This window comes from Lampetra planeri, chromosome 3, assembly GCF_965212315.1.
Source record: "Lampetra planeri chromosome 3, kcLamPlan1.2.h2, whole genome shotgun sequence".
NCBI lineage: Eukaryota > Metazoa > Chordata > Hyperoartia > Petromyzontiformes > Petromyzontidae > Lampetra > Lampetra planeri.
The window spans coordinates 8,246,230-8,318,318 of NC_136109.1; the positions used below are offsets into that span (position 1 = coordinate 8,246,230).

The 72,089-nt window shown below is 44.7% G+C and overlaps 3 protein-coding genes across 4 annotated transcripts in view; all 3 read right to left on the minus strand.

Moving 5' to 3' along the window:
* Window positions 1-3,944: 3,944 nt before the first annotated feature.
* Window positions 3,945-13,900, minus strand: LOC144737614 (uncharacterized). 2 transcript variants are annotated; one of them, XM_078620390.1, is made up of 4 exons: window positions 13,597-13,900; window positions 9,885-10,439; window positions 8,567-8,937; window positions 3,945-4,715 (listed from the first exon to the last, which is right to left on the minus strand). In XM_078620390.1, exons 2-4 carry the CDS (start codon window positions 10,435-10,437, stop codon window positions 4,647-4,649), a joined length of 993 nt encoding a protein of 330 aa, XP_078476516.1. In that variant the 5' UTR covers window positions 10,438-10,439; window positions 13,597-13,900; the 3' UTR covers window positions 3,945-4,646. The 2 variants fall into 2 exon arrangements, with proteins under 2 accessions (XP_078476516.1, XP_078476507.1); XM_078620381.1 differs by lacking the exon at window positions 3,945-4,715 and having other exon boundaries at window positions 6,026-8,937.
* Window positions 13,901-22,833: 8,933 nt separating this feature from the next.
* LOC144737628 (uncharacterized) lies at window positions 22,834-43,238 on the minus strand. The gene is made up of 8 exons (XM_078620400.1): window positions 43,181-43,238; window positions 40,472-43,076; window positions 38,873-39,201; window positions 37,219-37,368; window positions 32,802-33,811; window positions 31,648-31,910; window positions 30,019-30,286; window positions 22,834-26,375 (listed from the first exon to the last, which is right to left on the minus strand). Exons 2-8 carry the CDS (start codon window positions 42,991-42,993, stop codon window positions 26,085-26,087), a joined length of 4,833 nt encoding a protein of 1,610 aa, XP_078476526.1. The 5' UTR covers window positions 42,994-43,076; window positions 43,181-43,238; the 3' UTR covers window positions 22,834-26,084.
* Window positions 43,239-59,265: 16,027 nt separating this feature from the next.
* Window positions 59,266-72,089, minus strand: part of LOC144717266 (uncharacterized) — a 13,469-nt gene continuing 645 nt past the window's right edge. Inside the window, exons 2-4 of the mRNA XM_078592678.1 lie at window positions 66,918-67,500; window positions 65,939-66,446; window positions 59,266-62,175 (exon numbers count right to left, since the gene is read on the minus strand). Of these exons, the coding sequence (XP_078448804.1) occupies window positions 61,995-62,175; window positions 65,939-66,446; window positions 66,918-67,494 (1,266 nt within the window). The 5' untranslated portion in view covers window positions 67,495-67,500 and the 3' untranslated portion in view covers window positions 59,266-61,994. The remainder of the gene's footprint in view (window positions 62,176-65,938; window positions 66,447-66,917; window positions 67,501-72,089) is intronic.

Genomic DNA, 72,089 nt, shown 5'->3' on the forward strand with positions numbered 1-72,089 from the left:
TAAAAAAATAAATTCACTTTATTCAAAATTTCTTGCTGTGGTTTTCATACCTGATGACGATTGCTTGTGTTGCAATCGAAACGTCGTGAGGATGTTACTGTAATTTTTATTATTATTTCCCTTCTACGTGACTTTACCGAAAGACCCAAGAATATAAGTTCACCATACATACACATACACCCTCCCATGTGCCTTCATCCACTCGTAGCTGTGCTAACTCTCACATACTGTGTAACATCTGTACCGTCGCGAGACGCCCATGCAATAATATAACCTAGCAGCGCATGGGGCCCTTCCTGCTGAAATAAATAAAATCTGTCATCGATCCTACTTCAAAACAACTGAAAGGTCCAACGTCCAGATTTCTCACTGCTCCAAACGAGCAAGAGAAAGTCGGTGGCACTCATCTCCACTGACGATACAAAGCCCAATTGAGAACAATTCCACATTCACATGACAGGGGAAGAACGCTACTCGTTGTACGCATCCCAGAGAGATGATGAGCTGTTGACAGCTGACCTTGAATTTGAACTCAAAACCTTCCATTCAAAGTGGAACACTAACCAACAGTGCCACCCAGTGGATGCAGTGGAATAAAAACATTGCATTTCCAAAGAACACCGATTTAGCACGGTTGGGCTACGTACTGTGCGAAAGGAGCTCAACTTTCATAATAAAGGTTTTGGGATAGATTGCGTGAATATAAATGTGTCGTTAACCCATCACCACCCGCGATTTAACCCAAATAAACCTTTATTATTAATAATATTGGTCGCGAAAGCCTACGCGTTAAACCGAAGTTTAACATACAGTATATACACGTAATTGTTATACTGGTAGGAACCTCCTGGTTCCACCAGCCCACAGGGGATTATTGTGTCCGTCCGTCCGTCGTGCATCCAAAAATGGGAGGGGTGGGGCTGGGTGGAAAGGGGAGGGTGGGGAGGGGCTGGGTGGGGAGGGGCTGGGTGGGGCTGGGTGGGGGGTGGGAGGAGTGGGGCTGGATGGGGAGGGGCTGGTCACCCCGTGGTGCCCTTATAAAACTCAACGTTTCACCTACTCACGCCGGCTTGTGCCCGTCCTCACAGTCGGCCATATTTGCGGAATACACCACGCCGCCGTTGACCCTGGCCATTGACCGAGCAACCCAACGTTCCTACCAGCTCCCTCCGCAGGAATGTGTTTTGGTTAAAGAAGCTTGGCTTGGGGAGTGATTGGGGTTTTATGACCTCTAAACATTCGGGTATTTTCATGTTTCTTTAAGGTAATGCTGACTAAATGTGTTATGTTCTGTTTTAATGCAATAAAACAACCGTTTGCTCAATAGAGAACTCCTTATACAGAAACAGAATCATCTCTTTCCAATAGAGGCCGACCAAAATTCGGTTTCGGTACCGAAATTTGGCAAATGGCCTCTATCGGCATACTTTCGGTTTTGGCCGAAAGTCAATTTTTAACTTTCGGTCTGGTATCGTTTTCGGCCGAAACCAGAAATTCAGTTTCGGTCAGCCTCTACTTTCAAACAGATGTACTAAAGCTCGTTGAGACGACTTCTGGAATCCATCTTTTATTCAACTTATGTTACAGTTACTTCACGCTGCTGATAGGCAGCGTGAGAGGGACAGATAGACAGAGAGAGACGCACTGCCACGTGGCAACTCGGAGCCCCGCTCCCGCGTGGCCCCCTTCCTCTGTTCGTTCCCGTTCTGACCACGTGTCGTTCGTCTCCACCCCTATTTAATACCCGGGTCACGTGGTACGTTTCCGCCAATCCTCGTTAGCCTGCATCGAATCTTCCAGGCTCCCTCGTCAGCTCCCGGGACCACGCCCCTGACTCATCTCCCCATTGGCTGAGGCCAAAGCCAGCAGAACCAATCCTTATAGCTGTCACCTTTCCATCACGTCAGGGCCATGCCCCCAGGCTTCCCCCCATTGGCTGTAAACCAGGACCGGCAGAGCCAATCACCATGACGAGTTGTGATACGTCAGTGAGCCGGATATATCCTCATATTACACAGACATTTTTTTATCATCCAGTACAGAATCCTTATCTCGTTCAGGGCATCTTAACTTGGCTCAACAATTGTCATTAATTTCCTCAATATTAGTGATGTTCTGCTTGTGGGAAGTCGCCAGTAGTTGTAAAATATGGTCCAGATGTCTTGCGACCCCCGATTAATTGACCCCTAACATTTTTTTTACCCTTTGTCCTTACTTTAAAATACATGAAGTTTTCGAGAATTAAATAGGGGTCACAAGACATCTTGATCACCCTGTACAATTGAAAGGCTGGTCCTCACTCCAAGAATGTGAAATTTCCACCAATGGCTTAAGGCCGGCAGGAGAGATAATTGCCCTCAACCCATTTGAGCAAGGGCACATTTTGGCTTAATTACACAGCCAATACAACATTTATTCAAGATCCATACATGTGCGTGTGTGTTGTTCGATTCCCGCTCACAGCCAACACCAGTGACGATTATCCGAACCGGTCCTGGGGCCTGCCCTAGGTCGACTCAGCCTGAAATGAATAACTGGTGCTATGTGTAAGCATCACCACTCGGGAGACAAAGGCGGCCGCGTGTGGCACTGCCCACCCACCCACTTGTGTGCCGTGCCGGCCTTCAGAGGTTCTCACGAACAGCACTTGCCCCCAAAGTCTGCAAAAGTTGATACGGGGGATCTTTGTCGTCTTTGTGCAAACCCAACTGTTGGCTCGTGGCCATATATATTGCTTTGTCCCCGAAACTGTGTTGGAGGCCCTGTTTAGTGGTAGCGAACACAAACCCAGTGCCAGCATTATCACCGCCACCCGATGCCTCCAAATCCTGCTTGATATGATATTTCTTGTTTGGAGGAACAGTCTCCCGATTTGAGTTGTACCACCGTATTCTTCCATCTCCTTGTGAGCTGGCTCCGAAACCTGCTTATACTCTCAGGAGCTGTCTGTACCATCCTGATCGTTGTGTAGGGGTGTTAGAGAGAGAGCCCGTTATGCATGGCAGCTTATGGCAAACAAACACAGTGGGCGGGGCTACGTGAGTGCACGGGGAGGTGCTCTCTACGACGTCCGCGCCAGGCACCCCGGGGGGGCCCCACCCCTCAGCGGGGGGTTGGGTATAAAAGGGGATGTATCGGAGGGCTCGGGGTTCTTGTTAAGCTAACCAGTGAAGACTGAAGACGTCTTAGCTAGAGCCCTGGACTCCCCTGGTTCGCCGTCCTTATCAGGGCCGAACAGGACCGAGCCAGCGGCGTGGTCCCGAGATCCAGAGCCGGTGCTCTTGTCAGCGCTGGTCTGGGACTCAGGGTACCGGGCCCGACTTACCAGTGTCGGGCCAGATAGCGTCCCCTAGCCCGTTAGAGGAGGACTAGGAGGCAGGCTAGGAAGTAGCTAGCGCGTGTATCCCCAGCTAGCCGGGTGAGGGGGCCGACACCCCCTCTAGTGTTGTATGCCAGAACCGTGCTGTGTGAATAAAACCCGTGTGCCTCCAACTCCGGCGTCCAAGAGTCGTGAACTCTATTACAGTTGTGACAAAACACCTTGTGAAAGACCCCACGCAGAAGATCCCTGGGGTTTGATCTTCTACGAAGCGCATGGACGCAGATGCGGATACCTGATTTACAAATTGTGAAAATTAAAAACTCTTCGGTGTGTAACGGTGGTCATCCAGAACAGATCGTACAACATCTAACGATGCAATGCCCGCTCCACAAATACGAAGAAGACATCGCAGCAATACACTCCGCTACTCCTGACGTAGCTATCTGGCTTGACCACCTAAATGTGAAATTGTAGTTGTTGCATTTACATCAGCCATACAAAATTTAATATTTAAAAATACTTTTTTTTTAAACACACTTTAATGAAATGTACTGTCCGAGCTGCCCTGCCCCCTTCTCCCATCGCCCCTCCCCTCCTTCCACATCCCCCGCCCCGCGGCGTGGCTCCCCGTGGCTTTCCGTAACGTAATTGTGAGCTGGCTCTGGAGCTGCTTCCATCTTGGGAGTGGCATAAACTTGGCAGGAAGAGAATGTCGGTGGCCATGGGGAGGGAACTGGCACGGATGCCTCAGAAGTTAGCTCACTAACCTCAAGAGTCGTCAGACGTTTCAGCGTCTCGGAGGCTGGCTCCGATACCATGAGGGGCGGCTCACAATTCCCAGGGGTCAAATTCGGCTTCTGGGTCTCGGACGTTGGTGTGACCCTGAGATGTTCAGGAGCCAGCTGTGCTGGCATTGCAGAGGACGGTGGTGGTGATTGGGTCTGGATTTGGATCTATCAGCACCGGCTGCGACTCCTCTAAACTACATTTTTTATTTTACCAGACAAGGCCCAATAGAACTCTTTTTCAGAAACCACCTAACAAATAATAGCCCAATGAAGTGGCTCATTATGTGGAAATGTATAGCAGCCAAAAACGAAATGTTTAGCAGCCAAAAACTTTAAAAATCGCGAGAACCCGGAGAAAAATCCAAACGACCACGGTGGGGAGAGACATGCAACTCCAAATATACAGGTGTCAAGGGGTCAAACCCACGATCCCCTGTATACCAGGCGAGGTAGTTAACACATCGCCACCGTGGTACAATCTCGGTCAGGTCAAGCGAGTTGCTACTGGAGGCGATGGGGGGTTTCCACGGAGGTGGTCACTGACACCCAGAACAAACGGGAGCTGCAGGGCCTCCTCGGGCGTGAGCAGGCACGCAGGATCCCACCTGCAACGAGATGAGCGAAGGTATCGTTTGGTTCTACATCGATTTGCTTCGACTCGACGGGAGGGGGGGGGGGGTGTATATTCTTAGGTTTTTTTGGTAAAGTCACGTAGGTAAAAATTTTAAATTAATAAAAGTAAAATAAAAAATAAAATAAAAATCACGACGATTCGGAGGCAACACAAGCTTCCGTCTTCAGGTGGAACCGTCACAGGACGATAACTGTATCAAGTGAGCTATCGTGCTGTGACGGTTCCACCTGAAGACGGAAGCTTGTGTTGCCTCCGAAACGTCGTGATTTTTATTTTACTTTTATTAATTTCAACTTTTTACCTACGTGACTTTACCGAAAAAACCTAAGAATATGAATCCTTGCAGTCACGAAAGCTTCAAATCTAGGGGGGGGATGCTTCGTTTTCAATTCTAACACAAAACCGCATTTTTGGATTTAACAATGCACAAGGCCAAACACGGTCGCCCTGATGTAACACAAATCTACCCAGTCTCGGCTAAAGTTGCAACGTCATGTGTGTGTGCGTGCTTTGTTTGTTCACGATGAGTGTTGATAGGTGTCTATTTGAATTCTCATTTCCCGAGATGATTTTGTGGACAGTGATGATGAGTCTCTTGTGCAAGACATCTTTGCAGTAAATTCTAGAAATGTCCACTCGACCCCCAGACAGTTTATTTTGGAACGATAACCCTATCGACGAAGCGGCGTCCCGTGTGCTGTTGTTTTTAGGAAAAAAAAAAGAGACCAGAACGTGAACAAGGAGTTTTGTGGCAGAAAGTGAAATGAGAGGGACTTCCTGATATTGAATCGGTGAAAGCGACCCCAGATTTAATAAAATTTCATGTGCTCAATAAAAGTGGGTGGCTTCCTTTCGATATGTTAAAATTTCTTTATGCAAGTCACCCACTTTTATTGAGCACATTCAATTTGATTAATTCTGGGGTAAAAATGTATTTTCTACTTTTGAGTGCAAATAAAAGTGTGCATTGAAAACCATGTTTTTTAACCAATTTTTGTTCACATTGAATCTTTTTTTGGAGTGCTCTGGTAATACAGCACAATTTGTTTAACAAGCCTGAACCTATGGAGGCCAAAAACGGTCCAGGATTTGCTTGCTTAAATAAATGCTGTTGGATTAATATTGGCCAAGCAAGGCAAATAAGCCAATGGACTAAAACTATGATAGCAGAATGGAGTTCTCGTATATATTATTTCAGAAGCATTGCATATTTTAAATATAAAATGTATATTTTCAATTCGTTGATTAAAAAAATAATAATGTATAAACAGCAAAACATTATTCATCTCAAAGTCCATTTATTGTGAACTGCAAGCATATTTCACGCTTCCAAATTTATAAATGTGTTTATTTTATTAAACTTGTTTGTGTTTTAAATGTAATCACCAATCGTATCTAAATTGTCCCATTACACGTCCAGAGTTAAATGGTGAATAATTCTCATCAGAACCTTGCACGTCAGTAAATTACATTTAAAGATGACACGGAAAAAAAGCAATAATTCTTCTACACTAAAAATTGCACAATTTCATGCTTTGTAAAACATCACTTGTACATGTCAATATTACAATACGAAAATGTTACCCTTGAGATAGGGCTTTGTTCCAATTATGTTCTCAATAAATTTGCACGAAACGTTTTTCGTAAAATAATGATTGGGGGCTTGAGACCATCAACGTTTGAATACCAAATTAACATTTTTTCCCCATAATGATACAATTGCTATTCGCGTCATTCGCATAGCAAATATCCTGCTGCGAATGTGCTATGCTTATGCGTTGTAAGCTCTACGGAACATTTACATCTCCAGTTCCCTGCAGAATTCGCTATGACAGTCGGTGACAAATCCCAGAGTGAATGACAAGTTCAGTATACAGTATTCCCACGTTACTCACGAACTTGCTACCCACGATTTTGGCTTTCTGCGAATCGCATCTGGAACTCCAAGCGACTGCATCGAGAGGGAAAGCGATCCTATTAAGTAATGATGCAAAGCATAATTTAAAGTAAGTTCATTTATAAACTAATTATTTAATACTTTCATATGCATATTTATTTACTTCATGTTGATTATAACCGATTTCAGTTTTTCTGTGTTATAATTTCATGTGTTTGATAGCTTATTCGTGTATTTAAATGAGGTAATTCATTAAAAAGGGCAGCATCATAAAAATAACTAGAAAACAAAAAGAAACACAACACAAACAGCTCCAATTTGGCACGCACTTAACAGGTCATAAAAAAATGCATTGCAAATCTAGATTTTAACCTTTCGTGACTGCAAGGATCCATACTCTTTGGTTTTTTCGGTAAAAGGAAAACGAAAACAAATAAATAAAATCACGACGTTTCGGAGGCAACACAAGCCCCCGTCTTCAGGTGGAAGTCACAGCAAAATTACTGGACACGAAAAATGTCTCGTCACCTGAAGACGGGGGCTTGTGTTGCCTCCGAAACGTCGTGATTTAATTTATTTATTTTCGTTTTCCTTTTTTAACCTACGTAACTTTACCGAAAAAACCAAAGAGAATGCATTACAAGTTTTTTTTTTTTAAGACCAGAGTGAAGGAAGGCCAATAGTGATGGATGTGTAAGCTCTTGGTGGATTTATTTGTAGATGTGTGAAGACGCCCATCTGCAGGAGCTAAGAGGTGCCTGTAGGAGACAATAAAGCCAGTAGGTTGCCGACCTATCCGTGTGAAGTTTTGAGCTTTAATCCCTCGCAGATGTGTGCGTGTGCTTTTCTGGGCACTCCAATTACAAGCCTGTGTTCTCAATCTTCATTTTTCATATCGGATTACTTATCCCTCTCCACTCAGGGATCAAATCCCACCCACCCTCAACTCCGACACTCCACCAGAGGTGCCCAGGCACTGTTCTAAGAAGAGGGGCGAAATAATGTTATAAACGATTGACAACGCGAAGATATTTTCACAAATTGGATGTGGCGTTCAATCGAGAATTCGGGAGACGCGGCGCCAGAGATCAAAGTCCCTCATGTGCCAGCTTAAACAGGTGACAGCCAGAACAGGTGACAGCCAGAACAGGTGAGGCTTGAGCTGCTGCTTGAAGGTACATAGGTACTTGGCTGCTGCCTATGTGCAGTGGGGAGGGAGTTCCAGATGGCTGCTGGTGCAGCTATGGGGAAACGCCATTCACCCAAGGCGGTCCCGAATCTGGATACAATGAGCTGGTTGTTGGTTGAACTCCATGGGACGTGGTGGTTAGCCGTGGTTAGTGGAGTGAGGAGGGTGGGGAGAGGTATGGTGGGAGACATTGAAAATGAACTCGGTGACACGAGTTAGCGATTCCGTATTGTATCCCTGATTTGATGGGCAGCCAGTGCAAAGTTTTTAACATAGCTATGGAAGCCATAACAACCCAGGACAGCGCGCGACAAGTTGATCTGAAGCCGCCATTGTTTGTCGAAGTGTTTTACTGAAGTCCGAAGAAGGATGACGAAATCGGACTGGGGGCCCCATTTTATTGCTTGCACCAGAATCAGAATATTTCTACCGGAGGAATCCAGTCCAATGAGCTATGAAGCTCTTTTTCACAGATGTTTAGTAGTGGCGGCTCAGAAAGGTGACCCCCGCCTCTCCCATCACTCCCGATGTTGTTGTTGTGTTTAGTTTGTTGTCATTCCCCCGCACCTCCGATTGGCACGGTTGGCTACATACGGTGCGAAAGAAGTTCAACATACATACACACACGTTACATTCCCACCCCCGGCGCGACCCCCTTTGAAACAACCGCCTCCCTGTCGTGCAAACGCATGTGAGTCCGCAAGTTGGAGCGGAACGAGAAGGTGCGCCCGCACACCTCGCAGCGGTACGGCCGTTCGCCCGTGTGTGTCCGTCGGTGCTCCTTGAGGTGGCAGGTCTGGCGGAAGGCGCGGCCGCACACCTCACAGCGGTACGGCCGCTCGCCCGTGTGCGTGCGCACGTGCGTCTTCAGGTGGCAGCTCTGCGTGAAGGTTCGGCCGCACACGTCGCAGTAGTAGGGACGCGCCTGCAAGCGGGGCGGCGCAGAGGCCGGGTGGAGCCGCGCGTGGCGGAGTGCTCGCGTCGTCGCCGCCGCCGCCACTGCCGCCGCTGCCGATGCCACCGTGAAGGAGGGGCGCAAGGCTGCCGGTCCCTGCAGCGACGTGACGTCTTCTATGATGAAGCCGAAGTGATTGCCGGCGCTTTCGCCTGCAGGTTTGGGAAAAGGCTGTTTATTAAGCTTTGCAATGGACAATTCCATGGCAACCTCATAGTTAAGATAAAATTCATCCTTATATCAATGGTTTGACACGTAGAAGATATTGATTGTGCCATCACACAGTATGTCCGACACTGCGGTATTTTGAGCATTTCTCTTATTAGGAAAGGTAGACATTCTATCCATCTAAATAAGTCCTTATTGGTTAACATAATATACCCAAGTTAGAATCGACATCATGATTATACTGATGACTATTCACATTTTCATAGTGTCTAAAATCTATGCCCCAAAGCCTGCCGCGCAAAATTTAAAACATTTTACAATTTTGTCGTATCGTTATCGCCATCGTAAGATCTAAATATCGTAAGTCGGACCCGCATAACTCAGGGACTATCTGTATATGTATATAACAACAAAAAAAGTGTGGTTAGAGCACGTGCCTCACAATTGGATGGTTAACAGCTCAAATCCAGGCCAACTCAACTCTTCAGCCCGATGCAGTTGCTCAAATGAACACCCCGTTGGGAAGTCAACAGTAGTTTTCCTCTTCTTGGTTCTTTCGGTAAAGTCACGTAGAAGGGAAATAATAAAAGAATAAAAATAAAACATAATAAAATAAGTAGTTTTCCTATACAGTGACAACTAATCTCCATCATAATGCTGTGGAATTTACAAAGATGACTCGATGAAGAAAGCTCTAAGATGGATGTTTGCAAAGATGCCGAGAGGCAGCAAAAGAAGGATGCTGCTTGATGACTTGAAGGCAAGAGGGTCAACACAGGAAAATGAAGCTCAAGATCAGACAGGAAGGATGGAGGGAGTTAGAGCAAAGGACCTGCCATTGTGCATGAGACTAAAGAGAGTGAACCGATGTGTTACAACCTTGTTGTTTTTTGGTAATCGCCGTGTTATTGCTGTGCTGGAGAATACTCACCATACAGCGAACCATCCACGATCTCCTCCTCGTTTCTTCTGGACTGCTCCTCCTCATCATCGATGATCTCAAGACCAAGTTCCGCCACGCCCTCACAGGGAACATCACCATTCGCACTGTCCCCACAAACTTCACCACCTCCATCACCACCACCATCACCTCCCAGCCTCCGCGCAGACAGCAGCAGCTCCCGGCTCAAGCCGCTGAATAGCGCGAGCAGCACTTCCACCAGGCCTCCCAGCGTCAGATCGCCAGGGGAGGCGGCGGCCGCGTCGTCCCAGCGTGGTGTCCCGTCGCCATCGTGGGGCTCGGCGCCCCGCAGGGCCTTCACCACCTGCCGCAGCACGGCGTAGAAGCCGAAGGGCAGGCGGTCGCGCGCCGCGGCCAGCAGCTCGGCACGCACGAGGCCGTCTCCGACGCAGGCGCGCAGGACCCCGTAGTCCCGGATGCCCAGCTCAGAGTCCATGGCCCGGGCCACCTCCTCGTTCACGCCCTGCGCCTCCAGCCACGCCGGGAAGTCCCCGCTCGGTTCCAAAACAGCGGCGCAAGCCATTTCTGTTAACAAATACTTTCACTGTAACCACACTGCTCCGTTTTTCACTGTTTTGTTTGGTATCACATGTAAAGTTACATGTTAATTGGTGGATTATCCAGGTTGCAAATTGTGCTTGCAGAATAAAGATGAATATAAAATAGGGTATTCCACTCAATCATGCCTATTATGCATGCTGCTTCTATAATTATTAGACACTCCTAACTGCTTAGTTTAGGAACAGCCATGTCTTCCATCCCACTGTAAGTAAACAATGTTTTGTGTGCAGGCTAATTTACATGTTTTGCATTATCCATGGGTTTGTGCTATCCAAATAATCTTTAGTACCCCAAATAATCGACTGAATGTCATATATTTATGACTGAATGCAATAATTACCTCTAGGAAAAAGCACAATTTTTTATCTTGGTGAAAACTGTTTTCCACCAAATATTGGCATAAGCTGCCTTTTTTTACAAACAGCTGTATCAGGCCTTGCATTTGACAAGAAATCCAGGGCCCACAGACCAAAACTCGGGTCTATACTTAAATATTTGTTATTTGGTTTTAATTAATGCAAATTGTCAATCTATTGGCCACTGCCATGAGGATATGGATTCACCACCACTTGCTAAGGGGAGGTCACGGGGAGGCAGCCAATAACTTGGGATCAAGGGACGAGGTCACGGGGGTCAGAAAACTGCGGCTTCAGAGCCACATGCGACTCTTTTAGGACTGCTTCGTGATGTTATTCACATGCATTGTGGCTCTTAAAATATTTAGGTTTGTTTTTACCGAATTCGAACAAAAATGCCTCTTCTTTTTTTGGTTGCCGACCCCTGGATGAGGATAACGCAAACCGATGCAACAAGATCCCCCAAAAAATATATATAGTACAATACCACCACGTAAAAATAAAATCCTGTCCAATAATAAACACTCTCTCTCATCTGGGTGGCGCTTATCGACGTTTGCGGGCTCCGAACCTATTAATATTCCACATTCGCTCGTCAGGTAAACTAAACTTTTAATAACCAGGTAAAGCCCACCGAGTTATGATCCCAATTGACCTTTCCCAACACTCATTGAGGTGTTCTACACAAGGTGATTCGTGAATTGTTGGATGCACACTTTCAAAATGTTGCATCATAAAAGAGCTGTACTAAACTATATTAACTATTTGTATTTTACCAGATAAGGCCCACTGAGCTATATCTCTTTTTCAGAAGCAACCTTGCCACAAATGATCGCTCAACGAAGTGGCTTATCATGTGGAAATAGTTTTGCAGCCAAATAGTCGAAAGGAATGTTTCTCTCAACGTGCAGGCAAGAACAGGAAGCCCCGGAGAAAATCCATGCGACCACGGGGACAGATACACCGCGAACTCCAACGATACAGTGGGCGTCAGGGTCGGGATGGAACCCACGACCTCCTGCACACCAGGCGAGGGAGTTAACATCTCGCCACCTGATATGCTCAAAGGAATAACGGGGAGGGGGGGGGGAAGTCCATATACAGTACTGTATTGCCAATAAAAACCAAGGTGATAACAGGACCCATTAAAGCTCGAGCCCAAATAACAATTGTACGGTCTAGGATCAAATCATCCGGAATGTGTCCCCGTCTTGTCAAATCTCCGAAGCTCAGCGTGCTTTGAGCCTGGATGGTGCTTTGGATGGGGGGGGGGATGACCACCATCCACTAACAGGGCTGCTCCAAGGTTGCGCAGAGTTCGAGATGAGCAAAGATCCTCGCACCGCCGATTGGCACGGTTGGCTACGTACGGTGCGAACGAAGTTGAACATACATATACATCTGTCGGTCTACGGAACTGCGACTCACACACACATCGACTCACACACAGACATACGTGGACTCACACACACATGGACCTACACACACACATCGACTCACACACACAGAGACTCACATACACATACATAGACTGACATACACATTGCCCTACACACACATACGGACTCTCACACACAGACATCCACTTTAGATACACACACATGAATGAACACACACAAATCGACTCGCGCACACACACATTGACCTACACACACACATGGACCCACGCACACACATCGACTTACACACACACACATTGCCCTACACACACATTGCCCTACACACACACATACGGACTCTCACAGACATCTACTTTAGATACACACACATGGATGAACACAAATCGACTCACACACACGCATTGACTTTCACACACATATCGACTCACACAGACGCATTGACTTACACACACACACGCATTGACTCACACACACATACATAGACTGACACACACATTGCCCTACACACACACATACGGACTCTCACAGACATCTACTTTAGATACACACACATGAATGAACACACAAATCGACTCACACACACGCATTGACTTACACGCACATGGACCCACACACACACATCGACTTACACACACACACAGAGACACACACACACACATAGACTGACACACACATTGCCCTACACACACATACGGACTCTCAGATATCTACTTTAGATACACACACATGAATGAACACACAAATCGACTCACACACGCACTGACTTACACACACGCATTGACTTACACACACACGCGCATTGACTCACACACACATACATAGACTGACACACACATACGGACTCTCACAGACATCTACTTTAGATACACACACATGAATGAACACACAAATCGACTCACGCACGCACTGACTTACACACACGCATTGACTTACACACACACGCGCATTGACTCACACACACATACATAGACTGACACACACATTGCCCTACACACACATACGGACTCTCACAGACATCTACTTTAGATACACACACATGAATGAACACACACAAATCGACTCACACACACACACATCTCCGCCTTCCACCAACTCGCACGGTGAAGTTATGGTTCAGTAGCCCTCGCGAACCCGACCAGACGTCGTGTGTTGGGAGGTTGGCAGGAGGCCTTCATCCAGCAGTGGATTGAACAATGGTTGGACGTAAGTGTACGTACGATAGCAAAGAGGCAGGCGCGATAACAAATCGACACTTTATCGTCATAATTAAAACTGCGACAAACACAAAAAAAAAACCCATCAACACGTTCGTCAATTGCTACATTCGTTCATTGTAATAATATATAGAGACAACACAATACTTACCGGTAGTTATTGTTTATAGAGACACGAATCAGCGCGGGCGATGACGGCCAACTTCGTCGGCTTTTGTTAAAACGCGCGCGGGAATTCGTTTCGTCGGATGACTTTCGCGGTCTTCCCCGGGGCGGTTTAACAAATAAACACAAAAAGAAACCTCCTCCCTTCCCCTCCTCTTCCTCCTACCACCACCGCCACCAAATCCTCGAGAACAAAACGTAATTTCAAGCGGCGCACGGCGGCGGAAGTCGGCGACGCGAGACGGCGCCGGAACGGACATCTTGCTTAGGGGGAGAGGAGGGGGCGGGGACAGGAGGGGAGGGGGGGATAGAGGGGAGGGGGTAGTGAAGGGGGGGGGGGTAGTGAAGGGAGGGGGGTAGTGGAGGGGGGTCGGGGGTAGGGAAAGAGGGGTAGGGGAGGGGGGGAGGATGGGGGTCGGGGAGGGGGCGTAGGGGACAGTAGGGGAGGGGGAGTAGGGGAGGAGCGGTAGGGGAGGGGAGGTAGCGTAGGGGAGGGGGGGGGTAGTGGAGGGGGGGAGGAGGGGTAGGGGAGGGGAGTGAAGGGGGGGGGGGAGGTGGGGTAGGGGAAATGGGGTAGGGGAGGGGGGGTAGGAGAGCAGGGGTAGGGGAGGGGGAGGAGGGGGGTAGGGGAGCAGGGGGTAGTGGAGGGGGGTAGGGGAGGGGGGGGTAGGGGAGGGGGGGGTAGGGGAGGAGGGGAGGGGGAGCAGGGAGTAGTGGAGGGGGGGTAGGAGATCAGGGGGTAGTGGAGGGGGGTAGGGGAGCAGGGGGTAGGGGAGGGGGGGTAGTGGAGGGGGGGTAGGGGAGGGGGGGTAGGGGAGCAGGGGGTAGGGGAGCAGGGGGTAGGGAAGGGGGGGTAGGGGAGGAGGGGGTAGTGGAGGGGGGTAGGGGAGGGGAGTAGTGAAGGGGAGAGGTAGGGGATGGGGGGTAGTGGAGGGGGAGTAGGGGATGGGGGGTAGGGGAGGGGGGGTAGGGGAGCAGGGGGTAGGGGAGGGGGGGTAGGGGAGCAGAGGGTAGTGGAGGGGGGTAGGGGATGGGGGGTAGTGGAGGGGGGGTAGGGGAGAAGGGGTAGGGGAGGAGGGGGTAGTGGAGGGGGGCGTAGAGGAGGGGGTAGGGGAGGAGGGGTAGTGGAGGGGGGTAGTGGAGGGGGGGGTAGGGGAGGAGGGGTAGTGGAGGGGGGGTTAGAGGAGTATGGGGTAAGGGAGGGGGGTAGGGGAGGAGGGGGTAGAGGATGGGGTAGGGGAGGAAGGGGTAGTGGAGAGGGGGTAGGGGAGAGGTAGGGGAGGAGGGGAAATAGAAAGGGGGTAGGGGAGGAGGGGGGTAGGGGAGGTAGTGGAGGGGGGGGTAGGGGCAGAGGGGAGTAGGAGAGGAGGTTTAGGGGGTGAGGGGTAGTGGTATGAGAGCGGCCAAATCGAAATCCCCACCGCTCTCGTTCTAAGCGTTACGCGGGGGGGGGGGGGTCGTGACGGTATCGCGGGACCGACTCCCACCACCACGACCACCCCCTTTCTTCTGCTGCGTTATCCCTTTAGCAAATTTGTGTCTTTCCCCTTGTGATGGGACTTTGTAGGATAAACGTTGAGATATTTAAGTTTCACGGGGAGGCGACCAATAAGGTTTGCAATAAAGGTGGGCACTGTTAAAGGGGTGCACAGGTACGAGCACCTATGACGGCTGGCACGGCACACGAAGAATCGTGGGTGGCACGGTGCACGATCGGGCCTTGGGTGGCACGGAAACCCACATTTCGACCACGAAGGCGTTGCCACCACCACCCTGCCCGCACCAACATGGCGATCGGACGCGTGCTTGTGCGTCTGCTGTTCGCGTGACACAGTCCGCCCGTGGCTTACCACAACAGAGGTTTTAAACCTTCGTTCTTAGAGGGCATTTGTTTGCAGCCAACAAGGGTTTCAGAAATAAAATTGGACATCTGTGAAAAAAGCTTTGTAGCAAATCGGATTCCTCCAGTGTAAATAAAGATTCTGAAAACGTTCACGGTCCGACATGGCTTGCCACAACAGAGATTTTAAACCTCCGTTCCTAGAGGGCTTTGTTGTACATGTCACAGCCAATAAGGGCTTCGGAAATAAAATTGGACATCTGTGAAAAAAGCTTTGTAGCAAATCGGATTCCTCCAGTATAAATAAAGACTCTGAAAACGTTCATGCTCACCGTGGCTTGTCGCAACAGAGATTAAAATCAATTTCTAGAGGGCCTTTGTTGCAGATGTTGCAACCAATAAGGGCTTCGTAAATAAAACTGAACATCTGTGAAAAAGAGCTGAGTCGCTCATCAGATTCCTCCAGTATAAATAAATATTCTGAAAACGTCCGCAGTCCACCGTGGCCTGCCACAACAGAGGTTTAAAACTCAATTCCGTGAGGGATTTGTTGCATATGTGTAATGACCGAAAAATAACCCCAAACCATTATACAGCCTCATGTCTAATTGAAAATAAACAAAGGTCTCCGATTGATATAAAGAGGCATCCACCGTGATTGGTCGAGAAGCAGACTTTTAAACGGATTGGATGAATAAGATTTGAACGAGATCAATCAGAAAACAGAAAGTATCCGTGAGAGGGGAAGGACAGGGATTGGCTAAGGGAAAAAGGACAAGAAGGTTCCACAAAGGGGGCTCGAGGAATATAAAAAAGAGATCACGAGGAGTGGGGACAGTCAGAGGAAGTTACAAGCTGAAGACAAGCACAAAGCCTAGGGTCCCGTATTGTGGCTGTGCCCCAATAAAGTGGCTCTTAAAACATCGCCGTCAGAGTCATTACAGTGGTGTCAGAAGTGGGGTATTAAACGTCGCGCTCAAGCCCCCGAAAATTTTCACCCATGATATCCGACGCCGAAGAGGGCCTGGAAACCAACTTCGAGGTTGCGGGAAAGGCAATAGCGGTGCTGGCTGAGTGGGAGCCCCAGCAGCTACAACCCCTGGAGGGCCTGCCCGCACAGATGCCGCTAGAGGGGTGGATTGACTGCCTTGCCGCCGCGGTCTCCCAGCTGGTGGTGCAGCTCACCGCAAAGGAGGGAAGATCGGGAGCGGCAGGGAAGGGGGGAGGGTTCAAGTTTTGACAGATTTTTGCGTATGTACACTAAATAGATTGGCCCCTTATCAGTCCCACATTAACCACATCATAAAAGTGTCATTCTTCCACCTCGGCATCATCTCCCACATCCGATCACTCATCCCTCTCCGACGCCTTTCAGCTTATCCACGCCTTCATTCTATCACGCCTTGATTACTATAACTCATTCCTTGCTGGTGCTCCCACTAATCTCCTCTCACAGCTTCAACCGATTCAAAATTCCACAGCCACTCCTCAACCGCACAAATAGCAAAGAACACAACACATTCCTGCGGAGGGAGCTGGTAGGAACGTTGGGTTGCTCGGTCAATGGCCAGGGTCAACGGCAGCGTGGTGTATTTCGCAAATATGCCCGACTGTGAGGGCGGGCACAAGCCGACGTGAGTAGGTTAAACGTTGAGTTTTATAAGGGCACCACGGGGTGACCAGCCCCTCCCCACCCAGCCCCACCCCTCCCTCCCCACCCAGTCCCACCCTGCCCACCCAGCCCCTCCCCACCCACCCCACCCTCCCCTCTCCAAACAGCCCCACCCCTCCAATTTTTGGATGCACGACGGACGGATGGATACAATAATCCCCTGTGAGCTGGTGTAACCAGGAGGTTACCAGTATAACCCCTGTTTTATGCAACCTACTGCACTGGCTCACTAACAACGCCCTACATGGTGTAGGGGTGTCAGGGGAAGGATTTCCACCAATAGGAGGGGGAGTGGTGGGGCCGATGAAAGAGTTTGTGGCAGCGGGCGTGGATTGGGGGGCATTCGTCCGCCGATTCGAGGCGAGGCGTCAGTTTTTATTGTTCCATGGTATGCAACGACTCGCAGATTGACGTTAACGGCAGCACAACCAGTCGTAAGCGCGGATCAGAAACCATTCATTCAGGTGTTAAATGTCGGTGAGAGACCGATCGCTGTGCAAGTAGGAACCGTGATGGCACATGCGAGACCTGCATCTATTGATGCGGAGGTCTCATCAGAATCTATAGGAGCGGGAGTTAATAGTGCGGTTCCGTCAACAGAGGAAATTTGCCTAAACCAACTTTGTGACAAGAGCACGGAGTTGTCAGTACAGAGAACCCAACTGAAATAACTGCTCCTGCAGTTCGCTGATTTATTCAGCAGATGGCAGTATGACATAGGGCAGACGAGCCTCGCTAAACATCACATCGACACAGGAGATTCTCCCCCTATTCGGCAACACGTTCCTTCGGAGTGGGCAGGTAGGAACTTGGTTGGACAGCGCATTCGTGCACGACAGACAGACAAATAATCCCTGGTGGGCAGTGTGGAACCTGTTGTTCCTACCTGTATGTATAACAGGACCCTGCGGGGTGGGCTGGTAGGAATAATACTAATACCGGTACAGGGATATCGACCGCACACACACGCGCACACACACACGCACATACGCGCACACACGCACATACACGTACACACGCACACACACACACGCACACACACCGCACACACACACACACGTACACACACATGCACGCACGCACACGTAATGAAGTTGTGTTGCTACGCTTCCAGTTCGCCGTGAATAACGATCCGAAGCCCAATAGCGCCCATTCATCACGCCGCTCGAGTGGGCCGGACACGCATACACGCACGCACACACACGCACACAGTCACACATATACACACACGCACGCACACGCACGCACACAAACACACACGCACACACACGCGCATACACACGCACACACACACGCACACACATACACACACACGCACGCGCACACACGCGCACACACACACACGCACCTCTCACCTGCAAGGCAGCGGTCGCCGCTTCTCCTCCCACATCTCTCGTCGCGGCAGCTGTAACGATGGTGCAAGTTTGTTTTTATCATCAATTCCTCCTCCACCCCTCCCCGCCACTGTTCACCCACCAGAATAAATGAGTTCGCCCATAGTCAGTCGATCACAAAGTTTCGCCGTGAGGCGCCGGAAGCGACGGCCATCTTGTTTAATTCACAGATCGCAGGGGGAGCGGGCGGCCATCTTGTCGGACAGGGTCATGCCAAGTGTTTGCAGTAGGGGGCGATGTTGATACACGGACGGACGGACACATTAATCTATTGGTGATCTGGTCCGCTTCGTTCCTACCAGTATAACTTGACTTTAGGTAGCCAGGCAGACAGCCCCCTTAACTATCGCCCCCCCCCCCTCCCTTAGGCCCCTCCTCCCTTAGGCCCCTCCCCTGACCCCCTTTCCCTTAGGCCCCTCCCCTGACTACCCCCCCCCCCCCATATCCTCAGGCCCCACCCCTGACCCCCCTTCCCTTAGGCCCCTCCCCTAACCCCCCTTCTGTTAGGCCCCTCCCCTGAACACCCCCCCCCACCCATATCCTTAGGCCCCTCCCCTGACCCCCCCTCCCTCAAGCCCCTCCGCTGACCCCCCCCCCTCAGGCCCCTCCCCTGACCCCCCCCCCCCCTCAGGCCCCTCTCCTGACTCCCCCCTTCCTTAGGCCCCTCCCCTGACCCTCCTCCCTTAGGCACCTCCCCTCTCCGTACCCGGCAGTAGGTCTCCACCAATCAAAGAGCTGTGTGTATTATATATTTATTTATGTACGATAGACAATCAGACAGACAGCTAAATAATCCCTGGTGGGCAGTGTGGAACATTGTTCCTCCCTGTAAAATTCATATCGTATGAGCAGGTGGTGAACGATATGTTAGTGGCGAACTTCATTTCTCCATCCACCAGCCCTTGGGGGGCTCCCGTGGTACTTGTTTAAAAAACCTGAGGTTTTGCGTCGATTTCCGTCGCCTAAACAAGGTCACGTTGAATTTTTATTTAAAGCTTTCGTGACTGCAGGGATTCATATTCTTGGTTCTTTCGGTAAAGTCACGTAGAAGGTCACGTTGGCTGATGCGTACCCGCTCTCGCACATTGACGACTCATTTGATGCATTGTCAGGGGCTCCATTTTCCTCCACCTTGGATTTACTTTCAGTATTTTGGCAACTTCCCTTAGACGAGGCATCGAGGCCCAAAACAGTATTGTAACCTAAAAAAACCCTCTATTATGGAGGACTGAGTATGTCTGTCTTGGCAACTGTAAAGCCAGCCCCACATCAGTTGCTCACTGTCTCTCAGGGCTCTGTCCTTGGTCTGTTATATTGTGCTAGCTTGTTTGCCCGTCCTAGGACGGAAGCTGTAATATTGACGAAAACATTGAGCAGAGCATAATTGAATTTTGTGTAAATTTAACGGCAGTGAATCTTGAACAAAAGTATGTCATCAAACACTTCACTGCATTTCACTGTAGGACTGTATTAATGGCAGTGAATCTGGCACAAAACGAAGTCATAAAACACTTCACTGCAGTTCACTGTAGCACTGGATTAATGGCAGTGATTCTGGCACAAAACGAAGTCATTAAACACTTCACTTCATGTCACTGAAGCACTGTATATAACTGACCTTCAATTTGTTCAAATTCACTGCTCTGATACTTTATTCTCTTCTGCTTTCGGTCGCTGGGGTTGAAATAAATTGGAATTCGATACAATATCTGGAAAATCACCGAGAAATTACTATTTTACCATAATGTAGAAGCATAAATTAGACTAACCTTTTGTCTCAAGTGCTGAATAAATAAAGACACCAAATCCACTTTGTTGCTGCGTAGAATTATTTATTAGATTAACTTTAAATAAAAAAATTTCAAACTTAAAGCAAATTTTCGATATTTTTTTATTTCCGCTCGACCTTCTGCGTGAGTGAAAAAATCCACCCGCTCATGAATATTAATGAAGGGGGGGGGGGCATGTAGTGACGTCACGCGCGTTACACACAGACATTCTTGGCTACCTCTGGGCCACATTCTCCGCAGATTTGGGCTTGGCTACCACTTTTATGCTGATGACACTCAAATCTATCTCAGCACTAGAGGTGGTAGTCAAGCTGAGGTCTCTCAACTCACTCACTGCCTGGTTGAAATCAATCCGTGGATGTCGCAGTACTTTTTTAAGTCAACTGTGACAAACCTGAATTTCTTTTATTTGGGACAAAGGCCCTTCTTTGGAACGTCGACACATTTTCACTTACCCGAGGCGACGACACCATCATAATAACCTCACCCATTGTCAGATATCTTGGCATCATCTTCGATTTCTCCCTCAATTAGGGGCCATCCATTTAGTACGAACGCATGGCGGGGGGGGTTAACCCAAATGCGTACGCTTGCGTATGGGGGTACTGACACTGTCCGTACGCATAGGAAACGGGGGGAGGGGTGAAGCCTCGATAATAATTTGTCTACATTGGCCTTCAAATGAGTTAGATAGCAGATAGTCAGGCGGTGGACTGTTTGCTTAAACACGTTAATATTAATTCTTGATCGTTTCTGCGTGGTTCAAGTTTTGACAGATTTTTGCGTACGTACACTAAATAGATTGGCCCCTTATCAGTCCCACATTAACCACATCATAAAAGTGTCATTCTTCCACCTCGGCATCATCTCCCACATCCGATCACTCATCCCTCTCCGACGCCTATCAGCTTATCCACGCATTCATTCTATCACGCCTTGATTATTGTAACTCATTCCTTGCTGGTGCTCCCACCAATCTCCTCTCACAGCTTCAACCGATTCAAAATTCCACAGCCACTACTCAACATCATAAAAGTGTCATTCTTCCACCTCGGCATCATCTCCCACATCCGATCACTCATCCCTCTCCGACGCCTATCAGCTTATCCACGCATTCATTCTATCACGCCTTGATTATTGTAACTCATTCCTTGCTGGTGCTCCCACCAATCTCCTCTCACAGCTTCAACCGATTCAAAATTCCACAGCCACTACTCAACCGCACAAATAGCAAAGAACACAACACATTCCTGTGGAGGGAGCTACTAGGAACGTTGGGTTGCTCGGTCAATGGCCAGGGTCAACGGCGGCGTGGTGTATTCCGCAAATATGAACACTTTTTAAATCCTTTATATTAAGTTCACTTGCGCGCTTGCTTAGGACCGTGCAAATCTTTCGGTCGTTTTTTAACCCACTTCCCGTGATCCAATCGAGCTGACATTTTCCACACAGACTCGTTGTGCGTGACAATTAATGTTCGTGAAATTTTTTTCCCAAAATTTTACACTTTTTAGGACAAAAATATTCTATTTTATTATCAATTGCTTAATGTTGCCATGCAATCATCTGACCCATAGGTGGCAGCCATCTCAAGCCAGAGGACGAGAGGACTCTAGCCGCCACGCATATAAAGGATTTATAGTGAAAACCTTTGTTTTTACGGGTTATACTTGTTATTGTTCAGTAATTTGAGCATGAAAAAAGCACTATGTAAAAAAATGCATTCTTATATCCCGAAGATGTTTTAATCCAATCATAGGGACGATTAACACAAAAACTAAACATATTCGTTAATACTGTCTTAAAGAAAACAAAAATAGTCAACGTTTCTGGCAATAGCCCTTCATCAAAGCACACATACAATCATACAGTGAGGGAAAAAGTATTTGATCCCCTGCTGATTTTGTACGTTTGCCCACTGACAAAGAAATGATCAGTCTATAATTTTAATGGTAGGTTTATTTGAAGTGAGAGACAGAATAACAACAAAAAAACCTTTCAGCTCCCTCTGCCTAGCCAGTCTCCAGACCTTAATCCCATAGAAAATCTGTGGAGTTGAAGGTTCGAGTTGCCAAACGTCAGCTTCGAAACCTTAATGACTTGGAGAAGATCTGCAAAGAGGAGTGGGACAAAATCCCTCCTGAGATGTGTGAAAACCCGATGGCCAACTACAAGAACGTCTGACCTCTGTGATTGCCAACAAGGGTTTTGCCACCAAGTACTAATTCATGTTTTGCAGAGGGGTCAAATACTTATTTCGCTCATTAAAATGCAAATAAATTTATAACATTTTTGACATGCGTTTTTCTGGATTTTTTTGTTGTTATTCTGTCTCTCACTGTTCAAATAAACCTACCATTAAAATTATAGACTGATCATTTTCTTTGTCAGTGGGCAAACATACAAAATCAGCAGGGGATCAAATACTTTTTTCCCTCACTGTAGATGTACAATCATTACCAAACCTTGGACTATGTCACCAATTGTTTAGTTGTCAGTTGATGAAATCTTATGGGACGCCGCTTTATTTGTGCCCAAGTAAATTTTTATTGCATTTAATCTGCCGGGACAAAGGCATAGTTTAAGAACACGTGACACTCCAAAAACAGATTAACTTGCTTATATTAACGATTTTTTCAAATGCACCATACCAACTGGTAACAAACGTTCATTGCAATCTGTAAAATGAGAAAACATCACCACAATAAATAGTGCAGGTTGGAACACGAGGATTTAACAATGCAATGTGATTTCATATAGGGATGCTAATGGTTCGAAATACAGTAAAACCTTGGATTGCGAGTAACTTGGTCTGCGAATGTTTTGCAAGACGGGCAAAATTTTTCAATAAATATTTATTTGATAAACGAGCGAGGTCTTGCAATACGAGTAGTACGTGTTTACGCTTTGTCTTCCGAGCGTCACGTGATCACAACTGATATACGAGTGCTTTGATATACGAGTGCTTTGGTTTACAAACACGTTTCCGGAATGAATTATGCTCGCAATCCAAGGTTGTACTGTAGTTTAAAGGGAAGCCCCGATGTATATGGGGTTCCCAGGAGACGTGGATGTGGTGCGCATTGGTGAATGTGCCGTACTGATGAGTTATATTGGAAATAACTACGTAAGTCGCTGCTGTTGGTTGGCCACATGTTATTATTAAGTTGGCCTAAAACAACAAAACGGACACACATGCTGTCATTTTGAGCTGGTGGTCTGGATAAGGCTGAGAGTTTTTGTCCATGAAATGTACATCTTTTGTCCTGTTAAATCTACAGGAAACAACTTGTAAAATTTACCACCTCAGAAAACCCCACGGCAACATGCCATAAATTAATCCATGAGCCCTTACCAAAACGTGACTTAATTTGTAGTACCCGAGATGGAAAAGTTAAATCTTGACTTAAACCTTTCATGGCTGCAGGAATTCATATTCTTTGGGTCTTTTGGTAAAGTCACGTACATAGGTTCAAAGAAAATAACAAAAAAACTACGACGTTTCGATCGCAACACAAGCGTTCCTGATGATGAACACTGGTGTTGCGATCGAAACGTCCTAGTTTTTTGTTGTTATTTTCTTTGAACCTATCTGTGACTTTACCGAAAGACCCAAATAAAATGGCAAAGTTAGTGTGTTATAAACATCCATAACTGTACAATATTGGCCGAGGATATGGATAAATGAAATCAGATCTTGTACAGGTGCTAGGTGGATTGTCAAATCGCAGGTCCGTAGGAGTAGGCTACGATTTAGGGATCCCTTAATGCTGATAACTCGCCTTGCTGTGATATTTTTGACAATACAATAAAACATTCCGAAAGTACGATATCAGTTTCCCGTAACTTTATAATTGTATTCTATTTTATATAATTGTTTTATGATTTTGCATACTTCCAGTATGAACGAAATGACTGAAAAGTTAAATTCAATAAAAGCTTGCCAATAGTCTTCTAATCATTGCAACTTTACAACCTACGTAATCATGACCACGAAATAAAAGCAGAAAATTATGGCTTCATAGTTAACCCCCATTCTGTTAAGTAATCTGGAAAAAGTTTTGCAAATGTATTTGGTAATAGCTAGTTATTTCCAAATTTACTTATTAAGTGCACTGATAACTACGATAAAATATATAGTAAAATGTATGATACAACTGTTGTGTATCTTATACAATCCTAATGATAACCATAGATGAAATGTAGATGTAATAAACATTGACAACAATGTTGCATTTTACTCACTTCCATTGGGCATGCATTGTATAGAACCAATACCTCCACTAGCATTGTGCAGGGTGATGCAGATGTCTCGTGATCACCAACTAATTGACCCATAAGACGTTTTTCCTATCAATTTCTGTTTTCAATATAACTTACTTAAACAATATCAAGCTTTATATAATTAAATTGGGGGGTCACAAGACATCTAGACCACACGCTGTACAAAACCGAAACTTTTGGCCCATGGACTAAATCACATGTTTACACTAACAATTAACAAGGCATCCTGAACAACCTGACGAGCTCGTTATAGCAGACAATAGGAAACATTTACAATGATGGACATTGTAAATAACCACTGTTAAATTTTAATATGAGCATGCAGGAATAGGTAATTGAATGGTGACCACGTGAATAGCAACTCTGTTATCTTGCAGTGGCATTTGTATGTTTTGCTGGCTGTAGATAAATAATATTAGGTGGATGACAAGCAGTGGGTGGTGTTTTTTGTAGCGAGCATAAGTGAGTAGTGATTTTACTCACCCATTGCTCGTCCATATGAGGTCTGTTACGCATTTACACTGCACCATTTACAAACTCACTTCCCCGCAAACTCTGGACAATGTGAAATCGCATTCAAAAACTGCAGCCGATGGGCAAATCTTTTCTCTAAAATTAAGTTTAAGAAAACTATTTTAAAAAGAGGAATAATGTGACAAGTATCAAGATTAACTTTTTATACAAGAATGGAGTATTGATGGTATGGCCAGATTTTTTTTTATGTTCGGGGAACCATTGTTACTAATTTAACATGCTCTTTTGTATTACCAAACAATTTATGTTTTAATCAGTGGTTCACAAAGTAATCTTCCTCGTGTTGTTCAGAATCTTTCCAGTGTCAACACGATTAATGCCCTCCGATGTGTTTTCAGGTTGTACCGTAATTTTTGGCATGTCGTGCTGGGAACTTCAAAAACGTCAAACATGCCAAACAACGTGGTACAACCCCATAAGATTCGGAGAAGTTACTAACACAACTGTGACAACCAATGAATAATGCGTTTACACTACAACTATGTAATGCCAAAAAACATTACACTGGACAACACACTTTTTCTGGCATAAGGTATTCCAACGGGTTTAAGGTAATTTTGGGGTGCTGATTCCAAATCTGGCATCAGTTTTTGAGATATAAAATATTGCATTTTCAATCAAAACTGCAGAAGAAAAATATTAAATAAATGTGGATATCTACATTAAATGATATTATAAACACACTATCCTAAAAATACAGCACCATATTTTAACACTAAAGCAGTCATTGACTCGCAACAACTTGCAATCATAAGTGACAGAGTTAATTTCGGGTAAAATCAATGAAAACGGGGTATGCCGATATCATAAAAATGAGATGTCATAGAACAAATCTGAGTATCAGATTTGGAATCAGCACCCTGAAATTAGTCTAAAACCGCTGCTAAAGTCCAGACCAGAAAACTAATTTTTGTTGACCAGTGTTAATATCGAACAAGTGTGCCGGTGTGTATACATGGCTTATGGCAAATTTGTGGAAAGAAACACTATCTGGTCGAGTAACTTCTGGTCTCTGTCTGTTCTAGGACTGTTGCTACCGCTGTTGGTGCTGTTGCTACCGCTGTTGGTGCTGTTGCCAGGCCGAGGTAAGGCCGGGCTGGAGCTGCTCGCCATGGCCGGGATGCACAGGCATGCACGGGCAAGCAGGGCGAGCGCAGGGAAGCGTTGCTCGGCGAAGCGCCACCACATCAGCGGGCAGCTGCTCATGTCTGGAGGGGGCTCGTGCAGATACATCTCCAGCTCCACGGCCATCTGCACAACATGAGCATGCAGACATCTGCTTATTTTTCACCGGGGATAAATGTGAAGGTAAATTACAGCATGCCCTCTCCAAGTAGTTGATTCGTTTATTATTTAAAGTAGTATAAGAAGGTAATAATATTTTAAAACACTTTTTTTTAAACACGCTTTAATGAAATGTACCGTACTCGTAATGGCAAAACTCCACGACTCCAGGAAGTGGCCCCGAAACTTGCCATAACGTAAGGGACCGTGGTGATTTACAGTTGAGCGTGGACAATTAGACCCAAGCCGAAACATAAAATATAAAAAAGATGGTTTAAATTGTTTTTTTATGATAGAATATAGTATTGTCATCAGTAAGACATAAGTATACGAAGTGTGCAGTCGATACCACATTGGGGAGTGCGTTAAAATTGAGTTACAAGATTTGAGGATAAGACAACAACAACAACAGAGTGAGTTAAACAAAAGCGTGTAAAAAACAAAGTTTCAGCAAGCCTGTCCAAGCAGTCTGAAAAACAAAGTTATACCATGGAACAATTGATCAATTAATATTTTATATTTTGTTCATTATATCTGCATCGGATAATTAGTATAATAATAATAAACGATATATGATTAATGCAAGTTATCCACAAACATCTAAATTTCCTTTTAAGGTCACAGTATGAATAATACTGCTGACAAAAGACAACACAAATGAAAATACAATCCTCGTCATTGAGTTGAATCACAAATCAAGATTGCATAATGATTTGTCAGATCATAGAGGGAGAGTGAATTGTCACCTGCCCAGTATGCGCACACACATCAGCCTGATTAACACGAGCCTCTTGTAGCGCTGATCCAAGCCCAAGCATGGGTTCTTCCCCCGCACCTCCGATTAGCATGGTCGGCTAAATACAAAATCCTTGACTTAAAGCTTTCGTGACTGCAGGAATTCATATTCTTTGGGTCTTTCGGTAAAGTCACGTAGATAGGTACAAATTAATCAAAATAATAAATATAAAATAAAACTACGATGTTTCAATCGCAACACAAGCGATCGTCATCAGGAGAAAAGAGGGGAAACGCTGCTGAATGCAGACTGTTTTATAGGGTGTAGTCCTAGTAGGCGGGAATAGTGCTGTTAATGTCAGAAATTAGCATGTTAATCACCATTGGAACCTCCTTTGCCAAGAGCAAAATGTGATCATTGTTTTTTACCCTTTTATCTGGCAACAAAACTGACACTTTTTTTACAAGGAATCATGTTTGCATAGGCCACAATACCTGCGGTCGGAATGCAAACAAAAAACACAACTCTGATAATGTATGCACTGTCCTTGAAATTGATTGGTCCACACCCGAGACAGCTTTTCTTAGAGCCTAGTCTCACATGGTGTTGGACCAGATGACGCCAAAAGGCGCCTTTTGCATTCCGACCGCAGGTATTGTGGTCAATGCAAATATGACTCCTTTTAGAAAAAGGTGTCAGTTTTGTTGCCAGATAAATAGGTAAAAAAACTATTATAATATTATTAGCATGTTAATGTTAGATCGCAGAGCCACCGCGACGTAGTGGTCAGCATCCGGAGGTGGCCACGTTGGCGCGAAAAATTCAACCTGTTAATGCGAAATCGGAGAGCCGAAGCCACGGGGAAGGGAAGGGAAAAAAAATTAACATCGGAAGGTTTCAGGATGGGAACATCACAGCCAGTTATGACTTAAACTGGTTGATGACGTCTTTGCCATGATTTCTGAGTTTGTACCCATACTCTCGGTTGAAATTGTGTCTGTATATATGGATGGCTTCATGAACGAATCTTTGTTGATAGCCAGTGGGCTTACAAAGTACCTTCGTCTTAGAGAAATCTATTTCGTGTGAGCCAACTGCATTAAAATAATGATCAGCCACGGCCGACGTGTTGGTCCTACCGTGTTTCAAATCTGCCTTATGCTCACAAACACGGTCTGAGACATTTCGCTTAGTTTCCCCAGTATAACTACTGCCGCAGACACAGCTTAGTTTGTAGACGCCAGGATCTTGTGTTTGCTCAACATTTTGGAAATCTTTTTGGTGATCCCTGCTATGTATGGCAAGGTGATGGTTTTGATTTGGTCCTCAGCTCACTTGGTATCCTTAATTTAAAACATCTCACTATCTCCAGGTGATTTGCTCGTTAGTTTCGATGTAGTTTCTTTGTTCACCAAAGTTCCTGTGCCCGACACCATTGCAATTATTGAAGATTTAGTCCAACATGGATTGAATACTGATGTACCGGCCCTGGTTAGACACTGCCTCACCAATACATACTTCACCTGGAATGGAACATTTTACAAACAAGTTGAAGGCACCCCAATGGGTTCTCCCTCATCTCCGGTTGTAGCCAATGTTTTCATGGAAAATTTTGAGACAGACGGCATCCAGGCATCCATTCTACGTCCGTCCTTGTGGAAGAGGTACGTAGATGACACATTCGTCATCTGGCCACATAGCCGACCAGCTCTGAACCAATTCCTGAACCACATTAATTCCATACACCCAGCCATCAAATTCACCATGGAGGTGGAAAAGAATGGCAAGCCACCATTTTTGGATGTTGTAATCGAAAAGAGACCAGATGGCTCAATGGGATACTGTCTACAGGTAAGCAACTCATACGGATGCCTACCTAAAACCTGACTCCCACCACCATCCATCTCAGAAGAATTCCCTCATCATAACTCTACACCATAGAGCTCGATGCATCTCCGACCATCATCACCTAGCCAGTGAACTGAAACACATACACCAAGTTCTCAAGATGAATGGATATTCGGACCACAATCCGTAAAGCTACCACCCCAACCGTTGGAAAGAACCATCTGAGGATCCAATCAAAACCATCACATTGCCATACATAGTAGGGGTCACCAAAAATATTTCCAAAATCTTGAACAAACACAAGATACAGGCTCGATTTAACACAGTACATAAAATTCGTGATCTGATCTCATCTGTGAAGGATAGGATCCCTAAAATGCAATACCCTGGCGTCTACAAACTAAGCTGCGTCTGCGGCAGCAATTTCTTTGGGGAAACTAAGCGACATGTTTCGGACCGTGTTCGTGAGCATAAGGCATATTTGAAACACGGCAGGACCAACACATTGGCCGTGGCTGATCATTGTTTTAATGCAGTTGGCGCACATAAAATAGATTTCTCTAAGATGAAGGTACTTTGTTTTCCCACTGGCTATCAACAAAGATCCGTTTATGAAGCCATCCATATATACAGGCACAGACACAATTTTAACCGAGGATGGGTACAAAATCATCCTGCCACCTTCCGATGTAAAAAAAAATTCCCCGTGGCTTCGGCTCTGGACGCCGACCACTACGTCGTGGTGGCTCTGCGATCTTACATTAACATGCTAATTTCTCACATTAGCATGACGAGCCCCACCAATTTCGTTTATAAATTCAGCAGCTTTCTCCCTCTTTCCTCCTGATGACGATCGCTTGTGTTGTGATCGAAGCGTCGTAGTTAAATTTTATATGTATTATTTTTTATTAATTTGTACCTATCTACGTGACTTTACCGAAAGACCCAAAGAATAAGTGCCTAAAGAAGTTCAACATACATATATACTAGCCGTGTGTGTGTGTGTATGGGGTGCGTGTCATGTACCTGCTCGGGCAGAGTGTGGTGGAGGGCATTCCCGCTTTCTTTCTTGAAGATGCTTTTGAGGCCGCTGGCTGGAGGAATATTGGCCCCAAGGCCAAAGCTGCTGGGTCTAGTATCAATGGCCGTGGCCTGGCCCGGTGCAATGCTTGAACCGGTAGGGGTGAGCTCAGGCCTCCCGTCCACCACAAGCCATGCTGACATCACCTTGTTCATTTCGTTCAGGGCCAGCGGAAGCACCTCGGCCACGCCGGCCATGGGAAAGCTGCGAAACCTGCAAGGTTGGATCGAGGAGAAAGCATAGGAGCGTTTATACAGGTTTTGGATCCGCAGATTTAGATGTGGTGTAGTGGCTCATAATGGACTTGTCATCATAAACAGTCAGCACGACTAAGATACCGGGTTTAAACTAAACTATTTTTTATTTTACCAGATAAGGCACACTGAGCTTTTTCAGAAGCCATAAATAATAGCTCAATAAAATTTCTAGCAGCCAAATAATCGAAATGCATGTGGCTAAATGTGGAGGGAAAAACCGGAGGACCCAGAGAAAAATTCACGAGACCACGGGGTGAACATGCAAACTCCAAATATACAAGCGTCAGGGTCAGGATCGAACCCACGACCTCCTGTATACCAGGTGAAGTAGTTAACATCTCGCCATCTGGGTTTTAGCTACCTGCTGTTAAACTGAGTTTTAAAGTGGAGAAAAGTTGATGTCTTATCTTGGTAACCAATGTGCACAGACTTAAAAGGCGACAACTCAAACACAAATAGGTGTTGATATATACCAAAGCAGTTTGTCATCTGTCTGACACGAGTTTAACGGTTTATTGGCACTGCATTAATTGGTCTTGTGATATCGGTGTCATCACAAAAATCCTACAATTATGTGCTTTACCATAACTTTACATTTACATACATACCATTCAATGCATCTATAGTGAGTATGGGGTTGCTAGGACATTTCCCTTTGAATTCAGTGAATCGAGTTTGAGTTCTGGCATTTGCTAACAGTGGCGAGCGATATTTGAAACGGTCCTGGGTACCCACTTCACCAACCCTCACTGACCAGAATGGCAAAGTATGATAAAACCACAGATGTCCACATAGTGTGGTAAAGGGTTCATCCAGCAGTGGTTTGACAAACAGCTGAAATGAATATCATTAGTATAAGAATAAATTTGAATTAAAAAATCAATGAATGATTAATGTATTTTTTCAACATATTTTTTGCAAAAATATTTGTACTTGCATGGATTTTCTAATGCTTTCTATGATGCGGTTCTGCTCAGAAGTATGAATTAATAATTATGTCAGCTTATGAGCCGCACAATAATGTCACAATGGTGAAGCGAAGCACGTACACTGGCCACAAAAGGCTAATGTATTTAGCCCTGTTTTTTATCACCAAGTTTTGGGCAACCCTTTAATCAATTTAGCCACTTTTCTATAAGGTAAGTCCTTAACATAAATGTATAAAAAAATATATATTGCAAATATATTGCAGCTAATGCATGAACGCTTTAAACCTCAGCTGGAAAGAATTAACAAAGGAGATGTAAGATAAACATTTTCAGCATATCCCCTGCGGTGTGCCTATCTGCAGACACCAGTGGGGCTTGTCGGTGGCACCTGGGGTCGAGGATGGTGCACAGTTGCAGGAATTTGGCGGTGTCCACGCGATCAGTATACAATATGCTTAGGGAGTGGCAAATGGCAGCCTTGAGGCACAGGCTCATGGGTGTGTCCCAGTGCTCTTCAACGAGGATGCCCTTGACGTGCTGCAGTAGCGGCTCCAGCGCCGATGCAGGCACGTGGGGCTCGCACGCCAACTCCACCACAAATCGACGCAGGGCCTGAAGCACGAGGACTACTGACTGCAGGGAGTCCAGGTCCTGTGTGCGAGGCAGATATATTGGGGATATTTTTTTTCAATCACAGTTAAATTATAAACTACTTAAAACAATTTTTTATCTTACCAGGTAAGGCCCACTAAGCTATGTAGCAATTTTTTCAGAAGCGACCTGGCCACAAATGATAGCCAAACGAAGTAGCTTATCACGTGGAAATTTAAAGCAGCTATAGACGAATTTTGATTCTAAATGTGGAGGGAAAAACCAGAGGACCTGGAAAAAAAATCCACACCGCCACGGGGAGAACATGCAAACTCCAAATATATACAGGCGTTAGGGTCGGGATATAACCAACGGCCTCCTGCGTACCAGGTGAGGGAGTTAACATCTCGCCACCACGGCGCCCTTTTGAGGGGCACCTTTGAGCCTGTGCTCGGTTTGTGAGCAGCATTATTACTCTCCTAGCTCTTTTACAATTTCAATGCATTGATGTCACTGGAGTGTTATAATAGTGCCTTGCCACGATTTTTTTGGTTTCTTTTTTTTCTATTCAGGATTATAGTGGATAGCCTGAGATACACAGCCCAGACACTAGGGTTGCCACCTGTCCTGGTTAATTATAACCACAACCTCTATATCGCCATATCTCAGCAAGTCCTCCTTTTGAGGTAACTATCCTGGGAAATCGGTATGTCTTCTATAGGCATTAAAAGTTTCAGCTTTTGTCAGCTGCATGAGAATACACCACTAAAAAAATGCATTTTACAAGTAATTATCCCCTCTTACAGTATTGTGAGATAGTTTTATTCGCAGAATGTCCCACTATTTTGTACTTCACAGATGACAAACCTATCAGGCATGCATGTAGCAAATAACAATAAAAATTCGCGGCTGCATATTCCTTTAAATCCCACAATCAAAACACCTTCCTACCTGCAAATCCAGCAGCGGTAACTGCTCCAAATTGCTGCTAGAATGCGAATCCAAGGGACTTGTGTAAATGTGATGCATCTCCTGCAGCAGCTCTAGAGTTTCGATCCAACTTGACATGTGCTCCTCTCTTTCCAGCCGGCCCTGTGTGGGTGCCGAGCGCAAGCCCTCAAATTTTCTTTCCACAACCTTGCTGGCCTCAACCAAATTCTGCAGCCGCATGCCGTTCAGGCCCTTGTGAATGGCCAGGCTCAGGCACCAGTTGACGCAGGGCACAAAGTAGCTGCCGTGCAAAGCACATGTATTGACTACGTCGCTTGTCAAGTCCGTAGTGAAGGCCACCATGTTCTTGGCTTTGAGCCTCCAGACCATGAGAATGTGTTTTAGCACCGCATCCAGTTCCTCTGTCCTAAGGCCACTTGACGAGCAGTGTTCCTCATGGAGCCAGTACCTGTGCATATTCCAGTTGACATCTATGTAGTGCACCATGAAGTACATGTGCACCTCACTCTCAATCTTCCTAGTCTGAGCGGTCATGGCAAACAAGCCCGTGCAGTCCTTGTGCAGTATTTCCAAAAGGTTTTGGAATATCTCATTGTAGACTCTGGGCAGCACCACTTTGGAGAAGAAGCCAACGTCAGGCAGCTTGTAGGATGAGTTGAGTACTTTGAGCATGTGCTTGAAGCCTGGCTTCTCCACAGTGTTCAGTGGCAGGTTGTCCTTGGTTAGAAAGTAGATCACACTCTCCGTGTACTTCCTGTGCTCTGGGCACCATGTGCTGGGAATGGTCCCTGTGGTCGTTGTTACAGAGTTGTACATTGAGTCTGTAGAGGACAGGGCTACTGAGCCCTGTGTAAAGCCCTCATTGTTGTTGTCCATTCTGATGCACCCTAACTCCGATTCTGAGGTGGAACGGTTGTCCGTGTCCTCCCTTGTGTCAGTGGCGTTGACGATTGGGTCAGTACTCGAGATTAATTCCGTGGCAGTTGAAATGCTCTCATCATGAGATTTTTCTATGACCCACACAACAAAAGGGGTACAAATAAGTAAAAAAACAAAATGTCCCTTGCTCAGGCAGTGGGTAGAGCTAAAAGCAGTGGTGAAAATTACGTATTCATGTGACAAGCCAAATTATTTTTTTCTTGTTTGTAAACTTTTAAAGTGAATTAATAGTTTTCAGAAGAATGTATACTTTATCATATTAGTTACGTCCAACACTTTACCAATTTTACCAACGTCATAATTGTGTATTTTGTTAAAATCATAAAACGGTGTCCATAAATGTATCCACTGTTATTACAATTAGCATTTTCAGATACGTTGGTTTAACACCGATGCATATACTTGGTAGTATAAAGTTTTAGCAGCATAGTTTTCATACCTGTCAACCCATACAGTTTACCCGTTTTCTTGTACTGCACAAGGAAATTGAGTTCTTAGGTCCAGACAGCATACAGCCGTTTCAATACGGGCATAATTTTTTGTCTATTTGTTTGTGTTTCTCTCTTGTGATGGTATTTGTAGGATGAACGTTGAGATTTCTAAGGGCATGGGGTGACCAATAGGGTCTGAATTGGTCTGTAATAAGGTAGGCACCGATAAGGGTTTGACATGTACAAGTTTTATCTATCTACACCTCCACATGTCTATCATGAATTGAGTCTCAGGTATTTACCAACATCTCAGGTTTTATTGTGTCGAATGCTTCTGTTATGTGCTGTTGAAGATCACCCAATATTTAAAAAATGAAAGTATAACTTTAAAAAAGTATATAACGAATACGTTGCAAACATTTCAGCCGCATAGTTCAAATTGCTGTCGATTTACAATTACTTAACAATACCGCAGACACCTTTATGGATATGCTGTATTATAATTTACAAAGTCGGAAAGTGAGTGCATTTATAACGAGAGCTATCTAACACTTCCTGTTACTGACCTATGTCAGACTCCAAGATAACCACGCTAATGCTGTGCTCTTGGCATAGCTCAACCACTCCTGTGCTTAATGAGGCACATAAGACATTGCCACGACTTACTGTAGCCTTTGAATTGTCGTGGCCTGTTATACGTGTTAAGAACGGTAAAAAAATTTATTCAGCTAGTAAATAAATTGAGGCAGACAAGGAAATCCATAATAAAGGTTTTTTGGGTTAGACCGCATAAATATATAAATGTATCGTTAAAACCCGCCACCACCCGACACTGCCAACTAGTTGTCACGTTAACAGAACATGCCAATTCGTCACTAGAACAGTGACGAATATAAATCCATGTTACGGTTTTTCTTCAGCACATTGCACACTTAGCTGCTGTTTTATCTTCAGTTTTTTCTTGAAATGTTGTATTAAACTCATGTGATCTCATCCCATGCAATCATGAGATAATGAAAATGTGATATCAAATATTTTCTTATAAACCTGTTGTAAGGGCACTTTGTCCATGTCAGAATCATTAAGTAATTTAATGTATAAAATATCCTGCACCTCGGCTACACATACGGTGCCAAGGAAGTTCAACAAACATATATACTATTGTTACGGGTAACATTGTTTCAAAGCCGCATTTTTTAAGTAACATTCAAACACATCTTTAAACGAGTTACTCCCAGCATGTGGATTCTCACATTGCAGTTCAATTATTATCATTTTCAATTAGTATTTCGGTTCCATGAAGAGAAAGAAATCTACATTTCCACTCAGCCCAAATTCTTACAAAGGATTCAATCCGACCCGAGAAGCGAAATCATAACATCTATTTGACAATCAGTGACATCTCTTAAGTCTTTATTTCTATATCAATCAATTATTTCTTTCTATAGCACTATTTCGTGCAAAGGATGCCATTCAAAGTGCTTCGTCATACTTGCCCACCGTTTAACACGTAGGCTTTCGCGACCAATATTATTCATAATCAACCCATACAGAGTGGGATAAGCCAAAGCATTGCCCGATGATGCTGGATGCAATTACCAGAGAAACGTCGTACTCAAAAATTGTAAATGTTGTGGTTTCATGCTTCAACACACCGGTGGGCTAAAGCAGTGAACTATTTGTCTTTTGTCAACGTGACACTTTTTTACTCATTGGCCGTGTCGGGTGGTGGAGGGTTACGACACATTTATAAATAACGTGATCTAAACCCAAAAACGTTGCCCACCGTGTTATTGGTAAACATACACGACTTAAAATTACATAAATGGCAGTGTTCTTTATTGCAAGGCCCGCGGACCATTGGCGACCCGATGGCCTTTAGTGGACCCCTGACGTGTGGCCTCCAACAATACACAAATGTGAAAACACCCCTTCATTCTGTGAAACCCAATGGTTTCAAATTTGTGGCGACCCTCACACTGATGCCTTATCCACAAGTGGTCCCTCTCAGAAAATTAGTGAAGAACGCTTATATAAGAATTGAGTGTAGGCTAACCTAAGCCAGGGCGAAGCAGTGGTGAAGTGGTTAGTGCACAAGGCTATGGACCCAGCAACTTGAGTTTGATTACCACCAGGACTTACATCAAGTGATGGTGATGTCTTAACCAGTCTTGGGTCTCCCCCTTCACCAACCCACATTGACCAGCAATGTGGGTTGGTGAAGGAGTGGTTTACCTAAAAAATGTAAATGAACCTAAACTAAGCCCGTGTTAAATATATTTTAAAGATTGTTTCCCAATTACAACCCTCAACTATGAAGGGTAGGCAGAGGGAGTCAATGGAAGGTGACAGAGTGGGAGAAGCCAAATCATTAACTGTGGGAACACAGATCTGAGCCTTACTGCTGATCCCATAACAGACTGTTCTTGGCCCCGAGTCCTGTTACAATGGAAACATCACAAATAATACCCATCGCTGTTTGTAAGCACCTAGTAGGCACATGATGGGGTGGTATTGCTGCACCACATCCAACCACTAACTTGTCTACCCAAGTAATACTAACCACACCACACACTACTTATGTTATGCTAAGTCAACCTAATGGCTATATAAAGTTCATATACCAGTTGTCATCACTGTACAAGTCCAGAAATCGAATCAGGTCTGACTACCTAACCCAACCCAAACCCGATTCAACGACATCTTACGCACAAACCAACCCAACCCACTTTCATGAGACCTACAACCCGAGAGAAACGCACAAATTATATTTTCAATTCAATCAATCTGTTTGCATGCTATGTTATTCTCGCAATGTGACACCACCTCAGTGACAATACATCTGCGCTTTTCCCGGCAAAAATGGTGTTAAAGGCACCTTTTTAGCACAAAGAAGCATTCAATTATTATATAATGTAAATATTCCAGAAATCAGAACTGAAATTGTCCTTAAAAACTGATTTTAGAATCCAAAACCTAAGCCTCACACACATATGCATGGACACATTATGTGAATACCAATTAAAAGGATAAAATACAGGCATTACCGGTGGTAGTGGTGGATGTAGGAACAATACATCTGACGCTTGGAAGTTTGTTTTGCTGGAAGAGTTTCTGGGGGGTGGATTTTGAGCACAAGGTGACAGCCTGATCTTGCTTTTCATGAACTCCACACATTGCCAAGGTATGTTGGTCACCTGCACGTACAAAGCACATCATTCACAAACATTAGCCTTCAAAGCTCTCGTCAGCTCACTCCGGATGTTGCAAAAAATAAATGAATTTTTTAATATAACGTATTTTGAAATAAAGTCAAGTGATACACTTGACTCTGCAACGTGCTGTAATCCAGCACATTACAAGTTTCTGTATGTATGTTGAACCTCTTTCGCAACGAAAGTAACCAACCGTGCTAATTGTAGGTGCAGAGAAAGGAAAAAAAAGTTAAAACAAAAAAACATTTCTATGGAATTTCGTTTCTAGTCTACATTTGAAAGTGCATAGCTCCAGTGGTTTCCTAATACCGTTAGAGCATTCCAGATGGCCACAAATGCGCATCTAAAAACGCGTGATGCGGTGACCATCTTTGTTCGATGGTTAGTCAAAAGCCACTGCGAGAATAAACCGGAGTTTGTGATGGTTTATGCTCCTTGACGAGAACAGAAAGTTATTGTGGTTCATTAGTGGCAAGCACTTTGTGTAATAAGTGCAACCTTATGTATTAATTTGGCAAATGAAAACATTTCACACTCCCAGCCTGAAGAGCTACAGTCGCCAGTATATGGTAGTACAGCAAATAGGCTGATGACCCAGCTACTGTATATGTACATTTATTATATCCTCACATGCAGTTTTATTCCAGGATCTTAGGATTCCTCCACCACGTAAAATACTCTTAAAATTGTCCAAATATCCCAAGCGGGAGTCTTGAAAACAAATGTATTTAAAACTCAGTGGCTTTTATGGGAAAATAAATGACAGTATTTTCTTAATGTATATTGGTATTTAAATTCTGAAGCAAAGCCCTTGATTAACAATTAGAAGATCCCAACTTTAAATTCTAGTGTGAGGATAGACAACTCAATAAAACAAGCACGAGTCTCGTGAGTTCAATGGTCATCGTATGGCGTGTCTGGTCCCAAAAACAAAAGTATGTGGAATATTAAGTGGGTTCAGGACTGCCAATGGGGTTGCATACTCACCAATTGCAAGGTATGGTGACAATTACTTCTTAATGCATGTCAATCATCCAAGGGCTGACGCACACATTGGTGAATGTTTCCTTTGATCCAATTTTTTATGCAAACCAATGTCTCTATCGTCAACAGTGGGGCTAAAAGCCGAGGCAGTGTATTTTGGTCGTTTCGTCACTGTCATTCTCGGCCACACTATCTCCCTGCTCAATTGAGCAAGGAAGCAGCGCTCGTGAGCATTGGTGGTCCTGAACCAACAACAGAAATCCCAAGTTCACAGAGACTGTAGTGCAAAAATCTATTTAGAGTGGTCTACACCTTGACTGCTTTAGTCAAATCCACTAAAAAGAATGACATGCATGACATCACCAGACTAAGACTTCCCTATAATTCCTCAGATTGTCAACTAGACTAAGACAACACATTTATTTTGGATAAATTAACACTGGGCAGGGGAGCCAGTCTCTCAACACTTTTGACCGCCAAACCGCCCTTGCCGCATCATTACCAGAGACGACGGAAAATTGCTTCGAGGGAAACTGCTGCTGTTCCTGTGGCGGTGCCACCTCTCCACTCATCGAGACGTTGAGAATCTTGGCCAGGTTTTTCCAGAGGCACTTCAGCTTGATCATGCGCAACTTCTCGGATTTAAACAACGTGGAAACCACGCCCCTGCTCGTGTTGACTGACAGATAGAACGGGGCGTCGGGAACGCACATTTTCTCGGGCCGGTGATTGCTGTATAACAAGTACAGTTGAACCGGGCACCTATCCGAGCGCTCGACATTGGCAAATATTTTTGGTAGCGCAGAGTCATTTTCTGCATTCGGGTGGTCTCTGAGAACAAAATCACAATCGCAGTGTAAACCAAGGGTGGGGAACCTCTTCCTTCGTGCTGAATAAAAGGTCAAAGTGCAACCCTGCAATGTCTTACTCACGCCAATGCTGGAAGAGGCCTACTCTTCCACAATCGTCAGATCTTGGAAGAGATGAGAGTACACATACCTTACCCCATCACACATGATCTTCCAAGTGACTGTGATCTACCCATTTATACTGCTGGGCGGACAGAGGCTGGGGATTTAAGTATCCATTATTGCAACTGCTGTGCTAACCAAAACACCAAAGATAGAACCTTTTCCTAAATTTAGTGGGTCACATTGACACCAATCAGTTAATTATGTCAATGAAAGAGGCCCCCCAACACATCCCAAGTTATCATACTTCTGATGTCTCCTTATATTCATTTTGCTCTACAAAGCACACATTATAGCAATACAAAATGTATGGCTTGGTGAACTGTGGATAACACATCAACGTTCATTGCCAAAAAATAAATTTCATTCCATCAGCTTCTGGGTCTTTTAGTAAAAATTATCCAAGTAGCATTTGACATAGCAGGCAAATTCTGGACCAGTTTCAACTTAACGAGTCGCATTAGCAGAATGTGGCCTCCAAACACATCTTGCCGGTTTTTCATTGATCTTTTAGGCAAGTTATAGCCATGAACACTGTAGTGCATCTTCAACACCACAATATTGCAAAATGACATTAAAATCAAATTGTGTAAATCCGACATCTTAAAATGCTGTCCATAAAAATAAGCCTATTTATTTTATAGAGGGATTGGATTGAGGGCCAGTTAAAGGATTGTATTTACTCAAACCGGACCATGCCATGCCTGAATATGGGTATTGGTGGCCAATTCTCCAACAGGCAGAGGGAAAAAATGGAATTCTTGAATCTGGATTTAATAAAGGGCACAGGTTTAAGACCACAAATGGCTGGGGGAAGGGAGTTCCAGACTTTAAAATGGGATTATGAAAAACTGTCTTAGTAGATGGTGGTAAATAATTTAACGAATTATGTCGTGAAGGGTGGAGCTGTGGTTCAGTGGCGAGTGTACTGCATTATGAACCAGTGGTCTGAGTTAGATTCCCAGCCATCAGTCGGCGAGTAATATCTCAACCAATCCTGGGCCCTACCCATCAGCGACTCACACTGACTGGCAAGGTGAAACATCCGTTAAGCCGTACACATTTACAAAGGGTTGGAAATTACAAATCGTGTCGTGCAAAAAATGGAGCTTAGCGGCGGTACCACACACTTTTCCACAAGTGGCCGATACTGCAGATAGCAGTCACTCTGTGTGCCCATGTGGCACTGCACGTCGCCCCAGAGCATGTTGACGTGCTCGCGCATCGTCACCAGCCTGAAGTAGATGCTGTTGATGAGGAAGAGGGTGTTCAGCATCACTTCAGCGTCGCTGTGGCCCAGCAGGCTGGCCATCCACAGCGGCTCGATGTCCATCTCCGGGGTGATCTGCAACTGTTCATCAGAGAGAGCAGGCCCACTCCGAGCCCGTTTTCCACCGACGCCACCCCTACCACCGCCTCGACTACCGCGACCACCCCGACCCCTGTTAGCCTTAACTAAAGCACCACCGCTGCCTTTAACCACGCAACCACCACTACTTCCACTAGCGATAGCATTACCAACTGCATTAACTAACAAACCATCACCGTCCCTATGGGCATCCGTTCCCTTACCGACTTCAAGCACATATAGATTATGTCCACGAACAGAACCCATAGCACCACAACCACCTTCCACATCACCATCTACTCCATTCTTACTAACTACAGGAAAACACTCCTCACCTCTACCTCTGACTTCACCGACATTACCACTATCAACGATAGAACCATCACTGCCACTAACCACATAACCACTAATACCACCAACCACAGAATCAGTGCTGCTGTCATTTGCAGCAACAGTGCCACCATTGCCACCACCACCCACGTTACAATTTCCTCCACTCGGAGCCAAAACGCTACCACCCTCACTGTCACTACTATTTCCATTATTAACAACTACACCACCACCAATCGTAACACCCTCTCCACCTCTAACAACACCAGTGCCTCCCCGTGTACCACCCACGGAAACACCACCCAGGGCACCACCGGCAAGTAAATTACCATCAGCCTCTAAACCACCAGCACCACCACAATCCACTCCTCCATCACGACTACCTCCTCCTGCACCACCACCATCATCACCACTACCACCCCCATCGTCTATCAGCCGCCTCTTCTTCTTCCTATCACTGTCATCATCATCACCACCTCCTCCACCATCACCCCATTTGTCTATCAGCTGCCTCTTCATCTTCCTCTCACTGTCATCATCATCACCACCTCCTCCACCACCACCACCCCATTTGTCCATCAGCCGCCTCTTCTTCTTCCTCTCACTGTCATCATCATCACCACCTCCACCCCCATTGTCCATCAGCTGCCTCTTCCCCTCACCGTCCTCGTCATCACCTCCTCCACCCCCATTGTCCATCAGCTTCCTCTTCTTGTTCTTCTTCTTTTTCTTCTTCTTCTTCTTCTTCTTCTTCTTCCTCTCACTGTTCTCGTCATCACCTCCTCCACCACCACCCCTCCATTTGTCCATCAGCCGCCTCTTCTTGTTACTCTCATTGTCATCATCATCACCACCTCCACCCCCATTGTCCATCAGCTGCCTCATCCCCTCACCGTCCTCGTCATCACCTCCTCCACCCCCATTGTCCATCAGCTGCCTCTTCCCCTCACCGTCCTCGTCATCACCACCTCCACCCCCATTGTCCATCAGCTGCCTCTTCCCCTCACCGTCCTCGTCATCACCTCCTCCACCCCCATTGTCCATCAGCTGCCTCTTCCCCTCACCGTCCTCGTCATCACCTCCTCCACCCACATTGTCCATCAGCTGCCTCTTCTTCTTACTCTCATTGTCATCATCACCTCCTCCACCCCCATTGTCCATCAGCTGCCTCTTCCTCTCACCGTCCTCGTCATCACCCCCTCCACCCCCATTGTCCATCAGCTGCCTCTTCCCCTCACCATCCTCGTCATCGCCACCACCTCCACCACCACCGTCAACAAATCCTCCATCCGCCTCATCTTGCTCGGGGTCTCGGTGGACGTCGGCTAACACAGTGATCCTGCAGCCATCGCAGGAGGGACGACGACGCTTCCCATTCAACTGGAAGTCCTCCAAATCGACGGTCAGGTAGCGACCCGGCATCTTTCCCGCTTGTCCTCCTCTTCTTCTCTGACTAACACCGCAATTTTGTTTTGTACTCGAGACTCCACATTCTTCTTGTTCTGTTGGTAAATAACGTCCAGCACCTTCTCCTGTGGGGATATCACCACCACCACCACGACCTCTGCGTGATCCACCACCACCATTTACTTTCCCACCTCTTCCAATTACACGACCTAAATGCCCTCTTCTTCTGTTTCTTCCACCATGTCCACCACTACCACGTTTTATTGGCACATCACTTCCATCTCTTTGCTCACCACGTCCTTGAAATCCTTTCCCTCCTCCTCCCTTGGACGTCTCCACGTAGTTACCAATCAGCTCGGCTCTGGTCCTTTGGATGGCCGCCTCGAGCAAATTATGACAAATTAGCGCCCTAGCCCTGGTCCGCCTCTCCCCCATCTTGTACGTCGTCTTCCTCTTCCTTCTCACAGGTTCCAATGTTATCTTCGCCTCAAAGTTCTCCTTCCTCCGCTTCTTCCCCGACTTGCAAGCGGTGACGTTTGGCGCCACGACCACCGCCATCTTCGTCATCGTCGTCGTCAACGAGTTCACGCCTCACGAATTCAACCCTCAGTTGGGGGTACGCGATTATATAGCAACAGTTTAAAGGGCAACTGCAAAACAAACAAAACAAACACACACGTACACGCAATTACAACAAATGCGATGGAATTGTTTTTGTTTGGTGGTGTTTTTGTTGTTGTTGTGTGAAACCAACTTGGTGAGGCGAATACGAAAACGCTGCCACCTTTCACGCCGCGGTATCGAATATGGACGGAGCGGGGGGAGGGGCGGGGCGGGGGGGAGGGGCGGGGCGTGGGTGGCGCGCGCTTCGCCGCGTGTGTCTTTTCCCGCGCTTTTCTAGATTTGAAGCTTTCGTGACTGACTGCAAGGATTCATATTCTTAGGTTTTTTTCCGTAAAATCGTGATTTATTATTTTTATTTTATTATTTCTATTATTTTTTCTCATTTTGTATTTGTATTTTTACCTACGTGACTTTACCGGAAAAAACCTAAGAGTATGAATTCAGAAGTATTGCATGGGGAGAGGTTTAATATTAAATAATAATTATTGCCCGGTTACTACTTTTTTTGAAACTATTGTAAAATAAGAGTTTGTTTCATAATGACAAAAAAAATATTGGCAGGTAAGAGTTGTTTTTTTTTTGTCTATTACTAAATAAACTAAACTATTAAACAATTTTGGGACCTCTTTTTGCCAGTACCAAAATATGATGATTGGTTTTGGCGTCCTCTGGTCTAACACCGTTTGAGACGAGGCTCAAAAGAAAGCTGTCTCTGGTGTGGACCAATAAGTTTCAAAGACAATGCATTTATTATCAGAGTATATATTTTTTTGCATTTTGACCACAAGTATTGTGGTTAATGCAGATATGATTCCTTGTAAAAGGTTTCAGTTTGGTGTTTTAACAACTTAACCCCTGTTTTGTTGCCAGATAAAAAAGGAAAAACCTATCATCATATTAAACCATTTTTTATTTTACCAGGTAAGGCCCACTTAAGCTATTTAGCTCTTTTTCAGAAGCGACCTGGCCACAATGAATAGTTCACGAAGTGGCTTATCATCACGTGGAAATTTACAGCAGCCAAATACTCTAAAACTGCGTGATGTTGATTCTAAATGTGGAGGGGAAAAACCTGGAGGACCCGGACAAAACTCCACGCGACCACGGGGAGAGAGACACCGCAAACTCCAATTATACAGCAGACATCAGGGGTTGAGATCGAACCCACGACCTCCTGCATACCAGGAAAGGTAGTTAACATCTCCTGGCCACCGTGATGATGATGAGAGAGAAACGCAAACTCCAAATAGACAGCAGGCATCAGGTTCGGCATCGAACCCAAGACGTGCTGAATACCATGCGAGGGAGTTAACATCTCCTAGCCACCGTGATGATGATGAGAGAGAGACACGCAAACTCCAAATATACAGCAGGCATCAGGGGTTGAGGTCGAACCCACGACCTTCTGCATACCAGGCGAGGTAGTTAACATATCCTGGCCACCGTGATGATGATGAGAGAGAGACACGCAAACTCTAAATATACAGCAGACGTCAGGGGTCGGGATCGAACTCAAGACCTATATACCAGGCAAGGGAGTTAACATCTCACCATTTTGTTAAATGCTTATTTCCAGGTCAGAAGTTTTTTTTTTTTAATACACATTTCTCTTACCAAGTCATCGGGTTAAAAAACGCATTATTAGAACTTTTTTTTTAAGTCTATTACATTTAGATCCAGAAGGCGCACGGAATGATATAGGCCTGTACTGCAGTAGGCATCAATTAAGATCGATTCTTAAGCTTACGATACAGAATCTATTTTAGCCGTTGTATCTGGAGGAATCCAATGAGCTATGAAGCTTTCTTTCACAGATATCCAGTATGGGCTGGTCAGAAAGTAACCACAGCAACCATTACAAAAAAAAACGATAGGAGTGCAAAATGGAGAAAGATGTAAGCAAGTCGCGAAATATAAATACAGTAATTAAATAAGTTCGATTTGATCAAACTTGGGCAAGGCAACAAAAACAACAAAACAGTCCCAGACCACACGAAGCTAACGCACAGTAGCAGTCCCTCAATAAAATGGCACATTAACATTAAACTATCGATACACAGGTGCAGTGACATAGAATTGGTCACTACATAGCATAGCGCTGGCTGCTGGCAGGGAAGGGGATCTGCAGAGTGAAGCAGCCCTGATTGACAGCAGGCCACGTGACAGACCCGAGATGGATCTAGGGTAAAGGTTACGGAACGGACATGTCGAGAGCCTGCTCGTAGGTTCCAGAAGGGGGGCGTGGCCGAGGCGTAGCGAGGCCACGCTAACAGGATAAAAGGGGACCCCGAGCGGGAGATCGGGGCCGTCGTTTGGAGTGGGATCCCCGTCGTTGTCGTTGCTGTTGAAGATCATCGCCTTCGCCGCTGTCTCGTGCCTTTGTCGCTGTCGTCGTCCACTTAGTAATTGCACTGCTAGCAGTAGTTGGTTGTCTTAGTTCAAAGCCGTCAGTGTCAGACGGCTAGCGTTGTGTTGTAGGCTAGCAACCAGTGTAGAGTTGCGTTTAAGCGAGAGACAGAGCGTTGTGTAACAGCATAGAGTGTGTAACAGTGCGCTTGGTGTTTAATTAAATAATTGCCTCCAAGAAGTTACGTCTCCAAGTCAGTCACTACACAGGTAAGGATCAAAATTACAAATTACATTTGCAAATGTGACTATCCAGCACTAATCTTCTGCTTCAGGATATGTTTTGAAGGAAGGTCTAGGATGTTAAGGGGGGGAAACAAGGTTGTTCCAAAACGTTGGTGTTGCAACGGCAAAGGCTGTATTACCTATTTCATTTCTTGTTCTAAGGATATGTAAGAGGCAATTAGATGTACGCCTTAGGGTTCTTGGGTTTGACAATGGGGATAATTAAGTATCTACGTGTAATAAAGCTCGTTGTATAGCACAGATTTGCCAATCCCGATCTTATGAACAGGACCAATGTAAATTTCTTCTTGCAGCAAGTGTTGAGAGATTGGATTTAATGTAGAGATCACAATGGTGGGTCCTGTATGGTACGTCCAGTGCAAATCGAAAATTAGAATGATAAAGGGGGTTTCGTTTGTTCAGTGTTTCATTAGTATCAGATTTTTTTGCAGCGTAACAGTCGTCAAGAAGTGGTAAAATTATAGCTTAATAATTTGCAGGTGCAATATAATGGGAGTACAATGTTTCTGATAAAAACTTTTTGATTTGATTGTATTTGAGATGTGATCAATATGGGGTTGGAATGGAAGTATTTGAACCGATCAGTAAACCCAAGTATTTGAAGCACTCCATTCGCTAAATGATGTTGTTTCTCATATTTGTAATAGGTGAAGGGAATGAGATTGTATTTTTGTGTGAAGATAGCGTGATTTTCATTTTTTGTGGATTTAGGAGCAATTTTAGCGGTGACAATTGACATTGAATTACATAACAATTATAACCCGTAAAAACAAAGTTTTTCACTATAAATCTTTTATATGCGTGGCGGCTAGAGTCCTCTCGTCCTCTGGCTTGAGATGGCTGCCACTTATGGGGCAGATGATTGCATGGCAGCATTAAGCAATTGGTAATTAAATATCATATTTTAGTCCTAAAAAGTGTAAAATTTTGGAAACAATTTTTCACGAACATTAATTGTCACGCACAACGAGTCTGTGTGGAAAATGTCAGCTCGATTGGATCACGGGAAGTGGGTTAAAAAACGACCGAAAGATTTGCACGGACCTAAGCAAGCAAGCAAGTGAACTTAATATAAAGGATTTAAAAATCACTTTGGAAATTCTGTTTGACACACTGGTGTGCTGTACTAGTGACGAATTGGCATGTTCTGTTTACGTGACAACCCTTACTAGTTGGCTGTGTCGGGTGGTGGCGGGTTTTAACGACACATTTATATATTTTACGCGATCTAACCCAAAAACCTCTATTATGGCTGTTTGACTTCGTTTGGAGATTTATTCGATACTAGCATGACAGTGTCATCAGCAAAGATATTTAATTCTGAGCGATTTAAGTTTCGTCCAAGATTGTTTAAATATACAGGCGACCCTCGCACCTACGACCTAATTGGTTCCTGGACGACGCTCACAAGTCAAGCCGCCGTAAGTAGAACCCTTATTTCCCATAGGCACGAGGTTATACATTGGGGTTCTGTTCCTGGAAACCCATTACATACCATAAAAATACCAAAATTGACCACGAAAATAAATGAAAATAATCCAAACATGTATTGTAGCTTAACATAACCATTACAAACATTATTAAGAAAAACAAACACATTTGAAAATCCTTAAGTACTTTTCTGCATGTGCATTACATTTCCTCTTTTCAGACGTAGCGAAATGCGATTTTTTTTCTTCAAAATTTGAAGGAAATGTACAAAGAAGTGAAGAGCGTTGCGAAGGAGACTGCTGCGTTCGCTCTCGGCGCAACTGCAGACTGTCGGGCGATACTTGACATACGCATCCGACAGAAGAGCAAAGCAGCGTCGAGTGTGCCCATAACATGCGCACACTCGTCGCCAATCGACTCCGCGTCGGTAGCAGTCGTTAGGCGGTCGTAGATACGAGTTTGGACGTTACTTTAGGGGTCTTAATTACTATAAGAAAGGTTGTAAAAGCGGGGGGTCGCAAGTCGAGCCGTCGTAAGTCGGGAGTCACCTGTAAGCAGAGCAGAATTGGACCCAGCACGAAACCTCGTGAAGCACCTTTTGATATTTTAATATTTGTGGACGAGATCTTATCACTGTTCCTTTTGAGAACGGTCTGAAATGTAACTCTTTCACCATTTATTGCACCGTCTGACAATGTTAGTTGACCAAGCCTTGGGAGTGGAATAGCATGGTCAACAGTGTCAAAGTTTTTTTTTTTAGAAGTTAAGGAATAAAGCACAGCAGTAGGGCCTTTATCCAGGTTACTGAAGAGAAAATGTAATCCACCATTTCTGGGGCAGAGGTCGCAAACGGGTTTTGATTCCTTACCCGTACCCGGCCGCACCAGGGTCGCAAACGGGTACCCGTACCCGGCCGTACCCGGCCGGGTAGGGTACGGGTATCGGGTACCTGATTGCGACCTCTGGGATGAAGCCATGTTGCAGGCGCGGGTGGGTTGATTCTAGGAACTTGAATTGTGAGAAGAGACAAGACGTTGGGAAATGAGTAACAAAGGATGATTCACCAGTGACTCACGGCCAACCCCTACCCAGCCGCACCAGGGTCGCAAACGGGTACCCGTACCCGGCTGGGTGCGGGTAGCTGGGTATCGGGTAGGGTACGGGTATCGGGTACCCGGTTGCGACCTCTGTTCTGGGGTAGTCTAGTAATCCTCACGAAAACCAGACTGTTTACTGTACAGTAGATTGTGACTTTTTCAGGTAGCAGTTTATTTGTGATTTTAGTCTTTTTAAATCCTTTATATTAAGTTCACTTGCTTGCTTGCTTGCACGCTTACGACCGTGCAAATCTTTCGGTCGTTTTTTAACCCACTTCCCGTGATCCAATCGAGCTGACATTTTGCAAACAGACTCGTGCGTGACAATTTATTTTCGTGAAAAATCTTTTCCAAAATTTTCCACTTTTTAGGAAAATTTTTTTTTCATATTTAATTTAAAATACCAATGTGATAAAAATGAAACTCTTACTCAAGAAAAACAGAAATGAATAATAAAATGAAACCGATGCCACGCATATAAAGGATTTATAGTGAAAATTTTTGTTTTTACGGGTTAATTTTTTTGAATATTTTAGTAACTGGCGAAAGACTGGAGATTGGTATATAATTATTAGGGTCTTCTTTGTATGGCTTCAGGATAGTTTTTGTAGATACTGGACGAATAAGAGCAGACTACCACTCTAGTAAATGTACCTTCGGTGAGAAGTTGAACATGTGTGAGGGGTTTATAGATGAGATCTGCCACAGCCACAAGTGCTAATTTGGGTTAAGGAAATAGGGATTTCTTCAATAGCCTCGTATTTAATGTATTTCACAATACCAGATGGTGCTCACGGTCTGTGTTCAATATTGTACAGCATTACAACTTTTTAGCTAGCCGAGGCCAAATTTTATTATTAACTACATTTATGAGGAAATGTCTGTGTAATTGATAACCAGATTAAAAACTATGAAAACCACTCAATTTGAGAACATGTTTTTTTCCATAGGTGGTTGCATGGATTCGAATTCCACCAGATATCAAGTAAAAAAAATGGCTCGTGTTCCTGACATGGCAATTCTGAACCACCTGGCAGACCCACTGACGGTCCCAGAACTCAGGTTTCAGAGGTGCGAGTTCAATGCCTTGATGCTGGCACAATCAGTCCCCCCTTAAAGATAAAATCCCAGAACTTGACAAATGTGTACTGTATAAAATTACATAACCACATCAGCCTGATCGACCTTAATTTTAATGGACCTTAGAAAAATCATATGTGGCTATAAAGTAGTACTGTATATTGAAAAAAGTATTTAGATTGCATCACTCCAACACTCTTGACTTTGTATGGTGTTGTGGGAAGTTTTTCCATATATCTTTGAGCCGAAATATATTTTCTCTTTTGCCTCATTGGATTATATTCTCTTCTAGTGGAGGACGGCATCAGTTATGTTCAGGAGCTAAATGCCAATGTCGAGGTCTGTTAGTCACGATGAAGTGGGCTTCAGGAGAGTTTCATCTTCTTGGTTCTTTCGGTAACGTCACGTAGAAGGGAAGTAATAAAATAATAAAAATAAAACAATAAAATAATTCTCACGACGTTTCGGCCACAACGCAAGCAGCCGTCTGTTGGAGGTGGACCACCTCCAACCCAGAAGAATGAAACACTGCCAAGCTTGGAGCTTATATATACGCTCCAAGCTTGGCAGTGTTTCATTCTTCACCTGAAGACGGCTGCTTGCGTTGTGGCCAAAACGTCGTGAGAATTATTTTATGTTTTATTTTTATTATTTTATTACTTCCCTTCTACGTGACGTTACCGAAATAATCAAGAAGATGAATCCCTGCAGTCACGAAAGCTTTAAATCGAAATTCAGGAGAGTTTGTATAGTTTTGATATTTCTCATCCATTGAAGAAGCGCAGACTACAGTGGTTTACTATGTGGTCCATAGTTTGGGTTGTATGGTCAGTCGTGTGGCTTGTCTTTGATTTTCCATATATGAAGATGTACGCATCGGCCTGTTGATGTTGTGATGCGGTTGATGATTACATCAATGTCTTCAAGCAGGAATCTCAAAGCCACATGTTTAGATCATGGAATTTCGGCGGCCAATGGCAGCCTTATTCTAGCTCCTGAGGAGGGCTTCTTGGAACTTCGCGCCTCCCCCCCCATGTGTGCAGATACTACTGTATTTAGGTGTGTAGGCATATATGCATACAGATAAATGTCTTTTTTTGGAAACCTGTTGGATCAAACTGTTTACCCCCACATTTGGGGGGGGGGGTTCACTTTATATAACTTTTTGATTCAGGCCTTCTGAAAGGCTCTTATAATTGAGTTAATGGACAAACGGAACGCCGGGGTTTTATAATAGATGTGGTGATGGTGCTTAGATGATTGGTTGACCACCACGCATACCACTGGTGTAACTGGCTGCTGTAGAGCTTCATTGTGAGCAGCAGAGGGCATTCTAGATTTGAAGTTTTCGTGACTGCAAGGATCCATACTCTTTGGTTCTTTCGGTAAAGTCACGTAGGTGAAAAGATAATAATAACTACATTTAGTTATTTTTATTTTATTATTTTTATTATTATTTTCTAAATTTAGATATTTTTTTATTATTTTTATTTTCACCTACGTGACTTTACCAAAAGAACCAAAGAGTATGGATCCTTGCAGTCACGAAAGCTTCAAATCTAGAAGAGATTCATTGTTTGAGATAGTGGGTGAGTGCGTGAGGGTTTAAGATTGGATGTGAGGATAATTGAGTGACTGAGAGTGCATGTGTTGCTGAGCTGGAGACATGCAAAGCGTTTTACATGGGAGCGAGGGACAAGCAAGTATGAGTGAATGAAGGAGTGAATTGGTGTTAGTGTGAATGGGTTAGTAGGAGAATGCCAAATTAATTGGGGCCGTGCGGCATTGCCCATATGGGCGGCACAGCAGACAGCCCCCATGGTCTCACGAACGCTTGGCAGGACGGCGCGAGTAAGGAGGCAACAGCGAGACCCCAGCGGCAGAAAGGAGGTCCCCAGCTCAGCGCCAAGGCGGGGGATCCACCAAGGCAACCCGATGGTCGGGCGAAGAGCCATGGAGGAGCACGGAGCCGCGCAGGAAGGCAACGTGGGCGAGTGTGTCCCACGAAGCAGGAAGTGGAGTGGGAGCAGCCCAAAGTTTGGTGCGGCACCACGCGGGCGCAGGACAGCGAGCCGGGAAGCCGGCTTGGCTGCCGTAACATAAATAAAATAGGGGCATAAAAAATAAATGCAGAAGGGAAAAAAGAGGTAACTGAAACACGATGGGTGTGGGGGGAATGGATTGGGGACTAGGAGCGAGAGCTGGAGCAAGGAATCCCTGCCTGCAGGTGCGACTCCATCTTCCCAATGTATCATAAAGGCAGCATTTGATGTAATTAATAACACATTCCTGCGGAGGGAGCTGGTAGGAACGTTGGGTTGCTCGGTCAATGGCCAGGGTCAACCGTGGCGTGGTGTATTCCGCAAATATGCCCGACTGAGGGCGGGCACAAGCCGGCGTGAGTAGGTTAAACGTTGAGTTTTATAAGGGCACCACGGGGTGACCAGTCCCTCCCCACCCAGCCCCTCCCTCCCCGACGGACGGACACAATAATCCCCTGTGGGCTGGTGGAATCAGGAGGTTCCTACCAGTAAAAGTGGGTGGCTTCCTTTCGATGTTTAATTTTCTTCATGCAAGCCACCCACTTTTATTCAGGATATCAAATTGTATTAATTTCTGGCATAAAACTTAGTTTTACTTTAGAGTGCAAATAAAAGTGTGTGGATTGAAAAACTAGTTTTTAGATGTTTTTACCACTGTAATATGCCGATCTTCACGGACCAGCGTGAAGTACTCTACGGTCTATTATCCTCTGACCCACAGTGCTTGGGAAGTTGATTGATACAAAAAAAAGTGCTGCATATGCGAGCATAGCGTCATCACAAGTTCTACGCGGCAAAGACGCGGCTTAAAAATTATACTTTGATGCTCTCCGCTGTGTATTGGATTATACTATGGTTCTGTAATAAGATGAAGGAAGGATCCTGTAAAAGAGTTAACTTATTACAATGAATTGCGCGTGTAATTAATGGATCATTTTAATCAACTTCAGCCGACAATTTATTACACAATTGACGTGACTTTTCAAGAAATACAACTTTTCAGACGTTTGGAACAAAACAAAAAAACACGGACTGCTTGGTATTCATGACATTTTTTGTTTAATACAATGTACAGTATTTATTAAAATAGGCAGGACTCGGAAAAAAATAACTTTAAAATGTAAAAACCCTCAAACAAGCATCCCGGGGCTCAGCTATCATCAATACAGCATTTATGCAGTGCGCAATATGCACCGAAATTAGGGATAAAGCCACTTACTCCAACACACACAAACATACCTTTATATACATATAAAAGTTTATATACACAACACATACATACCCACCTCACCAATCCGTCTAATCCCTAAATTTTCCATCTCATCCCAGTTCTGGTGAAGTCCGATTTATCTTTCAAATCCTTGTATTTTGTCTTCACAGCTCCCATTGGGATCCATAATCTCTTTTGCAAGACGTACAGTATCTGGATAATTGTTTCGTCAATGGCAACTTTTGAATCTGAGATTTATTAATATCTACACACCTCTGTTGTGTCCCATGCGGTTCTACATGTTTTTCATATTTGTAAGGGCCTTGTTAATCAATAAACTACAGCCTTTAAATTGGCTTTTTAGGAATAGTCACATTGCTCTCACGAAAGTCACATCACTGGTGCCATCAAGTTTAAAAACATCACCCCAGTGACATCACTGCAGTGCAACTGAAAGTCAATTTACGTTTTTTTCAGCCGTATAGACAATGCTTCAAATGTGTCAGTAACATTTTTGGAAAATGGGCATTCTTCATAGAACATGATACAGGAAGGCCAAAGATAGCGTTAATCAGGGTTGGAGTCCGTACCTAACGCCATTGTGCCTTATGAGAAATTAACTTTTTAAAAACGTGATCACCACTTTATAAACAGCCATATGAAGTTACCCAATAGCAGCATGTGAGCAACAGACAAACCCTTTAAGTCAAATAGTATTCCTAAATAAACTAATTAAAAGTTACAATATAAAATGCTACTGACACATTACATTATGAGAAGATTTGTGCTTGTAAGAACAAAGTACGATTCTACCCAGAAATACATTCCTAAGCCCAATTACCAGTTCAATAAAATAAATTTAACTACCTAAGATTCCTGAGGCAGAGGAGAAATTAAGTGAGGTACAACTATGAAACAAAAAAAATAAACTAAAAAGGTATTAGGTTTGTCTAGCACTCAATAATCAAGGTATGTTTTCAGTGAAGGTGAAGCGTTCAAAGCTGAAAATGTATTTGATTTTTGAGTTGTAGACAAACTTGATGCCTTTTTAGTTTCATTTCAACTATTACATTTTTTTAACTTGATGCACTCATAAATTGGGGTTCAAATTCGATGAAAGATTCAATGATTTTGTCTCGTGTGTAACGTCATCTATTCTGTCTTGTTTGTAATGTATCGTTCGCACCACGATCGTTAATGTAACAATCACATATGCTTTGCATGAATCTTAATTTTATGCAAGCGTCATGAGTGACAGAAATAACGTTTAAGCAATACATGTTGAAAATAGTAATGCCTCACAAATAGCCTCAGAATTACCTGGTCAGCTGCAGTGAAAACTGAACCATCAATCTCATGCCGAGTAGTTCAGCGATGAGCAAACAAAACACTAAAACTAACCAGCTACCACAATGTAAACCAACACATTCATATCACCTGCCCTGGACCAAAATTACAATTTCAAATGTTTTATTCAACAACGTATTGGGATAAATAAAAACATCCCAGACGGTTGCCTCTTTCAATAACTAAACAACCTCACCAAGCAATTATGCAAGCTGCTTGTACAATTTTAAACACAAAGGTCTGCGGTTGACAACACCACAACGAAATTGGAAGCTTTTGGCAAGTTCAATAATGTACACATTCATTATAATCACACCCGTAAAGCAAGTTAAACCCAGCATAGCCCAGTTAAGATAATATTAAGATTGGGAATGAATGGCTCATGTATGCAAATTAAATAAACTTGACACCATCGATTAAGTCTCAGATATGGAGAGATAATACGAAATCAAACGGAATGTCTCACGAAAAAGGAACGTGATCGGCACTGAGTTTTGAGTCTGGTTCCAGTATATCAGGTTGGGCCTAAAGCTTGGGAAACGTGCATTTTGGCACCATCCCAGACCAATCTACGACTTGGGTCTGATTCATCAACAGTCTGCAAGCTATTTTTTTATTGACAAATTTTTTCAGTACATCCCTGAAAGCACTTATCAGCCAACCCCCCCAAAAAAACCTCCCAGTTTAAATCTACCCCACAATATTGTATTGAAGTACACAAGAGCATCGTGGGTCGATGTTGCTTTCTCCTGCAGCAGTGGCCAATAGGCAAGATTGAAAGCAATCAAATTTAACACCATCGTCCACAAAATATGGTGCTGCACACTTTAATCATTCGCCAGAAGTATTTAAGACATTCAGGCTACTCCTGAAGCCATTCCACCAGCTCACCTGCCTCGTTATGTACATAGGGTGCTGACCAACTCTCAAGATAGGATTGCAGAAAACTATAGCATTTGAAAAACCATGAAAATGTTGCCATTTTATTAAATCCTTTATATTAAGTTCACTTGCTTGCTTGCTTGCGCGCTTACGACCGTGCAAATCTTTCGGTCGTTTTTTAACCCACTTCCCGTGATCCAATCGAGCTGACATTTTGCACACAGACTCGTTGTGCGTGACAATTTATTTTCGTAAAAATTTTTTTCCAAAATGTTACACTTTTTAGGATAAAATAAATTATATTTAATTACCAATTGCTTAATGGTGGCAGGCAATCATCTGACCCATAGGTGGCAGCCATCTCAAGCCAGAGGACGAGAGGACTCTAGCCGCCACGCATATAAAGGATTTATAGTGAAAAACTTTGTTTTTACGGGTTAATTTTTATTAAAGATCGGCACAGACTGCCTTTCCCAACAACACACGATTCAGACCCAAAACGTGCCTGTGAGCCACAGGTTACAAGCTGTGAAGCACCCACCGAATGTGTTGTCTTTGTATACATTTTTTTTTTACACATTGTTCCATCCTGCCATTTTCTGTGTTAAAAAGACTTAAGACTCTAAAACCAAGTCTCAGAACACCTTCAAACTTAATAGTCAAGATGTGTAGACAACAGTCCACAAATCTGCTCTCCTAGTGTTGGATTTGAATATTACGATTCTGAAACCAAGTCACAAGATTTCAGTACCAGATGGGGAAAAGGGTTCTGTGTTGGAAGTTTTTGTACAACGGTTGCTGGGTCAATAGTATTTTCAAATGCTTTTTACTGTAAATGGGTTTTCTGAAATAAATGAACTAATTTAACATTTTAAATCAATTTTGAACTGAATTACATAATTGCAGTCCTCGTCAATGTGCATTTTGCCCAAGTAAAATAAACAACTTAATGTTCCCTTGAGCCAATTCTCAAATCACACTGTAACATTCCCTAAAATACCAATTAACGCTCGAGTAGAAAATATTGAAATAAAAATTACGATCCAAAATATACATATACAGCCATTTGGGATACTTTACAGTATTCCTAATTAAAATCAGTTAAAATCCAAATAAGTTTTAATTGCCTCTAATGAATCGGCCAATGAGAAACAAGATCCTGGACTGATTTGCGTACCCCAATTCATGCGCATGCATACTTATTTCCAGTTTAAAATCAAATACAACAAGCTCTATTAATTTGAGCAGGAATTCTAACCGGACGTGGCAATGTAGTGTACCATTTCTAATCAGCCTTAAACAAAAAAAACAGCCAAAAGCAGGCACACCCCCTCAGATCATTACGCTACATTTGCATTAGGAAATGTGCTCCCTTTGCTGCACACCAGCAGCTTTTGCAGCTAGGCGCAATGTACTCAAAACCCTGGCCACATACACAGCAGGCCAGATGGCTCGCATGGCAGCAATCTTCTGGTGCTATCACTAAAACATCTAAAAGTTGCGCGAAAGCCAGTCTCCCGAAGCCTCGTTTCACAACACTGTTTCTGGCGGCACAGAGTATCGAACAGTTTATGCAATTATTTAAGTCACATAGGTCAGGATTTGCCCCGATTCAGATTCCCGATGGGATTTATATTAGTGGATTGTGTAAATTTCAATGAAAACGTAGGAGCAGGTGGGATCAGCCTTAAACCCACGTGTGAAAAATGTCATGCAAATTATTTTCCCACAGACATGCACTGGCATTTATAGATGAAGATCCCCCATAGAGTCTTTATGCAAACTGTTAGGAAGCACCCATTAAGGCAGGCACGGGACACATTTACATAAAACAAACGCTCGTAAAATTGCACACAAGACATTTCCACGCAAATACACTCATACAATTACAAATACACGCAAAATTGTTCACATTACTTTAAAAAAAAAAACGTACAAAATACAATTCGGCCACAAACCGAGCGATGACATCAGGCAGCCAAATCATCCAAGGACTTGAATCAACGGTAGCCATGTTGCATTAGATTGTTTTCCTGGCAGATGATTGGATGGTGTAGTAGAAGTGATGACGTAATCCTAGAAACCACTGCCATGAGTCCATCTCTACGATCTCACTGGCACACCGAAGTTCAGAAAACCCCTGCCCATCGTGGGGGCAGAAATCCGTAAACTCAAGAGGCATATGGGCAAACTAGGATTTGGTTCACGGCTCATAATACGACACCCCCTACTTTTTTTTATGTTACCCTACCTCAACTCAAACATTAAACAGGAAGTATTTTGAATGTAAAATCTGAAAATCTGAATACGACTTTTAAATGTATTGAATGGGAAAAAAGGCAGTGTACAATACTGTACATGTATCGTGTGGTTGAACCACACTTTCTTACTGGAGTCTGGGCACACGTGACCTGGGGAATCGCGATGGGCCAATTGGGAGATAAGATGGAGACAAGATCGCGTGTCTATCGCAGGAGAATCATCGCGAGCAGCACAATTACGATGCATTACAGGAATCTCGAGGTCAACTGCGAATGGACCAGTCACTGGGGCACGACCGGCAAACTATACCTCAATAAATGTTGTGCAAAACCGCGATAGCCAAACCTGCGAGAGGGAAGGGTTTTGCTGGACTCTGTTTTTCACAAGACAACATTTTGGTCCATACTCTTTGGTTCTTTCGGTAAAGTCACGTAGGTAAAAAAAAGTAAATAAAATCACGACGTTTCGATTGCAACACAAGCAATCATCATCAGGTGTGAGACAGTCTCACGTCCCAGTCCCTGACGTCCACACTTATATAAACTCCTTAGCCCCAGCATTTCTCCCACTTTAGTAAAAATGTTCTAGCTGTGATTTTCACACCTGATGATGATTGCTTGTGTTGCAATCGAAACGTCGTGATTTAATTTACTTTTATTTTTATTCAATCTGTATTGAAATTTGTATTTTTTACCTACGTGACTTTACCGAAAGAACCAAAGATCCTTGCAGTCACGAAAACTTCAAATCTAGAATGAACATTTTGGTCCCTAAAGAAATCGCTGCCCGTCAGATTTTACAGTTTCTGTACTCAGACGTCTGGTCTCTTGGAGATTCGTGTCAAGACACAGGTTAGTCTTCTGGATCAGAGTCTCAAGACCCTGAATCCTGGTTTATTGGTGCTGGGTCTCAAGACAAAGATAATGTAGCCCTGTTCTACTGGATCCAAGTCTCAAGACTCTGGTCCTAAAATTCAGTCTCCTGATGCCAAGTCTTATGACATTGATCCAGAAAAACCACCTCCCTTAAGTCATGTCTCGTCACCGATCTGGAAACGTGTATACTTGGAGGCAAGCATCAAGATGCCAACCGAAAAACCTGGAGCCCGAGTACAGAAAAACTACGCAAATCCTGCAAAGCAGTATTTTGCGTATGCACCGAAATTGCATGGTGTAAAACTCAAGTGTGTCTGTGCGTGTTACCGCCACTCTGAAAAGATGGACACGAGTGATTAATATGAAATCCTGCTACATTAGATGCTTAGCTACCAGGAAAAAAGTCTCTGCAACATGACTGCTCTGACAGCATCGCTCTGTGCATTTCAGCCGGGTTGTGGCAACTTGTATATTGTTTTTAATGTTTTTTAGAGTAACGTGTGATTTTGCGTGTATCTGTTGGTGCGAGCGTGTGAGCGAGTGTGTAACCAATCGAGTGTCTTACTCTGTGGGGATGCCTTTGTGCGTGAGAGGTAATGTATTGTTTATGTCTGCATCTGTCATGTTCCGGCCTTAATAGGTAGTCTTTCAACAGTCTGTTGAAAGACTATACGTGCTACCTTTTTCTTTGTATATTTGCGACAGTGTATCTATATGGAATTGTGCACCTATGTTTGTGCGTTGGGTGTGTTTGTGTGTGGATATTTGAGTATGTGATGTTGTGTCTCTCTGCTCGTATTTGAGTCTCTGCGTGTGTACTTGTGATAGTGTATGTGTGTGTGTGGACATGAGTAATCGAGAAAAGGAGCCCCGTAGAATCTCAGAAATGTTCATTATCCCCCTTGCGTAAATCCCACAGGGAATCGGAAATGAGACAAATCTTGGCTCGGTCGGTACTCGGGGCCCCTGGTTCCTGAGGGCCAAACATCAAGAAACTGACACAGTACATTATTCCTCTGAAACCAAGTCTCAAGACCTAACAAGTGGCCATATGTTTCCCAGTGTTGGAAATGAAACTGCTGGAAAAAAATCTTAGGCATTACTCTGTCATGCTACAACACTCCAGATAAGCGGTGGAGTGGTAGTTTTATACATTTAAAAAAAAATTCCGTATGGAATGTAAATATCATTTTTTTACATGCAAATCAAGTTGACTGCCACAGCTTAAAATTTCAATATAACTCACTCGCAGCGTGTCCTGAACATTCCTGCCGCCCCCCCCCTCTTCCCCCTCCCTCAATCGCCCCCCACTTAACCAGAAAACGTCTTCCCCCCCCCACTAATGTGAATACAAACCCTACAGGGAGAGTCACTAGCCCAGTGGACACAACCTGAGTATTCTCTCGCGGGTAACCGTTGGATATGCAATGGGTCCAATGGAAGAAAAAAAAATTGCATGATAAAAAAAAGTGATGCACACTTAGTAAAGGAGTGCTCATTGAGGAAAAGCTCACATTTGTAAGACCAAGGTTTTTGTACACGAGTACAACATTTTTATACAGTTCAAAGTAAGACTGCAGTTGAAACTTGAGGCTCTAATTCGTGCATTTCCCAAATATAATTCCTCAGATTTTGTTTGGCTAATTACAACCACATCAGGCAGTAGCCAAACATTTAACTTACGTAATCGGACCATAAAAAAATACAACATGCATAATGGTTTACGAGAGCCTATATGATAAAAACAAAACTGAGTTTCAAAATTGCTCATTATAATCCTGGAAACACTGTACTCATATCGTGTCAAAATTGGACAGTAAGTTATGCAAATATCTGGAGCACTGGCAATAGCAAAAAAATCTTACAAATCTTAGGCATTATTCAAACGTCATACATGTACCAGCTGCCAGCTCTTCTAGAAAGAGTAAATCCAGAACATACACTTGCTTGCAGATTCATTTCTGCAGTCACCTCAACAGATACAACCCTTATTAAAACAAACGAATGCTCAATGCAAGAAAAAAGTCTCAAGCAAGATTGAATTAAAATTAAACCTTTAAAAAGCAAGTCTGATTAAACGAATGCATACTTCTAAAACCGCTCATGTTCCCTTGCAAAAGTAGCAGCCAGTTGTTGCCCCAGGTGTTGGAAACAAAGCAATGGGAGTTGCCAACCGTGTGCACGCAGCACCAGCCATTGGCGACTTGTAGGTGCCCAATTCTCAGTTCGCGATTGCACGTTCGCATGGGTGCACGAAACCAACAACGTCTCAAGGTTCCACGTCGCTTGTACCTTGGACGTTAAGCTCCAGGCTCCCAGCGCTGTGCCTGCACGGCACCAATCTGCTCTGCTACCACCCGTGCCGTGCGCATGATGCTTGGCGCCGACCTGCAGCTTCACGCGCATGAGCGAGGGTGATGTTTCCTGGGTAGTCGAACTCAAATGCGCGTGCGTATGCGCGGTGGTTACGCTTGCCGTGCACCCTCGTTGCGGGCGGCCGCATGTACGGTGATGCTTGCCAAGTCCTCAAGAGCGTGCGTATGGCGTTGCCTGGCTTATGGCTCCATGATTAGACATTAACACCTACCGAGCGGTCAGCCACACACGGACCGCCTGGCTGGTGGTACATAGTCTGTTCTCATATAACGCGTGTTTTCATAATGCGAATTGGATATAACGCGATTAATGTATTAGGGAACATTTTTATAACGTGGATGCAAATTGGATATAACGCGATTGAGTGAACAGAGCTACATCACGCGAGTATGAATAAGCCGTCTATAAGGCTGTCTCGGTGTAGCATCACACAATGGTGGGATGCCGCTGGATGCTTCTAGACGCTACCCACGCGCCTCACACTTTGTTTGGCCTGCATACACATCTCGCATGTTATCACGGACTGTGCGTGCTTTAACCTGTATTATAACGGGATTTTTCCATAACGCGATGTACTTCAGAAACGCAACTACCACGTTATAACAGAACAGACTAATGTGTGGCATGCTGCCGCCCTCACTTGAATGCGCACGGTAATTCGCCAAGAGCTCGACTTCACACCAGTGTGCACGCGCATTGACATCTGGTGCTCGCTCAGGTCTATGCAAGCAGAAGTCAACAATGGCTAGATTCATAAGGATTCGCACAATGGGCTGCACTGTCATTGCAACCAATTCTTACAAGCATGCTTTGATGCGTGCATCTTGTAGGTAATAGATCCTAACTGATGATTCATTGCGTGCCCAATACTCACTAATCACTCCGCTCCCAGGTGTTTGGCTGCTACTGGGAGCTCGCCAATTCACACAATTCAGCTCAATGCGAGCAAAAGAGCAGCAACCGTCAGGCAAGCAGCTCTGCACATGCGCACACACACACACACGTGTGTGTGCATGAACATTAACAGTCTCATCACTCAGCTGCGTTCATGTACAGAGCGACTTTGCTGGGCGCTCGGCTGCACACGAGGCATGCACCGCTGACTCGCACGCCAGCAAGAGCAGCAGCACTTCGCCGGGCACTGAGCGCCAGGAAAGCATGTGTCAATCAACAGACTAATTGCTCAGCTGCAGGGCTTCATTTCTGACAGATCGGTCCAGGTCAGTGAAACTGGGAAAATATTCTCATACTCGCTACAGCTGTGGCTCTCATCACATGTCTACTCCTCTGGTCAATTACAATTGTGCAATTCATAATGAATTACAACCGCAATGTTAATTGTAAGTGAAATTTCAGTCAACAATGATGCTGGGTTTGTGATTAAGATGAGCCCCAGATATGCTCCAGTCTATCGGCAATCCTGGAAATAATTTGGCAAGAAATTAAGCCCTGTTCAGTCTTGCGCACGTGCATAGTGTAGCACTCATCAGACGACCGGGCTCGATACACTGATGAGCGCGTTTGAGTAGCAGCAACACGTGCTGGGCATCGCCAGCCTCTGCACACGAGCGGCATTTGCAGCAACGGCGGACTGACTGGCTGTCATCACGCTAACCGTGCGTAGGCCGACTCTATCTCTTTCTCTCTCTCTCTCTGGGTGGCCTTCCTCGCATTTGCAGCACCGCCCCACTCAGCTCTGCGCGCCCTCGTCCTCCTCGTCGGGCTCCAGTTTGATGACGGCGAGGGGTGGAGGCGAGCGCTCTACGAGGTCCTCTCGGGCATCACTTGCGGGAAGCGGAGCGACAGAGTCGTCTTCCAAAGCAGACTTGTCATCCATGAGAATCCCCGACAGGTCAGAGCACTTGAGCACACTGTGCGGGGGAAAAGAAACGTTCTTTCAAGTCACAGGGGTGCACAACTCTGCGTGAGTAGGTGCCGCGGGGGCGAGATGTTAACTGCCTCGCTTTCTATGCAGGAATTCATCTTCTTGGTTCTTTCGGTAAAGTCACGTAGAAGGGAAATAATAAAATAATAAAACATGAGAAAATAATTCTCACGACAGCAGTTAATGAACGAGGTATTTAACGATCTTACACAAAACATACACGGGTAAAAAATAGTGCAAGTGTAATGTGAAAAGTAACAAACACACTCAAATCTAAAAAGACAGTGCAAACATGAAGGAGCAAGAGTTAGGTACAGGTGCATGTGTCCTGACTGTACTTGTCACTGTGTGGTACCGGGACTTGCGAAGTCATGGCCGGTGATGTCATTGCGGGCAGCCTGGGTTGCGGGCTGCAGCACCAACACTAGCGGTGGTTGGGTGAGCGCTGGTTCGCGCAGAGGCACCGCGAGCATTGTGCGGTTCCGGCTCCCAGTGAGGGAGCGAGAGCGAGCGTCAGCCAGCCAGGGTTACTCTGGGGCATGATACTCTGGCTGACCTGTTGTCACGTGACCGGACAATACTGGAGGGGGGCCAACGGTGGACGGGGGCCGAGGGGTGGTCACGTGGTCCCGGAGAGCTCTCGGGAACATTCGAGAAGGAGCTCTCGGAGCCTGGAAGGTGGGCGGGGCTAGGGGCGGAGCCAGCCCCAGCTCGGGAGCATATAACGAGAGCTCCGTTAGGAGCTCGGGGTTCTTCAAGTGTTGGTGTTCGAAGATCCACGTCGGGGAGAAGAAGCCTCTAGCCACGCGGTCCGGGACCCAGCTTGTGGTCCGGACCGGGATAGCAAACCGTGTCTAGTTCTGCCGTAGCGTGGTTAGATGGGCATTCGAGACCCGAGCGTAGGTTGTGTTATGTTCGTGCTGTTGTGTGAATAAATAGTGTTTGCTCCCAAGATAACGTCTGCGACTCAGTTGGACTCACTACACATGTAAGCTCTGTGTTTTGTTTTAATAGGAAAGTAGAGGGGGAGCGTCACGGCAGGGCACCAAGTTGGGGATGAGCAGCAAGCGTATTCCAGATACGTGCAGCATCAATACGGAGAGACTTTTGAGCAAGCAAAGTTTGAGCAAATGGAATTTTAAGTTGGAATAAAAGAGGTGCTTCTGAGGGCTATGGGAGGGAGTCAGAGAAACTATGTGGTTCTTTAGGTTATTGGCAGATTTGTTTTAAAGGACCTTTAGCATGAAAACAGCTCTCTCCAGATATCCAGAGGGGACAGATATGAGTTAATGTACAGATTACAAAGATTAGTTATTTCAGCAGAGTCAAGGGCAAAACTGAGAATGGAATGGTATAATGGAATCGGCGCCACAGTGGTGAGATGCTTACTCCCTTGCCTGGTATGAAGGAGGTTGTGGGTTTGATTCCAACCCCGAAGCCGATATATTTGGAGTTTGAATGTTCTCCCCATGGTCACATGGATTGATCTCTGGGTCCTCCGGTTTTCCCTCCACATTTTGAAATGTGTTCATTTGGCTGATAAAAAAAGAGTATTTGGCTGCTATAAATTTCCACATAAGCCACTTTTGTTGAGCTATCATTTGTGGCCAGATTGCTTTTGAAAAAGATGTACAGTAGAACTTCGGAGATCGAACGCACCAGAACTCGAACAAATCGGTGTTCGAACGATATTTCCGAACATTTTTTGCCCCGGAAACCGAACGAAATTCGGAGGTTGAACGGGCAATCGCGACTTGAAAGAACCTGTACGGCTGAGACACGCATGGCCAGCGTGCATGATGCTTGCCCAGACAAAGGCTTTACCGTATGAAAGGCAGAAACAAACCTCTTTAGATAAGTTTTTAGTCAGAAAGAGCTCAAGTGACTCACAGTTAGTGGCAGAAAAGAGGCACAAAAGAGAAAGAACCCCAGAAGGGCAGTTACCCGACATTATTATGGAAGAGGACTCCCCCCTTCCAAACAATAACACCACCTCCTCCTCACCACCTTCCACTCAAGCCATCAACTCTCCTTACTACAGGTAAAGTGAAGGTCAATGTTCATTTATTTCATATATTTATTAATTTATTCCGTTTATTTATTGTGTTTTTAGTTTTTTTGTATGGTTTTATGCATGTAATTACTGTAAACTTCGTGCAAAAATGCTTTATAATGAGAGACTTCTTACGTCTGGAACCAATTAATGCCATTTACATTAATTCTTATGGGGAAAATTAATTCGGTGTTCGAACAAATCGGCGTTCGAATGGCCTTCTGGAACGAATTAAGTTCGATCTCCGGGGTACCACTGTATAGCTCAGTGGGTCTTAGCTAGTAAAATAAAAATAGTTTTGCAATGGTTGATAGTTTGGAAATTATACATTTTAAGGTAGATTCAGAAGCTAGGCAGGAGATGGTGTCACAATGAATTATGGGTCAGATGGTGGATTTAACTACAGACAGAATCGAGGTGGAATACATCAAGTGATATAATTTGTGTGCCATACCAAGAAAGTTGTTGACAAACCTTACCAAAAAAGCTTAAAACTGGCACTGGATAAATTTCGATTTAAAGCTTTCGTGACTGCAGGGATTCATATTATTGGTTCTTTCGGTAAAGTCACATAGAAGGGAAATAATAAAATAATAAAAATAAAACATAATAAAATAAAATTCTCACGACGTTTAGGCCACAACGCAAGCAGCCGTCCTCAGGTGAAGAAACAGAGCTGTCGGAAAGACAGCGTCCTAATGATTGTTTAATTTTTATTATTCTATTAATTCCCTTCTACGTGACTTTACCGAAAGAACCAAGAATATGGCACTGGATATAGTCTACGATTCATAGCCTACGGGCATATTTACAAGAGTTGTTCAGTTTTTGTGTTGCACCTTCCTTTAAAGCTGGAACAGCAAAGGATGGGTATGGTGCAGCCAGTACCACAGCCAGCCATCTTTGTCTTCCAAGTGCTGACATTTACACACCACACCAGGTACTCTTTAAAAGACCAATTTAACCTAGGGGATCCCAAGAACCATTTGAGATGATCACCACTGATGTTAGCCGAGAGTGGGACTCAACCTCGGGCTGCTCGGTTCATGAAGCAGTGCATGAACCATGGCATTACCACTCCCCAAAATGTTTTTTTCTCTAGTCTTTAAAAGCCTGTTTGGAGCAGGTTCTGTTAGCGGGTGCCTAATGAAGGCCAACACGGCACACAAGGGGTGTGGATAGCCAACACCGCACTTGGCTGCCTTCGTCTTCACACTGTTGATGTTTTCACACCACACCAGACCAAGTCGACCTAGGGGAGGGCCCAGGATGAGTTCAGATATTCATCACCGATGGGAATTGAACTTAGTTCCCCGGATGCGTAACGCAGTGCACTAACCACGACACTAACACTCCCTACAAAGATCCTGCTTATAGCCTTAACAGACTTGGGGCAAGTGCTGTAAGCGAGCACCGATGAGGGCCAGAATGCCACACGAAGGGGTGGGTGACCTGCACCACGCCCGGGTGCCTTTGTCTCCCTAGTGGCCATATTAACACATTTCCCCAGATACTAATGTAAGGCTTAGTTGACCTAGCAGATGCCCATGACCGGTTCAGATAATCATCACCGATGACGGCCGGGAGTGGGAACGGAACTCGGGCCGCCGGATTCAACGTGCAGCACACTAACCACTACACCACCACTCCCACACAATACACACGTACAAACACACCTACACACAGCACCACCCACCACTGGCCGATCTTGTGCTGCTTGAGGTAGAAGTTGCGCGTGAAGGCCTTGCCGCACTCGCACTTGTAGGGCTTCTCTCCCGTGTGCGTGATGCGATGCGACTTGAGCGTGCTGTACTGCATGAAGCGCCGGCCGCACGCCTCGCACGCGTACGGCCGCTCGCCCGTGTGCACGCGCTGGTGTCGCCGCAGGCTCTTCCCGTGCACAAACGTCTTGCCACACTGCCAGCACACGAAGCGCCCGCCCGCCCACGGCTCGCCGCAGCTGTTGCCAAAGCCACCGCTGCTGGTGCCGTCGGCATTGCCGGTTGCGGTGCCGTCGCCATCATCGTCACCGCCACCTCCACCCCCCCCGACGGCTCGGCCCGCCAACGAGGAGCTATCGTCACCATCAATTGTGCGGCGCCGTTTTGGGGTCACTCCGTCCAGCTCGGGGCCATCCAGTTCGGGCGGCTCCAGCTCCTGCACGGATGCAGACTCCCACTTTATGTCGAGCTCCTCCGCGTCACCTGTGCACGAGACGGTGCGTGAATACGAGAGACGTGGAACAATACATTACAACTTAATTTGGAGCTTTCGTGACTGCAGGTTCTTTCGGTAAAGTCACGTATAAAGAGAAAATAATCAATTAAATTAAATACTAGCATACGACGTTTCGATTGCAACACAAGCAATCATCATCAGATATAAATGAAATAGAAACACAAATCTAGTATACTTAGAAATGTAATGTAATACAACAGAGAGTCGGATAACATAACAGTCAACACCCTACCTGGTTGATTACGTTCTTCCTGAGAATGCTAAATTTGTTTTATCTTTCTAGGGTCTTTTAATTTTCCACTTTGATCTTCACAGGCCAAGTTAAATCAAAGGTGTGCTTTCCAAAGAAGGTTCACTTTTTGTTACCTCCACCTCTCTCGTATCCACCTCTACCCCTCACACAGCTCAACCCACACCACCACCCCGGCCCCACGCACCTGCTTCTGAAGGTGATGCCACCGCAGCCCGAGCCAGCAGCACCGGACGCCCAGCACCACGACCTCCAACACCACTACCACCACAACCGCCGTTATCTCCATTATCTCTTTTATCCACGTCATCACAACCATTGTCACCGCCGCTACTGCCAAGCGCAGGGTCCAGGGAGCTGAACTTGCGCGCCGAATTCAGGAACTCTTGGCTCAGGCTGTTGAGCATGGACACGATGGTGTCGAGCACGCCGCTGATGCAAGCACCGTTGGGTGGTGCTGGCTGCTGCTGCTGCTTGCTGCGCCCACCGCCGCCGTCGGCATCGCCTGCATGGCCGTGCGCTACCGACTCAATGATGCGGCGCAACACGGCGTAGCACGCGAACGGCAACTTCTCCTTGGCGGCCGTGAAGAGTTCTCCGCGTACGCCGAGAGGCTCGGCACATGCCAGCAAGTCGTCGTAGTCGCCGATGCCAAGCTCCCGCTCCATTGCCTTGGCGAAGGGCGCCTTCATGCCGTGCGAGCCGAGCCACGCGCCAAAGTCCCGGTACGGGCTCACGTAGCGCACGTACGCTGCTGTCGACATCCTGGCCTGGCAACCACCAGAAAAGGTGCAGGGGAGATTGGGTCGAACGATACCGAGTTACAGAGCAGGAATGCGAAGATTCATTGGATTAAGATTGACACAGCATCGTATACGTGGCCGTCATATATCCACTCTGACCAATTGCCGTCCACACAGAGTGCAGTATTTGTGATAGGTGCAACTATAATTTCCAATAGGTTCACAAATCACAAAGCTTTTCATGAAGAGTAAAGTATTCTTAATTTGGTATACATTCGCCAACTTCCAAAGCACAGGAAATCATGTCGAAAGCAATTTGCGCATTATTTTTGTCCTATTAATTTATTCGTGCACGCGTGGTATAATGATAATTTTCTATGGATGTGCACATATTCGAAATCCACGTATTTTCCTATACAATAGAACCTCATAACGACGGTGATGGGTTCCACGAAACCGGTCGTTAAGTGATTTGGTTGTTCAGCGAGTCTAGAAAATTCATGTTTAAAAGCTTAATTTGTTCCGATAGCATCGAAAGTTTACCTTTTTCACCCAAAAAAGTACTTTATAATATTTAAACAATGGATATTAATACATAAAGATACTAACAACATTATAAACACATAATATTAAAATAAACACGGTTAATCAATGCATTCATTATTATTTACTACAACAGCCTGTCGTTAACAGGGGAATGGTCCGTAAGCAAACACATTGGGCCCTATGGAGACCCGTCGTTAAGCGATTAGTCGTTAGCAGAGGTGGTCGTTAAGAGGGGTTCTACTCTACTATACATTACAATACACTACTATACACGACACTACGATACACTACACTATACACTACACATTGGGCTTTGGAGGCTCATCGTTAAGCGATTAGTTGTTGACAGGGGTGGTCGTTAAGAGAGGTGCTATTGTACCATTCCTTCACATCCCCTCTATCAATAGTTATTCCCATTGAAACTGCTTATTTTTAGAAAATTCACAGAGTGGGAGTACATGAAAGTTGACGTATAATTGATATTAAACTCACTATTCTTGGGTCTTTCGGTAAAGTCACGTAGATAGGTTCAAATAAACTAATAAAAAAGAACAGAATACAACGACGTTTCGATCGCAACGCAAGCGGCCGTCTTCAGGAAAATTCCTGCTGACCAGGATAACCGTTTGTCAGTTTCAATAAAGCATGTATACGCATATTCACATTATTTGGTTATGCTGTATCAACAACAAAACCTCAACATATTAATAAAGAACACAGTGGCCTGAAAATGAAAAATATATAATAGGTGATGTATTGGGTAATGGCCCTGCTTGATAAAATATCGAGTGGCCAGAGAGAATGAGTGGATAGAAGAAAGTTGGAGACTGCACTTGGTCACCATGCGGTCTGATGAGACTTAAACCTATAAACATATTGTTTGATATTCTTGGTTCTTTCGGTAAAGTCACGTAGAAGGGAAATAATAATATAATAAAAATATAAACCAAGAATATGAATCCCTGCAGTCACGAAAGCTTTAAATCAAAATATTGTTTGATGGCCAGTTTTTAAATTGGCATATAAATAGTTCCTAACAATAGCTACTGGGTAACAGATAATATTAAATATACACACACATACATAGAGACAATACTCAGGATGCAATGATGATTGAAATTGCGTGAAATTTTTTTAGGAGTTATACAAATAATATGAGCAAGTTGATGTATGGTTTCATTTACAGCCCTTTGTCAATTGATTGATGGATGAAGGCCTCCCCATGCTCTGTCAAGCATGGAAGTGTATTGACCACGATTAGAAATGCTGGATAGTATGAGTTTAAGGGTGGGCCCAAGACCAGTGCAGATATCACGAGCCAATGAAAGCCACTGATGTTGTCCGTGGCTGGGATTCAAACTGATGTAGCCAGGTCCATAGTGTGCGAACCACTGCGCCACTGCTTATCCATTAAAACATTTTATAGAGGCTAATGTAACGAATGATGAAGAACAAATAAGGGAAAACACCATTAAGGCGACAGCACAGTTGAAAAAGTGCAGAAAAAAGATACAGTACAGATGAGATCGGTAGTACAAACTAAACATTTTTTTACTGAAGAAAACTAACTCCAAATCACAATGCTACCAACGACAAGGTAGAGCGAATCATTATATACCCAGTACAGATGAAGTTAAGCAAGAGATCTTACATCTGGTATGTTCCTTAACTTCTGCACAGCTTACACCTGCCCTCCGAAGGTCTGCTCTTACAGGTACCTTACAATATGGCTTGAGGGTTTATTTAATTTGATCACCAAGAGAAATATCTGGTGGCACTCCCAATTCCCGCCTCAGTAACCTGTCCTCCATCCTGCACACGTGTCCCACCAGATACTGTAGGAGGTAGAGCAGTTGTTTAACATGTAGATGTTTTCATTCACCAGTCGACTGGCATTTACTATCAGGTGAGGTGTCGCTGTGGCCAGAGCTCTCGGCTCACAATGGGAAAAGGTTGCAAATTTAATTAAATCACGAGTTGACTCTATCTTGATTTGAAGCTTTCATGACTGCCGGAATCCATAGTATTTGGTTCTTTCGGTAGTCACGTAGGTATAAAACACATCACGACATTTCGGGCACAACACAAGCGTCATCAAGTGATGGACGCTTGTGTTGCGCCTGAAACGTCGTGATTTATTTTATTTTATACCTACGTGACTTAACCGAAAGAACCAACGAGTATGAGTTGACTCTACTTTGTGGTAAGTCGACAGCAGTTGTCCTAAAGTTCAGCTTCTGCCACGGTAATGTGGACTTTCCACTGCTGGCTCACGGTCGGAAGGGATGCTCATCACCCCATGCTCACTTTAACAAGGAGACACTTTATATAATGACTCTTTCTTCCCGTTCACAGGATCTCAGTCAAGTGTTTGTGACGATTGTAGTGTAATGTTTTGAGTCCCTTTGCTTACAAACAAACCACAGCTCAAGCAGCAGATCCTCACGTTCTGCTATAAGTGGGTTTCACCTAAGCCCCCTCTAAGTCGAATTTCCTCCAACATCCCCTATTGACTCAAGACGTTCGCGCATGGCTGACCCCTTTGTGCGTGGCGCCGTTAAGATAAAGGCTCACACGTGACCAAGTCTCGTGTTGGTGGAAAGTGGTCCGTCCGTGAGCTGCCCTTGGATAACTTCGGTTCGACTCCTGGCTATGCACAATGCATTATAGTGGCGAAGCTTTCGTGGCTGCAAGGATTCATACTCTTAGGTTTTTTCGGTAAAGTCACGTAGGTAAAAAATAATAATAAAATAATGATAAATGAAAATAACTAAATTAAATCACGACGTTTCGGAGGCAACACAAGTCTCCGTCTTCAGGTGGGACCATCACAGCCAAATTTACTGTACCTACGTGACTTTACCGAAAAAACCTAAGAGTAGTATAGTGGCGAGTGGTATCTCAATCTTAATGCTGACCGGGCTATTCTTGGGAATCTGGTGCGTTCGGGAAACACGGGCAGGTGTGATGCTTACTCTTTGTTTTTTGTCGGTAAAGTCACGTAGGTTAAAAAAGGAAAACAAATAAATTAAATTACGACGTTTCGGAGGGAACACAAGCCCCCGTCTTCAGGTGGAACAGTCACAGCAAAATTACTATATGAAGTGATTTGTTTTCGTTTTCCCTTTTAAACCTACGTGACTTTACCGAAAAAAACAAAGAGTATGGATCATTGCAGTCACGAAAGCTTCAAATATAGGTGTGGTGCTGTCCACGTTAGCTGTAACAAACCTAAATAGGTGCTCGCTTACATCACGTGTCCCCTATAAGTATACTGAATCTGAACGGGGGCGGGGGGACTTTTGCGTTCATCTCTAAGCGGCACTGTGAAGAGAAAACTCAGGTAACCTACCACACCAAATCGCTAAACTAGCACCCAAAATTAATAATTGTTGACATCATAGGACAACGCAGATATCGAAAAATGCAGTTGTTAACGATCGCGGAGCTCTGTGTACAAACTAGAGTGTGTGTGCGTTTCGTCCACCTTCAAACACGTGTGAAAGTCGCCTCTCACAGTGACGATCATAGCATCGTATTCTCCGATGAACCACACACACGCTTCAAACTCGCGTGGGAGGAATCGAGGGGGTTACCCAAGTAAAACACAAGGCACGATCCCACAAAGTGAGAAACATTCCATTGAAGGCACGCTTCCCAGAACCATATACTCTTTGGTTCTTTCGGTAAAGTCACGTAGATATAAAATATAAAATGAATTCAATCACGTTTCGATTGCAACACAAGCAATCATCATCAGGTTGTGAAAACTACAGCAAGAACATGTTTAGCTGTAGTTTTCACACCTGATGATGATTGCTCGTGTTGCAATCGAAACGTTGTGATTTAATTATATTTTATAACTACGCGACTTTACTGAATGAACCAAAGAGTATTGATCCCTGCATTCACGAAAACTTCAAATCTAGAACACCCAGAACCAGATCACCCAAAACGCGTCAGATATCGCCTTCAGGCGAAGCAGATACTCAACATGGACAGTGCTTGTGTGAACATTCACAAGATTTGAACATAGGATACCATTTTATTCTTGCGTACGTATGTTAAAG

Bases quoted from the DNA above. Each gene is read 5' to 3' on its own strand.
- LOC144737614 (XM_078620381.1), bottom strand. From the start codon at position 10,437: ATGGCTTGCGCCGCTGTTTTGGAACCGAGCGGGGACTTCCCGGCGTGG. The intron at 8,938-9,884 runs GTGAGTATTCTC...CCAAACCTGCAG, and splicing joins CGTGGATGGTTCGCTGTATG to GCGAAAGCGCCGGCAATCAC.
- LOC144737628 (XM_078620400.1), bottom strand. From the start codon at position 42,993: ATGACGAAGATGGCGGTGGTCGTGGCGCCAAACGTCACCGCTTGCAAG. The intron at 31,911-32,801 runs GTAGGAAGGTGT...CCTCGCACACAG, and splicing joins TACCGCTGCTGGATTTGCAG to GACCTGGACTCCCTGCAGTC. The intron at 26,376-30,018 runs GTACATGACACG...CATGTTGTGCAG, and splicing joins ACCACACTCTGCCCGAGCAG to ATGGCCGTGGAGCTGGAGAT.